Source organism: Thalia democratica, chromosome 6, assembly GCF_965202585.1.
Source record: "Thalia democratica chromosome 6, ktThaDemo2.hap1.1, whole genome shotgun sequence".
Classification (NCBI taxonomy): domain Eukaryota; kingdom Metazoa; phylum Chordata; class Thaliacea; order Salpida; family Salpidae; genus Thalia; species Thalia democratica.
In genome coordinates, this window is record NC_139170.1 from 55,434,923 (window position 1) to 55,507,011 (window position 72,089).

Consider the following 72,089-nt stretch of genomic DNA (forward strand, 5'->3'; position numbering starts at 1 on the left):
TGTAAAAAAATCAAATATTATAGTGATGTTTAATTATCAATTAACACTTACTCTGTGCAAAGAAATGATGATAAAATATACTTTGAATTTAAAACAGATCGAATTATTAAGTATAACAGCTAAAATGACTTTTCAGGGTAGAATTATCAACTAAAGACTTAACTATGTTTGTTTTTTTTTTAATCAAGTTAAAGTAATCAAACTTAAGTATTTCAGTATCAATTCTTTGGAAAAAGCTTTACTAGCTATAAACATCGAAATTTGCAAAAATAAAACAGTTATAAGAAAAATAAAATTGAAGCTTTAAAGTCTTTACTTATTTTTGTACCAAATCATCTAAGAATTAATACTATTAAATCAAAGCACATGTTTTGTTTTATTCCTAGGAAAGTTTAAAACAAACTATCTAGTATAATACTTTTACTTATCTTGGTTTTTTTAGGAAAACTAATTAAAATGATATATTCAAAATAGCTTAAGCAAGCGAAATTTTTTGGGTAATTTATTTTACTCTACTGGACATGACTTTAAACTGTATCCTGGTGTATGACTCGATAATTGAAAGATTTTTTAGTAGACAAGGTTCTTAGACCAAATATTTGAGCGTTTTTTTTTTTTTTCGTTCAATAAACAATATTTAATATCCCTTACTAAACAATTAAATATTTTTCCTTTCTGTTACTACCAGATTTTGTCAAATAAGATTTCATATTATTATATAATTATTATATAATATACTGTTTTGTTTTTATTAACCATGTTAAATAAAATGTGTTTAACATTTAAAACTACAAAAATAAGATTAGGCTATTTTTATTCAAATATGCTGAAGTAAAATTTAAAATAAATTGTTTTACAAATACATTACTAAGATTATCTAGTTATTAAAAGATTAAGTGTTAGGGTAATTAACACAAGAAGCTTCATACCAAATTTATTTTATGAATTTAATTTCTTCAACCTACATGCATTGTATGTTTAACCTATAAAATTTTTCATTCTAAATGTTGACGAAAACCAATTTTTCTATCATTTATACCAATTGATGATAAAAAAAAAACACTATTTTTCTTTTCTAATGTTTTCTTCCTATAACAGCTTGTTTTCAACTTTTTTTTCAAAAATTATAGCGAGTAATAACTTATAAACTATCTTATAGTCGTTAGAAAAAATAATGTTACTCGACTTTCATTTTTATCGATATTTTTTAAATAGTTTATATTTTTCATCAAATAAATAATATTTTTTAACTTATTTATAAAATTGTTACACAATTCCTAAGCTGTATATGTCGTTTAAGTATTTTTCAGTTCTTCAGAGTAAATTCAATATTTTATATTGAATTTAAAATCTTTTTACTCCATCTATTTATTATTATTATTACATATACTTTTATGTTATAATATATAGCTTCGATTTTGTTGTAAGTCAGCTTTGACTAGAAATGTTCAAAACAAAAAGGAAAAAAGCTGAAAGCTAAAATGCAAAAGTTTAAAATTGAAAATCAAAGCTTCAAATATTAGCATCAGCTCAAAAAAAGTTGTAACTTGTGATAAGTATACTTTACCATCTTTTTATAATAGTTTAAAAGTACACCATTTGTACTTGTGTAAGGATTTTAAATACTTAAAGCTATACAGTGTGTTATTTAATAGTAGCACTAAGTGTTCATGTAAAAATCAAAATATTTTTAAAAAATCTAGCATAGTGAGTCTATGTATGTTTTAGTGAAAGTAGCTCAAAATTAAAGTAGTAGTGTCCTAGGACAGTGTAAGTTTTATGTATATAATTAACATCTCATAAATATTAATAACAACTTTAAGTATTATTTTTATTGACTAAGTGGGTTTTACTTATAAATTGAAACTAAATTAGAATTTTTGATGATTTTGTTTATTTTTTAACTTTCTACTAAAAAAATTATGTCATAAAACATATTTTTGACAGATTTTATATGAAACCTTTTTATGAAAACTATTGTAATTTCAAGACTTGAGTAAATACTGCTTTGAACATAAATTTCTTTATTTGTTTTTTTTTTTCACAATACTTAATAGTTCCTGTTTCAACTTCAAAATAAGAAATCATTAAAAAATAAATAACTTAAACATAATAAACTTAATGAACCTAATAACTAAATTATATATCAAGGATTATCAAAATAAACAACACTATTTATATGTAGGTAAAAATCAACAAAACTCAGCTGTTTTTAATGAAAATAATTTTAACATATTGGTGATATCCACCATTAAATGCCTTTCTAATTTGGGAGCCTTAAAAAAATTAGGGCCACCGTTCACTTGATATTAATAGTTTTTGTGAATCTTATCTTAGCTCTTAATTCTCTTTCAAAATAATTTATCATTAAATACACCATTTCCCACAGCAAAAACTTAAATATTCACAAAAGTAAATTTTGGTAGGTCCGTTTCAAAGCATCCAAAATACCATCCCAAACTAGTGATATCAACATCGAAGCATTATACCATTAGTCTCTTGTTTTCCTTATTTGGAAGTAACTCGACTGAACCACTCAAAGGGGTGTGGCTTTGATTAATAAACATGTTAGTCAATAAAATTTTGCTTTTAGTGGTTTTTTATACCATTTGTTTTATTATAAAACTAAACTTTTTTATAACTTTACAATCAATAGTTATTGTTTAAGAATTTTTTAAGTAAAATAAGTAGTAGTTAAACTTTGTGATTATGATCTATGTTGAACAAACAATTTTATTGAGTTGATTTTTGTATAATTTTTTTACTGTTTATATGAAGTGCTATTGGATTTAGTTAGATGTTAACAGCCATTTTTAAATAAAATTAAATAAATTCTTTATTACTTTTACATAAAATTTAAATGAAAGTAATAAAGTTAAAAAAAATATTTTATTATAAGCTTTATAATTTATACTTCTGTATTGTATTTTTACATAGTTACTTATGTAAACAAAATCTAAGTTCATTACTTACAGAACAAGTTCAGTCAAAAGAAATTAAGCTTAATGCAGTCTCTGTTTTAGATGTTTTTATAGTAAAAGTCAAATGGCAAAAAGCCTATACTCTGTTTATGCAAAATTTGTAACTAAATATTTAGTAGAATTAAGTCAAAGTAATTTTTAAGAATAAAATAAGATTTTGTGGAATTAAAACTTATATTATAAATACTTAAACCTTTACTTAAAGCAGGGATTACAAATCTTTATTTTCTATCATGTACATAATATAGCTTCAGGAACCAAAATTGTTGACTTAATGGTATCAATCTTAGTATATCATGTAACTTTATAAATGGTTTTTTTAAATTGTACACTAATTTAATGCAATTTATCATAACAGGAAGTAAACATGTATTCTAATACTTAAATTATTTTACAAATACATGTTTGTCCAATTTTTTTTCGAAATTTAAAATACTTCATAAGCACTCTAATGTGGATTTGAGAAAGTTGGTATAACTTAATTAATATGACAAAAAATAGCTACTTATTGGTTTTAAGATTATTAAAAAAAAAAACTAATGGTGATTTTTTAGTTAGCAGTGGTTAAGATGACATCACAACATAATGCTGACTTATGCATAAACACCACTAAAATACCTGTTTTTGAAACTGTAAGATTTTAAACAATTGATATTTTAGTGCTTTTGAAAGTAGTGAAATATTTGTTACTTTTAACTTAGTTGAAAAAAATATTTTTTGACAAATATGAAGGTTTTTGATCAGTTTTTTTTTTAACTTTGTATAATTCTTGTTTAAAATAGATATAAAAAGTACCATAGGACCTTAATTAAAATAAAAAATAATATGTTGTTTTTGATTTACTGAGTAGTTTATCTAATACTGACTTCTCTGAAACAAAGTGCTAGTAATCTAAGTTTTTAAAACTATAAACTTTTTTTACATAACAAGGTATTTTCAAATAGTGATTATCAAGTTAAAGTTTTATAAAGAATACAAACAATATACCACAAGGTTGCAAAAATACTTATACTAAACAAAAATAAAACTCACAGTGGCTTGAGACTTTTGGAGGTTTCAAAAAACTCAGGATAATAATCTTTTTTTGGCAAACATCAGGCTAATTTTTGGTCTTAATTTTTAATTTTTCCAAAGATTTAGATATCAAAAAAACTTTTTGTTCATTTCCAACATCATAATTGCTTTTTTAGGAATTTAAGAATTTCTAAGTATTCAGTGTGGATAAAAATTATTTTTTTTCAATTTTAAACTCAAAAAACAAAGTTTTATTAAACTTAATCAAACAAGCTTTTACTTTAAAGAATGGCACCCAGATAAAAGATTGCCCCCAACCTAAAAATGTGTAAACCTTAATTTAATTGATTACAAAACACTTTTAAAAAATTCAGCAAATATATACATTATCAGAATATGAGTTTAAAATAGTTCTGTTTTTAGGAATACTTTGTTTATAATTTTTTAGTTTACAAGTAAAGTTGCAAGATATACCATATTAAATATTAACAAAAAAACAAGTTTAGCATAGATGGAACTTATATTTATTTATTGTTTTTATTTACAAACCGTTTTTTTTTAAATTAGTTACACTTTTTTTTAGTGGATAAGGTGTTTACAATTCAAAATACTTAAATTTTTAGACAAAATGGTGTTTTTTCTACTTTCAGCAGAGACCGTTTTTATGCCCAAAATGCGATAATTTGAAGGTTGGTAACTAATTTGATTTGATTAAAATTTAACAAAGTTTAATAAATTTAAATAGATATAAGTTTAATTTTTAACTGTTAAAGTTAACAGTTGTAATCATTGATGTAAACGAGCTAAATAATTTGTTTAAATTACAGGTGATAAACTATAAATATTATGGCCAAATACATCGGTATCAACACTGCTCTTTGCCTCGCAAAGCATTTATCTGTTAGTTTATTAAGTGTTACAAAAACTCCATAATTCTATTTTTTTTCCTTTAACTTCTTTTGAACTTTAAAGTTTTTATTTAGTACAAAAAGCGGAAGTTGAAAAAAAAACTACTGTCTATAATTTTTATCTAAAGTCATTAAAAAATTTACTATTTAGAAGTATTAAGATTATAAACTTTTCTCAATTTGTGTAAATCAAAAATGTGTAAACCCAAAAATGTCATAAAAATGAAAATACATTTCAAATATGAGCTCGTGTATATAATTAACATTAAATGTTTTAAAAACACATAATATTTGCTTAGTTTAAAAAAACAAACATCATTGTGTTTTTTACATAAAATTTTACTTATACAATTTTTAATCTAAAAATTTATAATTTCTGCAAAATTACGTAAAAACTGTTTAAAAATTTTACATAAATAATAATGATATCTAGTTAAAACAAATAACAACCATAAAACTAATATTTTTATTTTTATTGAAGTTATGGTAAGTTTTTAAAATGCAAACAGTATTGCTATTTTTTAAATTGCACATATTATTTCAATCAATTTTGTTACTTCTACTAAATATAAGCAATATATTTAAAAATACATACTAAAAAAATTCAAAAATACATGACTGAAATTTAAAACAATAATAATTAATTTCTTAAGCTGAAAAACAAAAACTTCAAAGTACAGTAACCTCTCGCTTATTTAAGCACATTGTGTCCACAGAAAAAGTGCGTAAAGATATGAGAGATCGTAAAGATACGAGAGGTACCAAATATACATATTATAATGGCTGTTTTTTGATATTGCCTCTAGTTTAAAGCAGACTTATAACAATTTATTTATTTTATTTACAAACATGAAAATAAAAGATAAAACTGTACATATACTTAAAAAAAGTATTTAAATTTGTATAAAATGATAATACTTGTAGAAAATTTTTACTAACTTTAATCATAAGTAGATTTTATCTTTATTTATAGGTGACTTAAAATACTTTACATTTATATTTTAACCTACTTAGCAAATTGAATTTATAATTAAGCATTTTTAAGCATAATTAAGCTTTTTGCTAGAAAGTTTCATTAGATTTCTTTTTTAGATGTTTATTCATATATAGGGCAAGAGTGCTGTATTACTTATTCGTGTTTTAAACTCTCATTATTTTATTATACTTTCATTATTTAACCCAGTTATATTTATTTCAGAATTTTAATCTAAGCTTTTGTTGTTAACAAAATTTCTGATATACTGAGATATAACTAATTTTTTATCAATAAGTCAAAGAACATAAGTTTACAAAGTCTAAAGATATAGAGAGGTGAGTTAGCATTTAAAAACATATTTTAAATAAAAAATATAGAATAAATCTAATTTTTGCAAAATTAAAAAAATTTAAAAAAATAACTTTTTGAATTTTTTAGAGTTCTAAAATGCGTAACTAAACGAGAGTGCGTAACGTCACGAGTGCGTAAAGATGCGAGAGGTTACTGTACTAATTACTGGGTGGTGGACTTCTTAAGACGTGTTTTAATAATACGTTTTCGTCGAGGGTGCTTATAAACATATATTAGTTTATTAATATTTTTGTATATTTAAAGTAAATAAACTGTTTATTATTGATTTGTTAATAGTAACAGAAATTATATTCACTAAAAACGAAAGTTTTTAAAAAACTACTTTTTTATAAAGCTTTGTATCTAAAACAGGTCTTATCAAGTAAATATAGCATATACCAAATACTATTGTTTCTCTTGAGTATTTTTCTTGCAACAATTTTTGTATGTTATGTTTTACAAAGCGATTTAAACATAACATAATTTTGTTTTTTTGTCTATCTTTCATTAACTTTAAAAACTACAATTTTAAAATTTTCTTTAAAGTTTATTTCAACTACTTGAATTTTATTTTTATTAAATATTTCACATATTTTATAAAACAAAATTAAAGTCTCTACATCTACTAATATATTATTATTAAATTTTTATAAGCTATATAAGCACATTTTAAACTTAGGTGTTGTTGTTGCTAAAATAATCATTAAACTATAAAATCGGCTTTTTATTTATGTACTCCTCAATATTTCTGACCTATCAAACTAAATAGTTAGTTTAATATTATTTTTAAGTGAATAAATTTTGATAAATTAAGTTTATAACACACCATGTTCAGTTAAAAGTACTTATTTTATTGAAAAATTTTAAAATAAATTTTTTTACACATGATGTTTTGTTATTATTTATCAATAATATTTTTCGGATAAATATACGACTTATTTAAGGATGTATAACATCATTGTAGTATATTAGAAAAATAGTTAATATAAATAAAGTTAAATAGTGATTTTTCAATTTTCCATTGAAAAAGGTACTTTGGTTTTTATTTGGATGAGAATTTAATTTTTATTTTTATTTGGTTTTTAAATGATTTAGATAATAAATGTTAAAATTAAACTTTAAAACGTTAATTTTAACCCTTAGCCTTAGTTCTATTTAAAAAAACCAATTAAATATTAGTTAAATTTTTTAGTTTTTAGAAATTTTTTTGTAGAACATGTAGCTAGATTTTTAAAATAAACACGCTTAGGCTACTTTTTCTTGTTCTATTTGTATTATTTGTGAAAAGGAGCAAAATAAAAATTATAATTTATAATAATTATAATAATAATATTTCCAGTTGTCTTAGTATAAGTATTGTTATTTTAGTCACGATCAATTTTTCTAGTATTATTTGTTTTTGGAAAATTAGTTAATACAAAAAAATTGAGAGTAACTAATCTTTAACAAACAATGCGTACTAAAATTTCTCAATTCAAATAACATATTAAAGCATAGCTCTTTATAACGGTCACGATTGGTCAACAAAATTGAAAGTAGAAGAATTGCCAGTACAGAAAGAAGCTACTGGATTTGATCACATGGACAACTCTGATACAGTTTCGTCATTTGGCTGTAATGAGGTATGATACATTCAAATTTAATTGCAAGTTAAATTACCATTGTTAAAATTGCTATCTAATAAAAAACAAACTAAGTTATGTAAATATTTTGTTTATATTATTAAATTTTAAATTTGAAACACATTGAAACTTAAGGGAGTTTTGAACAATTAGAACCTTCTTAACAATTTCAGACTTTTTATTCTAACATTTTTTTATGTAGCTTAACCGAAAGCTGGTAAATCAAAATACACGAAATTTAAACTTTAGTTCTCTTAATCCACTTAGTTGTATAGAAATACATTTTATACTAAATTATAATAAATTATAAAGTGTTAAATCTTGTACACTAACGTAAAATTTTTATGAACTACATAGTTTATAAAACTTTTGTTTTATAATTATTTTAAGTTTTAGAAAACAATAAAGGCTTGCTGGAAAGTATCTTTAAAGTATATTAAATTGTATGTAAAATATTGTTTCTAAGATAAATTTATATAAAGCTACTAAAACAAAAAGAACTAAAGTTTACTAAACATTTTAAAATAGATTAAAACACTGCCTAAATATTTTAAACAACCTATCTACGTCATTGGGAGTATTTTATGAAACAGAAAATGCGGAAGTTTAAATATTGTTATATTTTATAATATTTTATTTTGAATTTTAATTTTCAAACCAAAAAATTGTATTTATCAACTTAAAAATTTTAAGAAATAAAGAATGAAAATTTTATTATTACAGTCAATACTGCTAGTAGTAATATTTTACACCTACATGTAACAAATAGGTACTTGCACAATAGAACAACTATGCTTAGTTCAATTTTAAGTCACAACCAATACACAATAAACTACAATAATATAAAAAACCTGCTTAAAGTAGTTGATTTTCTTAGAACATATGTTTATTAACGCTATTTACTTGACTTAAATTTCAAGTAATTATGACGTGAAGGATAAAAACAATACATTACATATTAAATATTAACAACATTAGTTGTGTTACTATGAAAAATCATTTACTAAAAATATTTAAAAAAACAATGAAACGTACGTTACAATTAATTGTTGATAAAAATTTTTTTGTGATTCATTTCAAAAATATGGTTCATTTTAAGGTTTTAAAAAATAAAACAACAATCAGATTAATTTTTATTTGTAATGCTAAAAATTATATTAACTACATTTTACATATTAAGTGTTAAACTTGATGACCAAAGTTTAAAGTTAATATCTAATCAAAGTTTTGTTAAGTTTAACTTAAGCAATTGTTAAAAACATTTTATGCTCTTCTAGAAGTTTTTAATAATAAACGAAAACGTCACGCCATTTTGTCCAGATATTTATAGCCCGCAGGCTTGTGATAATCAGATTCTAGATAAATATAACAGACATAACATAACAGACAGTTTTGCTCACATTCTTTACATTCACTTCCGTGTTGCTATAACAGCAACATATATCAATTCTCGTCTATAAGATATTTGTGTGGTTTTATCTCTTCAAAAACTTAGTACACTATGTTTTACACGACTTTTTAACAACATTATTTAGTGTACATTGTTTTCTTAGCAACTTCTATGAACTAAACTTTGGCAATTGTTTGAAACACTTGATTATAAGTTTCAAAAATATGATTTGCATCGTTGAAAAAAATATATAAAGTTCAAAATTAAGTTTTTTCATATCATAAAGTTAAATTTGTTTTCTACCAGTTTGTAAAAACTAAATAATTTTCCAAAATGCTGGTTAACTTTACTAACTATTGAAAAACACTAAGTATTTAAATGGTGTGCATTTTGCTAAAATTTTAATTTTGCAATGTTTTTTCAACTATCAACCCTTATTTGTATTACCATGACAAATAAAAGAATCGCGCTAAAAATAATTACATCAAAGCCTTTTCGTTTCCGTTTCACAAAACTTCTGCCAATAGTGCGCTATTTTGTCAGTCAAAAACTGAGATTTAGACCACACTTGCTTCTCTTTCGCATGTGAAAATCTCATGTTACGATAATTTGCATTTTATGACAATCAACATTCCTCAAGTAATTGTGGTGAGTTTATCTAGCCAAAAAAATATTCGGCCTGGCGGTAAGCAATGCTTACATGAAGACATAATTAAATAGACAGGCGACTCGCTAAATTAGACAAAGTTTTGATTTTATATCAGATATTTTTTTATTTCCTGTCTTATTATCGAAACTCTAAATTTTGTTTTTCAATTGCGAAATTGTCAGTATAAATATAAAAAAATATATATACAAATTTGATTCATTACGTATAAAGGACGTGAGTTAATATAACCAGTATAGCAAACTATTGTATCTTTACACTAAATTTTATATAGTTTTTGAATAAATTATTTAAAAGTAATTGTCTCTTGTATAACTTTAACGCTGTTTACTAATGTTTTAATCCTAATCTTTAGTAATTATTTTGCTTCAAAAATGTAAACTATTCAGTTTTAACTCCTTAAACAAGTAAATGTAACTATATTTTTAAACGTTTAAAAAACTAGTTTCATATTATTACTTCTTTTTAATTGTAAAGTCAATATTTAATTTAAACTTACAAATAAATGACTACCGTAAAAAGAAAGCTCATACATAGTCTCAACCGAATCAAAGTACATGTATTTTGTTTTAATGTAAAGGTCAAAAATATCATATTAATTGGCATACTAAACGCAGTTCTCACTACCAAAAACAGAAACCTCGCGAGCAAGTCCAATCGCAGTAACAAGGTTGAAGCAGATTTACCACTAAAAGTGGGTTTTCAGCATGGTGGAAGTAAAAGATATAATCTTTGTTGCAAGGTTTTTAGTTTATTAATTGTATTTATTGACATATTAGAGTAAATTGTGTACTCTACGGCGAAAATAGTTGTTACAAAGCCTTTTTGTTTCCCTTCACAAAACAGCTGTTGTTAGCGCGCTTGTTTGTTAGTTGAAAAATGACACTTAAGCCAGTTTCGCTTCTCTTTCTCATGTGAATTTTCTCTTTGTAAAAATAATTTGCATTTTATGACAATCAACATTCCTCAAGTAAGTGTGGTGAGCTTACCTAGCTTGTACAGAGAATCGGCCGGACGGTAAACGATACTTATATGTAAACACAATTAAGTAGATAGGCGACTCGGTAGTTTGAACACAATTTTGATTTTATATCACATACTTTTATTTTCTGTCTCATTATGGATACTCTAAGTTTTGATTTTTTATTGCTAAAATGTCAGTATGAACATCAAAGTAAAATATTATTCAAATTTAATTTATTACGTATAAATGACGTGAGTTAGTATAACCAATTTAGCTAATGATTGCATCTTTATGCTAAATCTTAAATTGTTTTTGAAAAAGGTATTAAAAGTATTTGTCTCTTATATAATTATAATGCCGGATACTATTGTTTTAAGCTTTAGTGCTACTAGTGCTTTATTAGCTATTTAGTTACAAAAAATGGTTTGTACGTTTTTTAAATAACAAAATTACTTTTCCTGGTCTTTTTTGGTTTGTACAATGAATAATCTCTCACTTGATTATTGTTTTTAATTGATGTTGTCATTTTTGATTTTTTGATGAATCTATTTAATTATGTACTTTTTAATTTATTGCGCTTCTAAAGGATTTCATATGTTGATAATATCTAGCTTCAAATTGTCTTTCAGTTGATCCAATATAAATATTTTCCTTTTTCTTATGCATAAATGTTGCTCTATATTGATGTTATTTTCAGGGTTCGTGCGCGTCAGGCTAAATCAGGCTAAGTCAGGCTAAATCAGTTTTTTAATTGAAAAACTTGAGAATCTCAGTTTTTCTCAGTTCAAATGCTTGAAAATTTTGATTAAAAAAATTGAGAAATCTTTTCAAGATCAAATTCAGATGTTAATTTATTTCTTAATAAAGATTTAGTTATTAAAGACAAAATCAATCAGTATTTGTAAAAATAAAAGCTTAAAACCTTTTGTTGAATCTCTAAAATTTTTTAAAAAATTTTCAATATTTTGTTTTTAGTAGATTAAATACGTCATAATTATCAAAAACCAATAAAAAAGTACAGTTTGAACATTACAATTTAGTTCAACAATTTAACTTTTTGTTTGAATTTTAATATTTATGTAAGCGTTCCATTTCAATCTTAATAAAACACGACAATGTAAGTCGTTTTAATCTAAATCTTCTGGTTATAGTGTTTACTTAGTGCTTAATTAAATTGAACAATTGTGCTTAGTAATGTATATTAAATTTTTACACCAGTAATAGATTAGATATGACACTTGTTTTAAAACTTATCACTGAATTTGTTATGTTAAGGGCATAGGGAGGGTCAATCACCTTTTTCACAATTTAGTCTTATTTTATTGACTTGTAACTAAGCTATGAGTTGCTTTTTGCAGATTTTTAAAGCTCAAAATACTTTCAAGATAAAGCTGGTTGAAGTCAGAGACTACAATAGTAATAATCAAGACCCCCCAATACCTAAAATGACTTCTAAAGGGGATTTTCCTAACTTTGAAAAAATATCAGGCTAAATTGGTCTCAGTCAGGCTAAATGAAAAAAATTTCGCGCACGAACCCTGTATATTATATCATTAAGTAAAACGTTCCATAACGTTTTGTCATGCTTTTACATTTTTAACTTAAGTACTAGCTGATTAATTGTTCTAAAGTACAAAAATTTAATTAAAGTTTTGAAAACTACATTCTTTTATAAAAAATAGATCAATTAGAAAATATATTTGATTTAAGTAATAATTTAATGTAAAAAGTATTTATGGTAAAGCTGAATTAGTTGCAGCCTTACGGAATTTATCAAAAAGTTAGCTAACCAACATTTCTTATTTGAAAAAGCTTTTTGTTTAACAGTTATTTACAAAAATTAAAACATTTTAAATCCAAATTAAGCCACTTTAAAAAACTTAAAATTTTTTGCTTAGGTTTTCTATTCAAGTATTTCTATTTAGGTATGAGGATTAGTTAATTTACTTTAAATTTGAAAAAAACGCAATTTACTTATATAGTTAAAACTAATATATTATAAAATTTTACTTGTAAGAACTAAAAGTAAACATATTGTTATCACTTACTAAGCACAAACTTTAAGCTAGTTTTTACATTAAAATTAAATAAAAAACAAACAATTTAAAACAAATTTGTATCAATAAAAATCTAAAATGAAGTAGTTTTAAAACAGAGTTAATCCGTGGTGACATTTCTTTAGATTTAAGATTTAAGACGGAAAAGGAAGTTAATAATAACTAAATAAAATATTTTAGATAAAAATTTGTTATTTTGTTCTGTTTTTTGCCTTCTGCTTCAAAAACCCTTACATCAAGTTAAAAAAAGTAGAAATGAAATTGAAAAATAAAAATTGTTTAACTGTAAACTGTTGTTTATAGAAAAATGTTAATCTATTTTCACATAAAATGCATTAAGTAATTGTTATATAAAAAGCTACTATTCGTGTTTTTAACTAAAAACCAATCAAATTTAAACTAAGAAAATAATGAAACTTTTTATTTGTTAAAACCTTAGCTTATAGCTTTATTGTTTAGCTTTTTTGTTGAACCTTTATTACATTTGTCTAATGAACTTATATTACTTAGCTACTTACCACAATACTTGTTCAAAATTTTTTGTATTTTGTTAAATTTATGGTCTTTAAATTTTTAGCTTCATAACATGAACTTTGAGCTTTTATTGTATATTGTGTTTGGTAAACAGTTTAAATAAAAAGTTTATGAAAAGTATAAATTAAATTATTTTTTATTACATTTACGCTCTGTTTAGCTTTATAAAATTTTTAAACTTAAAGTTTATTTTAACATTTTCTGCTTTCGTTTATTTAAAATATACCGTCTAAAAGGCAGTTAATAAATTTCAAAGTATACAAATAAACATTAAAATGCATGGGTTTAGCACAACAATTAAAAAAAAGTAAGCATGTAAAGAAAAAATAAGATAGTTAGTAGGAATCAAAGGGGCGTGTGAAACCATTAGTTAAGATGATTTTAATTTTTGAAATCTGAGATACTGCTAACAAGCTAGTTTAAGTAATTAATCAACGAGGCTAAAGGTATTAATTACCTTTTGAATTTTACAAAAGTAGCTGTGTAAAATTTAACGCTTGAATGAAAATCCAATTATGAGAATTAATTGCATGTTATACAAATGGAGTTCATTAGTTACTAAAGTTTCTTGAATTTACGTCGTGATGCTAACAGTGATAACTGTTTTAATTTAATTTTACTATTTTTCTCTTATGTTAAAAAAAAATTATAATTTTTTTAAACGATTTTTAACGATGTTATTTTCAGGGTTCGTGCGCGTCAGGCTAAATCAGGCTAAGTCAGGCTAAATCAGTTTTTTTGAAAAAAGTTGAAAAACGTCAGACTAAATCAGTTTTTTAATTGAAAAACTTGAGAATCTCAGTTTTTCTCAGTTCAAATGCTTGAAAATTTTGATTAAAAAAATTGAGAAATCTTTTCAAGATCAAATTCAGATGTTAATTTATTTCTTAATAAAGATTTAGTTATTAAAGACAAAATCAATCAGTATTTGTAAAAATAAAAGCTTAAAACCTTTTGTTGAATCTCTAAAATTTTTTAAAAAATTTTCAATATTTTGTTTTTAGTAGATTAAATACGTCATAATTATCAAAAACCAATAAAAAAGTACAGTTTGAACATTACAATTTAGTTCAACAATTTAACTTTTTGTTTGAATTTTAATATTTATGTAAGCGTTCCATTTCAATCTTAATAAAACACGACAATGTAAGTCGTTTTAATCTAAATCTTCTGGTTATAGTGTTTACTTAGTGCTTAATTAAATTGAACAATTGTGCTTAGTAATGTATATTAAATTTTTACACCAGTAATAGATTAGATATGACACTTGTTTTAAAACTTATCACTGAATTTGTTATGTTAAGGGCATAGGGAGGGTCAATCACCTTTTTCACAATTTAGTCTTATTTTATTGACTTGTAACTAAGCTATGAGTTGCTTTTTGCAGATTTTTAAAGCTCAAAATACTTTCAAGATAAAGCTGGTTGAAGTCAGAGACTACAATAGTAATAATCAAGACCCCCCAATACCTAAAATGACTTCTAAAGGGGATTTTCCTAACTTTGAAAAAATGTCAGGCTAAATTGGTCTCAGTCAGGCTAAATGAAAAAAATTTCGCGCACGAACCCTGTATATTATATCATTAAGTAAAACGTTCCATAACGTTTTGTCATGCTTTTACATTTTTAACTTAAGTACTAGCTGATTAATTGTTCTAAAGTACAAAAATTTAATTAAAGTTTTGAAAACTACATTCTTTTATAAAAAATAGGTCAATTAGAAAATATATTTGATTTAAGTAATAATTTAATGTAAAAAGTATTTATGGTAAAGCTGAATTAGTTGCAGCCTTACGGAATTTATCAAAAAGTTAGCTAACCAACATTTCTTATTTGAAAAAGCTTTTTGTTTAACAGTTATTTACAAAAATTAAAACATTTTAAATCCAAATTAAGCCACTTTAAAAAACTTAAAATTTTTTGCTTAGGTTTTCTATTCAAGTATTTCTATTTAGGTATGAGGATTAGTTAATTTACTTTAAATTTGAAAAAAACGCAATTTACTTATATAGTTAAAACTAATATATTATAAAATTTTACTTGTAAGAACTAAAAGTAAACATATTGTTATCACTTACTAAGCACAAACTTTAAGCTAGTTTTTACATTAAAATTAAATAAAAAACAAACAATTTAAAACTAATTTGTATCAATAAAAATCTAAAATGAAGTAGTTTTAAAACAGAGTTAATCCGTGGTGACATTTCTTTAGATTTAAGATTTAAGACGGAAAAGGAAGTTAATAATAACTAAATAAAATATTTTAGATAAAAATTTGTTATTTTGTTCTGTTTTTTGCCTTCTGCTTCAAAAACCCTTACATCAAGTTAAAAAGTGTAGAAATGAAATTGAAAAATAAAAATTGTTTAACTGTAAACTGTTGTTTATAGAAAAATGTTAATCTATTTTCACATAAAATGCATTAAGTAATTGTTATATAAAAAGCTACTATTCGTGTTTTTAACTAAAAACCAATCAAATTTAAACTAAGAAAATAATGAAACTTTTTATTTGTTAAAACCTTAGCTTATAGCTTTATTGTTTAGCTTTTTTGTTGAACCTTTATTACATTTGTCTAATGAACTTATATTACTTAGCTACTTACCACAATACTTGTTCAAAATTTTTTGTATTTTGTTAAATTTATGGTCTTTAAATTTTTAGCTTCATAACATGAACTTTGAGCTTTTATTGTATATTGTGTTTGGTAAACAGTTTAAATAAAAAGTTTATGAAAAGTATAAATTAAATTATTTTTTATTACATTTACGCTCTGTTTAGCTTTATAAAATTTTTAAACTTAAAGTTTATTTTAACATTTTCTGCTTTCGTTTATTTAAAATATACCGTCTAAAAGGCAGTTAATAAATTTCAAAGTATACAAATAAACATTAAAATGCATGGGTTTAGCACAACAATTAAAAAAAAGTAAGCATGTAAAGAAAAAATAAGATAGTTAGTAGGAATCAAAGGGGCGTGTGAAACCATTAGTTAAGATGATTTTAATTTTTGAAATCTGAGATACTGCTAACAAGCTAGTTTAAGTAATTAATCAACGAGGCTAAAGGTATTAATTACCTTTTGAATTTTACAAAAGTAGCTGTGTAAAATTTAACGCTTGAATGAAAATCCAATTATGAGAATTAATTGCATGTTATACAAATGGAGTTCATTAGTTACTAAAGTTTCTTGAATTTACGTCGTGATGCTAACAGTGATAACTGTTTTAATTTAATTTTACTATTTTTCTCTTATGTTAAAAAAAAATTATAATTTTTTAAAACAGAAAGAAATATTTAACTTAAAAATAACATATTTTTATTGAACTTATTTTATCGAGACCTTTTCGCTGTTTCAATGTATGTCAATATAAAAAATTAAATTTGTATATTTTACTCTAATAAATGTGTGTTAAATGAATAATATAAGCTTATAGGTAAACAATATTTTTCAAAAAAAAAATCAAGAACTAAGTTAAAAAAAACGAAAACTAGCATATATATATTAAGCATTTTTTGTTACTAATAGCAAACAAATTGTGATTGCTAGCAAATAACACAGTTTGTTAAAAAAAAACTAGTCATATATTTTTTTAATACTTTTCAAATACAAAAAATTGGTTTACTATATAAGTATAGTACAAATTTATCATTTTTTTACTTAAATTGATGTCAAACAAAATAGTAAGTTTAGTAAAGTATTAAATCTAAAATATGACTGTTCAGTTTAAAATAAGGTAGCATAGCATAATAATATGTATAAAAAACGGTAATTTATTTGTTTTAATAATTATTTTTCCTTTTTTACAGTTTGGTAAAGAAAATCATCTTTTCATTGTTTTTTGGTCTTTTCTATTCAAAATATTTTGAGATGATGGATTCAATTAGATACAAGTAATTATGAATACTTTTAATTGAAATAAAAAAATATAAACCTAAATATTAATACATAACATTTAATATCATAATAAAGTTTTAAAGTTTGTATTAAACATAGAAATTTAGATCCGTAAATTTATATGTTCTACTTTGTTTTCATTCAAATTAACAAAGATTTTTCTAAAGAGTTTAAATATATAATTCTGTAAAGTTGCTTGAAAATATGTTTATAATTTGAAGTAAGTATAACCATTTATTTTTATATGACTATTGTATATAACTATTATAAGAGTTTTAAGTGTCAAGTTTTTATAGAATACTTAAAGTACATTACAATAAACAAAATAATGGTTGATATACGATAAACTACGTGGTAAAAATGAACAATTGCTAGAATTATAAATTTTTGCTTCAAAATTTATGGTAATTCAGCAAAATAAGTTATAAAATTGTCATGTGTGGCTTAAGGCCATAGCGGAAGGTGGTAAACATATTTTTTACAAGTTAATCTTATTTTATAGAGTTTTCACTTAGCTTCAATTTGCTTCTTACCATTTCAAAAAATTCTAATTAGTTTTTGAGATATCAAAAAATAATCAAAGAAGTCAAAGTCAAACAGCATAATAAGTTCCTTATAGGGAGGATAAACTAAAATAGAGAAGATATAGTTTATTGTTTAAAATCTACCTCCTCCTACATTTTTCAAGCAATCTTCTTCAAACTTTGATAGTCTAACCTCTAACCTTTATACAATAACAAAAAAAAACATTATTTTTGACTTTAAAAGGTTATAAGTAAAACTACTAAAATAAACTAAAATCCTGAAAATTTGAAGAAGATTGTTGAAATAAAGAAGAAGGAGATATATTTTTAGTGTTTTTTTAAACTTCCAAGAAAATTGACCCCAAAAATTTCAGTCGTTAGTTTGTATCTGAAACTTTAGAAAAAAAGTATCTCAAAAACTAAATTGATAAAAACTGGCATATAGTTTGTACTTAAAGCTTTCAAATAAAAGCTAAAGTTATTTTCATAAAAAATATGTTGAACCCCCCTATTGCCTTAGTTTTTTACACTTAAAGTAACAATAGTTTAAAATAAAAATTATGATTCTAAATCAATAAAAAAAAAAGGATAAAGTTAAAAAATAAAATCATTCATTATTATCATAAAAAGTTTTGTTTGAGTATTTAATGAATTTAGTTATTGTTTAATTTAACAATTATATACAAGAATGTTAGATATTAAGTATTTAATAAGAATGTGTATTTAGTTTTTAAACATCTTTTTTTGTTTATTTGTTTTTAAGCAACAAATAAAAATATCGTTGTGAAAACTTAAATTAGGTAAAACATAACTCTTTAAAATTTTGATAAATTTTCAAGTAAATTACAGAATAGTTGAACAAAATTCAGTTTTGAATTCTATTCAAAATTAGATTTTTTCTAGCTTAAAAAAGAAAATTACTCAAATTAAATGAGGTTAACTTATTGTGTATAAGTTAAAAAATGCATTAATACTGTATTTATAGCTCACACTTAGAGCTGTTTTTTAATTTAATAAGTACTAAAAATAAATAAAACAAAAACTTCAAAAAGATGTACAGTCATTGAAATTCAAATTAGTATCCCATTTAATAAGCAATTTCACTTATTTATGACACAATTCTATAAAGGTATTTTTAATCCAATAACACTTCAACTTAAAGTCATTTTGTTATATAAAATATATCTGAAAATAAGCTTAACTATTACATATTTTTTATTATAAAATATTAAATGTTTATATGAACTTTTTATAAAAAAAAATTCTTAATTACTACAAAATAATACTATAACAATTAAATTTTGAAATTTATACCTAATTGAAAATACAAATTTATAGTAAACATAAAAATCAAATATAAAACATGAATAAGTCATATGAAATTATGTGCACAGTAAAATTGTGTATTTATTGTAGGGAAAAAGAGTAACCAAAAAAAAAAAGTTATTACAGAAAACTAAACCCAAAGTAACCAGGCCACAATAAAAACTCTAATCTAGAATTCAAAAATTAATAAGTAGAAAAAACTTTGCAAATCATGGATTTCCATAATTCTTTTAAATCTGACTATCTAATAATTTATAACAAAGCTTTAAAATTTTTTAATATTTTAAACATTGTTTCTCATGGAACACTTCTTAAAAGTATTTTCTTAAATATATTATTAGTTAAATTTTTCTTTCAAAGTTGTTAACCATAAAATTAAGTACTTAAAATTGATGTCACTATAGGTTACATGTTTAGACTACAAGTATGTAATCTATTGTCTTTGCCTAATTGTAAAATTGCTAAACATAAAATATAAATTTTAAAAAATCAAGGAGTTTAATCAAAAAAAAACATGTCTGCAAATGTTAATTTGGTAATACTAAGAACTGTTTGTATTAAAAGTCAAATTGTTTTGTTGCTTGAAAAGAAGTTTAAACAAAAGGAAACCAATAAATATTCTAATAAATGACAACTAAATAAAATAATAGATAAATAACTGTCAGATATTATATATCTATAATTTCTACAATAAAGTTAAGATTTTAATTTACTTTATTAACAACAGTTAATATAAAATTATTAACTTGATATTGCTTTAATAACCAAGCTACTTTGTAAATAAAATGTCAAAATGATTGTCTTACTACATTTAAAGCTGTTAATTCAAGAGTAGCAAATATTGAAATATTTTTTTCATACTTTATATAAATTATAAAAATTAAATATATAAATTTAATACTAATTAAGTTTTTTATGTAAAATAGTATAACATTGTTGCTGACAGAAAAAAAAAACAACTTTTAACTATACCTTTGTTTTTCAAAACTCTAAAAGCAAGAAAAAGATTAAAACTTTAAGTTCATAAAAAGGTTTGTATTTCATCAAACAACTGTTAAAAAAATAATGTTACCTTTAAATGGTAATAAGATAACAAGACTAAAATATATTTTTATAAGTTTTATGATTTTTAGCAGGGTTGCAAAAAAACCTGGAATCCTGCAAAAACCTGTAACTTGACAAACTATGCTTAAAAGCTGGAATTTGATGAATTAAAAACAAAAAAAAAATGGAAAACAAGGAATTATAAACAAATTATACATATTAAGTAGTGAAATTTCGAGTTTACACAAAAATAAAAATTTACATAAAACAGATATTGTCATCATCACAATTTTTTTATTAAAAATCACATAAAAAGTTGCTTTACAGTATCTTTTTGTTGTTTTATTGTTTTGATACAATTTAACACAGTTATTTTACCTGAAACTTTATTTAAACTAAAAATAGAAGCAAATCGTGTACCTTTAAAACCTAGAGGAGTTTTTCAAAACATGGAGAAAAGTTGCTAAAAATATTAGTCAACCGTGATTTTAGACAATATTATGCCAAGAATTAAAATAAAACTGTTTCAAAAGTAGTTCATATTCCAATATAAAAAATATCAATCAGTAATAGCGCCTTTTCAGTACATGGTGGCCACAGGCTTTTCAAAGAACGTTTTATATAAAAAAATTCAAATCCTTAAATGATACAATGAACTTACTTTAAATTTTGATTTTTTAGTTTAAATGACCACACCCTGATTCAAAAACTTTAAGGAACTGTGTAAACTAAAATAATTAGAAACCTGAAATTAAAAAATGAGCTGTTAACTATTTTTTCAAAATTAGAAAGATGTTTTTTAAAATCTATGACTACACTGTTAACCTAAATATCTACCAAATCAGTTAAACTAGTATATATAAAATTTAATTAACTTTAAGAAACAATTAAAAGTGTTTTTATTTATAAAAATATTTGAACAAAAAAATATATAGCTACAAAATACAACATGTAAATAATATATTGCTTTTTTTACAATCACAGCTTTGGTTGAATGTAGCATCAAAATAAACTACCTTGGAAAAAATGGTTTTTGAGCAAGTATAACTATTTTTCATGATAAGGTAAAGTTTCAACTATTTGAAGAATACTTGTTGGTCTTAGTTTCAAAAAAATAAAAACAATAATATAAGGTTGGTTTTAAAATTTTGTATAACAATTGATTTATTGTGTTAAAAATGGCCTGCACTGGATTCGAATGTTTTTTAAAAAAGTTTTGTAACAATAAAAAAAATTATAACAATAACAATAATAATGTTATACTAACAATAACATGATAATAATAATATGATAGTAATAAGAATTAATAATAACAACAATATTAATGATAATATTGATAATAGTAATAATAATAACAATAATAATAACAATAATAATATAAGCTTCGACTTTTTGTAAGTATTAAACATAATAAAGTTTTAATATTGTATAAGGTAATAACTAGTTTGACAAAAGACGATAAAATTCTAAAAGCTCAAAAGAAAATTTTAATTAGTTAATTTTCATTATGCTTTAAAAATTTTGTTTATGTAAATTGTTTTATACAAAACTTTCAGCTGAAAATTTTTTGCTTCATCAACTCAAATATTAACTAGTTTGTTAGAAAGACTTACAATAGTTTATGTGTTAATTTATATATATTAATGCAATTTTTTATCATTTTTGTTGTTCTTAAGTACATGTCAATTTAGGAGTAGGTTTAAAAATGCACGTCGGAAAACTTTTACACGAAAACATTGAAGTTGAAAGTATAAAATAAAAATTACAATACGCCGTCATTTTTGCTAAAGGGACTAATTTTGCACTAAAACACTTTTAAAACTTTATTTATTCATTTTAGTTTAAATTTTATGACTTATATTTTATGTTTTTTTTCTCTTTTTTTACTATCATTGTTACCCGAAATCCTTACCCTTTGGCGGTAACGCTTTTTTATCTTGTTACTATTTTTTATTAATCTTTCCCTCCTTTTTTACTTTTACCGTTACCCCTAAAGTTTATCTTTTGTTAATATTTATTGTTATTTCTATTTGTTAAACTTATTTTACTCTTGTGCAAGGCAAACCCTTCGAGCAAAGATGACCCTATGTGTAAAATTGACTTAGCTTGTCCTGTATGAAGCGTATAAAAACATTTTTATAGTATGGATAAATGTTAAATATTTTAAAGTATATAAAATTAACTAATAATAGTAATACAATTAAAATGAAATTTTTGTGTAATATTCATCTGTGAACTTTACTGGTTTTTAAAATGATACGTTAGGCTTAATGTCGGTAAATTAAGTACGCACTTTTTCGCTGTGTTTTTACACGTACCTAGGCGGCAGGTTACTCTACTAAAAATGTTCATTTTAATATATTTAATATTTAAAGAAGAAACGGCATAACATTAAAAAAAAATTAGAGCGAGATCTTTTTGAACTTTCTTTTTTCAAATACAGATTTCAGTTCGCCTCTTCAAATGCTTCTCAGCAACAAATCAAAGTTTGCAAGGCAAAGCAGGGCAACCTAAAACACAAAACACGACCATATCAACGTTAACTCGTCGAAAAACAACTTTGTGACGTCATCAGCGGTAGACGTCTTCGTTGCCATGACGTCATCAGCGACGATCAACGACCAAAAGCAGGTAAGACTATTTATTACGTCACAAAACGTAAGAGTGCGGTAGTTTGAATGAACTAAATATTATTACGTCGAAATGATGACGTCAAGTACCGGCAACAATCATTGGAGGCTTAAATAGCTGTTTAATTAGGGAAAGTTCTTTTCGTGCGGAAAAATTCTGTTTTCTAAAATAGATATTTCTACATATAGTATTATCACTAGTCAATTAGCATTAAATTACAAAATAATATTAGCTTGTGTATTACAAAAGTTATTTTTGAAGATTGTTGTTTATAATGCTGTTTTATATTAAAAAATATCTGGTTAAATATATGGTTATACCAGTTAAAACTAAAGAAAATGTTTTAGTTTAGTTGTTTTTAAATGTAATTTTTTAGTATCTTTACTATGTAATGGAACAACAAACTGTTTACTTTGTTTCAGGTAAGACTCATTTCAAATTTAGTTTAACCTACTGCAACTTAATGTTTTAAATATTGTTCCATCAAAAACAAACCTTATACACACTTCAATTATAGTTTCATAAGGTAACATTTCAAATTGTAAACCAATTAAGTTTAAGTAGATATGAAGCAACAAAATTAAATTTTTTACTTAATTTTAGAAAACATTTTTCAGAATTTTTTAAATCGTTAAAACGAGCATAACTTGGGTAAAATAATACAAAACAATTATTAACTTCCTCATAACAGTTTCAAGCGAGGTGAAGATTTTTACAAAAATGAAGAAAAAGTTTAGTTATTTGTTGAAATTTTGAACATTTATAAAAATGTAGTTTCTTTTGTCTCACAATCTTTTAAAGGTAAGAACATAATTTTTGACTGCTTTAAAGCTAATGTTTTATAGACATTCAAAACCACTCTTTATTGTATTATAAAGTTCCTTATTTTAAATAGTTTTCTGAAAGTGTTATGCTGTAAAGTGTAAAATAAGCCTAAACTAATGAAATAATACATTTTAATTTCCGTATTGAGTGTTTCCAGTGACGTAGATATTTTGACTAAAATGAATGAAAAATTAAGTTCGTATTTTATGGGATATTTCAAATAGTTATAAAAATTTGCTTTCTTTTGTTTCCAATTTCTTATAAATAGTAAACATAAGTGTCGATTGCTTAGAAGCCGACGTTTTTAATGAGTAATAAAATTTTAATAAACCTAAAGTTTTATCCAAATTGGGATTAATTTAAGAATAAAGGACTGTATACTATATGTAGTTTATTGAACATTTTTGTTTAACGTCAATTTATACAGTATTAGTACAAATCAACATTACGATTCAGAACAGTTAAAAACAGCGTGGATTTTATCTTAGAACTTTAGCTATTCAAAAATTGATTATTTTTATAAATAGTAGCTTATAAAAGTGAAATAAATTTTACTCTATATTACTTTGAAAAAAAAAAATTCTCAGCTTATTTTATAACAACGCTGTTCTTTAACTTTTGTATTTATAAGTTAACAACTTAAAATGCAAAATAAAAATAAAAAGTATTACTTATTTGTAGTCAAATCCATATTTATTTACACACACTAGTACTTTTACTTTTAGGGCTAAAATATTATAATTTTTCATTCTACTCTAACGCTAGTAAACGCGTCGGCAAACTGCGGCCAGTAAAACACATTTTAACTCCAACTTACATTATAAAAGAATTTACTAAGAAAAGTTTTCGAAGTAAAAGTTTAAAATAAGGCTATCAGTTTCATTATTACTTATAACTATCGCTCTACTATTGCTTATTTTATTAATTTTTTGATATCAATTTGTCTTTCTGTCTTGATTACTATAATACTTGTATTGTGAAATAATTTTAGCCCGAAGAAGTCTTTATGTAAAACAGTACGACCCCGACAAATTTTTCTTTAGGAAACTAATGACTTATGAATAGCTGCCGAATCCTGCGCTAAAACAACGATGCTTGTTTAGTTTTTGCTATAACTGTGAGTATAAAACTATCATGTGTTTTTTTAAACGCCTGATACAAATCAACTTGCAAAATAACTGTTTAATAGAAAAAACTACAAACAAAATATAACTTATACTTCAATTGACGAGTGGTAATGAAAAAGAATAAAAAACATGCTTAACAAAACTATTTGACTTGTTAGTACGAAAAATATATATTTTAATACATTATAAGAAAATTACAACATAATGAACACGGTTTATGAAGTAAACAGTTAAAACGAAGTCTAAATTGTATCTTATTTATTATAAATCACGTTAAGTACATAAAGTGTTTTTAATATTTCATGCATCAAAAATAGGAAGAAAATGAAGTGAAATTTGATAAAAGAGTTTATTATACACGGAAAAATTTTTAAAGAATATAAACCATTCTGTTATTTGTTATAGTGTTGTAGCTGACTAGATTCTACTAATGAAAAGCCTCCAGGCTATAAATATTTTTTTCTTAAATGGTGTGATTGTTTTGTTTAGTTTATAAATAGCTTTCAAAGCACATTAACCGTTTCCAATAACTGCCGTATGTGTTAAAATAAAGATGAAAGATATAAATGTTATATAAAACATCCAATAACATTAACTATTAAAATGTTTAAATGAAGTTTGAAAAACACATATTTATTTTAATTATGTAAGTTAATTGCAATAATTCATATAATTTTATCACTTAAAGATTATGAAACTATAATTCACATTTGTTTATCAAGAACACTTGGAAAAACTTATAAATTATCTTTTAGCTATGTATTTTTTTAGGTACGATATTGTAAATTACTTATAAAAAAGCATATAATTTTCAAACATTAATAACCTATACTTCTTTCAACAAATCTACCTTTATTTATTTTATGGGAATATAAACGAGTTGCGGCAAAGATAAAATACTTCAAAGTCTTTTCGTTTCCGTTTCACAAAATCTCTGCTGTTAGCGCGCTTCTTTTTCAGTTAAAAAAACAGACACTTAAGCCAGGCTCAGAGATGTTAAATCGCAGAGCACAAAATCCCCGCAGTAGAATAAAAAATAAAAAGCATGGCAATAGAATTAAAATTTCTTATGAAAGCAAAAGCTGTATTTTACAAGTTGAGAACATAAAAGTTTCATATATTCAATTACACCAACATATTTAAAAGCATATAGTTTTTATAAGTATGAATGCCTTAAATGTAAGTTTATGTTTTTTATTTTCATAAGGTTAATTTTATTCACTTTATTGTTAATTTAATCATAACTACCTTTTAACCTTGTAGTAGTAGGTAATGTTTGGTTAGAAAAATTAAAGAAAAGTATCATCCACTTATTTAAATGGATAATAAACTAAAAACATTGTAGCTTTGGAACTAATCGATGTTAAATTAATTTATTATTTGATTTTTTTTTCCAAAAGTTAGATGCAATAGACAAATTATTTTTTCTTATATCCTACTTTTATCAAATTATTTGAATTTTTAAACTTAAAAATAAAGTTTGATTATTATAATTTTTTAAGATTCATTATAAATTATTTTATTAAGACATAGATTTCACTTAAAAGTAATTTGAATATAATTTATTATTTTTGTTTACAAACTTGAAACTACTATTTGCTTAGATTAAATCTATTTAAAATTTTTAATGTGACAAATTTATTGAGTCTTTTTTTATTATAATTAGGTAGTTTATCTAAAAAAAATATTATACTTGAAAGTTTTAGTGTACAACTCAAGGTTTTTAAAACTAGTTTTGTAAATTAAGCAGAGTTGAAACAAGGTCAGGAAAAGTCAAAAAACTCAGGAAAAGCAGAAAAAAAAGATAAATAACAAGAATAGTAAGGTTTTTTTTTAAACAGTCAGGAAGTTTGACTAAATATTAAAAAATACCAGATTTTGTCAGTTTAAATTCACTGAATTCCTTATATTCAAAAACAAGTCTTTGAATGGTAAAAAATTAATTTAAATTCTTCAAAGTGTGATTAAAATTGAAAACATTTCCAAGAATTTTACAAAATTACTTGATGCCTTCATCTGGTAAAATTAAATGAATATCCTTTATTAAACTGCAAAATGTTTCTATTAAAATTTTTTTAAACTATCCTACTAAAACAAACAGTTTTTGTAAGCAGTTTGATAATCTGTAGCATTTTTTAGTAAAACAATGATAATACACATAAGTTTGTTTATCTAGCATATGTTAGAATTGAATTGTTTTTTGTTTAAGTAAATAAATAATTTCATTCTAATTAAACACTAGGTTTAGTGTTTTGGGTGATAAGTTTATGTTTATAATTTACCTCATTATAATTTTTTCAAAATTGTTTAAATTTTTAAAATAAATTATAAAAGAGGTGAACTTCATGGTTAAGTTTAATTATTTATAGTTTATTGTAGAATAGTTGTTTTTTAATATTTTTTACATAAATAAGGGTAAAATATTTACTACTAATTTTATAAATATTGATAAACTGAAATATAAAATTGAAGGCTTTATTAATTCCAAGTGTTTGAATATGTATTATATTATTTGTTTAAATTGATAATTTGATTTAGAAAAGTCAGGAAAATTGTAATAAAAAGTCAGGAAATTGTTTAAAGAGTGGATAATAACTATAGGGTTGCTATTTTACCTAGAAATTAAAAATTCTGTACTTTGACAATTAAGGCAATTAAAACCTTAGCAAAGCTGAAATTAGATATAATTTAAAAAAAACCTACATTTGTTAACAATAAACCTAAAAAACCTGAAATTCTTAACAAGTTTACATAGTTTGGTAATAAAATTTAACTTGATTCAAAAATCTATCATATAAATAAGTTTTTTTTTTATCAGCAAAAAAAACTTTTTTTCATAAAACGCATTTCAATAAACTTAAGTATTTTTCAATGGCTTATGCTATTAGGGTTGCCACTTTACCTGGAAATCTGTTTTTACCTGGAAACCTGATACTTAACAACTAAGGCAAAAAAAACCTGGAATTTGAGAAATTTTTAACCAAAGACTTAGAAAAACATTCAGTTTTTAACAATTTCAGCATGTTAAGTAGTACAATTTTAACTTGACACAAAAAAACTATCATATAAATAAGATTTCAATTAAAATTTTTTAGTTATAATACAAATTTTAATTAACTTTATAGTACATATACGATGTTTTTTTATTTTTTAACACAGTTTTTTATATTAGACATAACTTTAAACTGAAAATAAACCAAAATACATGTAATTTTAAAAGCCTTGTAGAGGTTTGAAAAACCAGGAAAAATTTATAAACATGAGTGGCAACCTTGTACTATTCCAAACAGTTTATTACAATAAATTTAACTTTAAACTAAAGCTAGACTCTAAAATGTGTATTTTTGAAGATTTTTTGAAATCATGTAAAAAATTTAAATAAAAATCAGGTGGCTATTCTCAGGGTTGCCACATAGTCAGGAAAATTCAGGAAATCAGGAAAAACTAAGAAAAATGACAAAAGTCAGGAAAATTCAGGTCAAAATGGGGGGTTTTTGAAAAAATTCAGGAAAAAGTCAGGAAAAAAATTTATAAAAACCTCAGATATTGTCAGTTCAAATTTATTTATTTCCTTTTATTTCAAAGCCTTCGATTAGTGAAAAATTAATTAAAAATTCTTTAAAGTCAGACTAAAATTGCAAAATTTTCCTTAAATTTTACAAAATTACTTAATTTTCAATGCCTTTTTTAGTAAAATTATAGTAAAAAGTCAGAAAAATCTTGAAAAAAGTCAGAAAAACTTTAGTAAAATGTCAGGAAAAAGTCAGGAAAAGTCAGGAAAAATTTCTCAGCTTGACTTGTGGCAACCATGCTATTCTGTAGTAGTTAAGGTAAGTCTCTAATGGTTTTTTTTCTTGGATTTACAAATAGTTATTAAGTTACACACTAAACACATTACTTTAGCAGTTACATTTTCGTAGGTAACAACCGTTGAAATTATTTTAGATGAAACTCCAGACCAAGAAGATTTACCAACTTTAGATTTTCCACCACCTAAAAAGATGAGGTACCAGAAATCTTGGGAATCTGTTTATGAGTTAAAAGGTTTTTTATCTCTAACAATTTGTAGTATTTAAGAATACACATTTGAGTATTTCAATTTTGAATTCAACAACAATTTTTTTTTAATACTGAGCTTTTTTATTAAATATTATAAAGGAAAGTTCTCATGTTTTTATAGAATTAAATTAATTTTTCCATTGTAATTTTTGAAAAAAAAATAATTTTTAAATAGTTTTTAAAGTATTTTTTGTAATTTTATTTCAATAATGCACAAAAAATTTTATCATCTAAAGTCAAAAATTCCAATTCACTTTTTACCTAAAAATTAACATTTTGTTTTAATAATTTAATAATTAACAATACTTTAGCATGACATTTTTTTTTACTTTAGTACTAACCTTTGACTACTTTATTTAAATAAATATACTTAAAATACATTTTATAATAACAACACACAAATTAAACTGTTAATTTTATTATAAAATTAAAACCAAAATTTGTTAGTATAAAACAAAGTTCGCTTCATAGACAAAAATTGAATTTCTAATTTTATTATTTAAGTAAAATGGTTCATAGAGGCCATAAGGCGGTGAGATGGGCAAATTATTTATTTACAACAATTTTTTGGTTTTACACCTTACAAATTATCATGATTTTTGTTTGTTAAATTATTTGAAACATTTATTTGAATATTAAAAACATTTTTCTGACAAATGGTTTGTGGTAATATCAAGAATTCTTTATAAAATTTTTTAGTATATTGCTTTCAAATACAAAAAGAAAATTTTTATTTACTATTTTATAAATGCTAAGAAGATTAGCTTTGACTGATTTAATTACTAGACAGATCTACTTAGTTTTTTTATTTCAAAAAAGAATTATTTCACTGCATTGATTAAATTTATATATAAATTTTTGATAAAAGTTGTGATATAAATAACAATTTTATTATAAGCAAATTTATTATCCCATTTGTAAGCTTAGATTTATAAGATAGATTTAACTAAAGCTTTTATTAATTGAGAATAAATAAATTAAAAAAAATTGTTATTTATTGATCTTGTAGTGAAACAAAACTTTAAAAAGCACGTTTTAAAAGTAAATACATACTTAATTAGCTCAAGTTGAACTGTGATGCTTACATCAGGCTAGCCACTTTACCTGGAAGCCTATAATTTGTCAAATTAACCCAAAAAAAAAACCAGGAGTGTTTGTATTTTTGAAAAAAAATCGGAAAAACTTCAAATTAAAAAAAAAACCTGGAAATTTTAACATTTTAAGCATTGTCAGTAGTTAAATTTTCGATTCGACACAAAAATTTATAATATAAATAATATTTTTTTTCTTCATCTAAAAATTTTTTATCTACCAACACATTTATTGTAAGTTTAAAGTATCTTTTTAATGTTGTCATACTATTTAACACAGTATCTTACTTTGAACCTAATTTTCGACCAAATAAAGATTAAAATTGTGAACTTTTAAAATTCTGTAAGAATTTTGGAATACTTTGAAAAAAATTTGAAAATACAAGGCAACACTATTACATCTATTAAACTGTTTAGTTTATTGTGAAACGTTTTTGTTAAATCATTGAAATCTCAGTTGTTCACTTATTAATAAAATAAATATTAGATACACAACTTATTTATAAACAAATATAAATAGTGTTTAATGTTTTATTAGTTATATCTGTTATGTTAACTATGTGTAATGCTGTTTTACTTATTAGATTGGATTGCTCCAACAAATTGTGAAACTAAAGCTTATTGCAAGTGGTGCAATGTAAAACTACAAGCAAAAAAGAGCAACTTAAAAGTTCATTCTTATTCTGACCGACATAAACGCGCATCTCCAGTCACAAATAACCACAACTCAATAAATCAGTTTAGGATGGAAAAATCTTTTAAACAGCAATTCAACAATTTCCTTAAAGAAAACGTACGCCAGACAGAAGTCCGGTTAGCATTGCAACAAGCTCTTCACGGGAACTTGCTAGCAGGCGAACACCAGATAAATGTCATGAAGACACTTAGGACAGCTCACGAATCAGCAACGCTTAAAAGGAGGAAAGCAAAAATGATTCTGTGCAATACTCTCGCACCAATTTGCAGAAGACTAATCATAACTGATTTTATGGTGAAGCATTGTTCTTTCTATCTGGATGAGAGTACAGATACTGCTGGACAAAGTTTTCTAGGTAAGAAAATTACTTTTAAGCTTTGTTAATTTAATTAAGTTTAAATTTGTTATTAATTTACATACATTCTGTTGAATATAAAAATATTTTAATACAAAAAGCTTATTAAATTTAAATTTCAAACATGAAATAAGCTTTAAACACATTGTTTTTTGTTTTATTTTTTTAATATAGATTAATTCTTGTAACACGTTAGCTGTAAAAGAAAATATTTTGTTATGCAATGAGTTGGACATTGTTAGATTACTCAGATGTAAGTAGGTTTAATGACAGTTAAAGGAAAAAGTTTTTATTTTACAGAAATTAATAGGTTAATAAATTAAAATTTACATAAAATTAAAGTTAGAATTACTATGATTTTTTTTAATAATTATACAGTAAACTCGTTCTAGTAAACTAAGTCAGTTTCATTTCTAACATATATTTGATTTTTGTGTTGACTTTTATTTAATAGTTTAAGAAATATGTCAAAATATTGTTGATTTTATTTTTCTAATAAGGAGAATGATTTAATTATTATAATATTTATTAAACAGCAAAAATTTTAATTAATAAAGAAAATAATGAATAAATTAGCAATTTGTTGCTTTAACGAGCAGGGTTGCCACTTCACCTAGAAACCAGGAAAAACATGGAGTTAAAATTTTAGGCATAAAAATACCTGGAATTTTGTACATAAATCTTTAAAAGACATTGAAAAACCTGATATTTTCAATAATATTTACTTGTATAGTAATAAAATTTGGATTTGAATAGAAAATTATACCCTATTTTTCAAAGTTTTTTGTCATCATCAATTTTTTTTTATTAATGAACCATTTATAAAGCAGCTTTAGTGTACCTTTTCCATGTTTTTATACTCTTTAATACAGTTTTAACATTAAACTTAACTATTAACTTTAAACAGACCTTAATATGTGTAATTTTAAAAACGTGGAAGAAATTTAGAAAACCTGGAAAAAATTTTAAAAATACCGAGTGGTTAACCGGAAGCAGTTTATGTTCAAATGATTATAACAGTTTTCCTTTTATATACAGCGGTTGTAATTACAATTAAAGCTATACTTTCTTAAACTTTTGTTCTACTACCTTCAGTTGTTTAACTAGAACAAAGTGGTAGTCCTTTAATTTCACAGATTTTATGTACTTAAAAGTTCGACTATATTTGGTATTTTTTAACTTTCTTAGATATCTATTTAAAAAAGCATGAGTAGTAGTTACCAACAGATAATTTTAAAACATTTATATTTTTTTTTTATTCCAAAGTATACAGATTATTAGTTCTTTTCATTCAAAATTTTACAGTTATTAAACTTATAACAAAAAAAATTAGAAAGCTTTATGTTTGAATCACAGGTGTTAGTATTTGTTATCTAAGCAAAATAAAGAAAACTTCAGTATCTACATTTTTACACCTCGAAGACCTTGGAAGAGACAAATCAGCGTTATCTATTGCTAACGCATTCAAAAGAGTCTTAAAGATGTATAATGTTCAGTTAAAAAATGTAGTTTCAATATGTAAGTATATATGAACTGTTACTGTTTTTTTTCATTTTTGTATTCTAGTTATGTATTTATTAAATATGTACTACTAACGTGTTTTTAATTTTAAATTTAGATATTAATAGTAAGTTAATTTTTGTTTATTTCAGCTATTCTCTGTGTATTCTTGCTAACTTTTATAAACTAGTTTTAATATCTTACAATGATCTATCTTTATTAATAGACTTAATTTGATTTTATTCAATTGTTTAAGAAAAGTATAAATTTAAGCACAAACTGGTCTTATAGTTTAAGAAAAACATTTTTTTTTTAACTTAGTAAATATATTTTTAGGTACAGACGGAGCTGCTTCCATGACAGGAGTTAAGAATGGAGTAGGACAAATTCTGAAAAAAGATAATCCCAGGCTTATAACAATATCCTGTACAAATCATGCTTTGCAAAATGCATGTTTAAATGCAACCAAAGCTACAATACCTAATGAAGTAAGTATTAAAACTATTTTATATAAATTATTAATTCAATTGTTGAATGAGAATTTTAGTAAGCTGCATTTATTCAAGTTACAAAGTTGTTTTTTTATATTTATTTATGATAATTTATTTTATCTTATACTTATTTTTAGTATTAAAAAAAACCATTGTTGTTGAAAAAAAGTGTGTATACTTTTAAATTAAATAAGGTTGAGGAGCTTATTAAGAAAACGTTCAACTACTTCAAGTTATCTAACACAAGAAGAAGTGACTTTGAAAATTTAGGTGTGTGTATGACGGGTGAAATTCCGTTAAAATTTAAAGCCTTAAGCAAAACTAGATGGATATCACACTTTCCATGCATTGAAAGAATTTTATTGAATTGGGAAGTACTCAAAGCTTTTTTTAATGAAGTAGGTATTAAACTATTACTATAAACTTCAAGACGCTTTAATAATTAGAAAAATTATTAGTATAAAACTTAAAACAATCCTGTTTTAAATTATTTAGCATTTTTACAATTATATTTTTACAAATATCTATAAATTTAAAATTCAATCTGCCCTGAAACTTAGTAATCATATGTTTACTAAGGTAACATTTTATTAAATCAAATATATAATCAGAAGATATATAATAAATGTTTAAAAGCACAAATTAATTAACATAGATTTAATAAAAATATATATCTTTTTAAACAAAACTTTCTTTGTTAATGAGCCTCGTTTTATAAGTATTAGTGTTTATTAACTATAATGATGTTTGTTATCGAAATTTTTATTCTTACCTATAACATTTGTTTGTATATTAGCCAGAAAGAAGAAGAAACGATTTACATGCTGAAAGTATTCGAAAAATGCTAAATAGCAATAGATTAAATTTTGTTTTTAAATTTATGGGCAAAATTTTAGAGAAAGTTAGTTTCTAAGACCTATTATCTGCTTATTAATGAATTAACACCCTAAGCACTATAACATAACTAATTTCAATCATTATAATTTGATTTTAAATGTTTATTTTTAATTACTTATTTTGTAGTCATGCCAAGTTTAGCTGTAAGTATTAAATGTAAAGCAAGACTAAATTTTTACAGTGTAATAATTAATTATTTTTATTCATCAGGTAAATTCTGTTAATATTCTTCTACAAAAAAGTAAAGTAGAACCTTTTAAGTTTGGATTAGCAATAACAAAACTTATACAGCATCTAAAAGACCTCATTTACCAACCAAATTCAAGTAAGCTTAATTTAGATCACAAGGCAACTAAGAATAATTTTTAATTTTAGGCTATTAATAATAAAGTTTCGTTTGATTTTATATCTACAACATTTTGGCGTAGATAAACATTATTTTTTAATTAGTAACGCAAACAAACGTACAATAACGTTCTTATAACAAAACATTACTAACATTTTGTTAAAGGTTTAGTAGATTCAAATTTAGATTGGATTTTATACAGAGTAAACGATATAAGTAATTATTATCAATATTTTATTTTTTTACCAAATTAATTGTTAAATTATTATTTTACTATATAAACTAAGTTGTAGTTACTAAAATTTACATTTTTTTGTAGCTAACCTTTTGGAAGAACCTATCTTTCATGTAGAAGTAAACGAAGTTTATGCAAATTTATCCATTAGTAAGAAGGCAGAGGTTAAACTAATTAAAATTCACGTTGTTTAGTCAATTGGGTTTATTAACAACTAAACTTAATTGATTTTTTTTAAATAGGATTTGTTTAATGAGAATAATTTCTGAAATTGTTTTTACTTTACTTGAAAAAATTTTAAGTCAAAATACAAGTTATTATAATAACTGTGTTTTTTTTTTACATAATCGTTTTTTTTTCAGTAAATTCTCATACTTTACTTAAGTAATTTACTTAATGTTGTGTATTACACGTGAAAAAATTTCTGTTAATGACACGCTACGGTTCTAATCTGTAGCTAATTTTCCTATAATTCCAACATTTTTATAATTAATTGTTTTAATACAGGTAAAAAATATTTTTCAAAGTTTTGTTGTAGTGTTTATAATTGAATTGGAAAAAAGAATGCTGCAAAATCTTGAATTTATGGCTCAGTATGAAGTTGTAAACGATGTTAGTTGGTATTAAATATATCTTCAAAAAATAAAATAACTTATTTAAATATCATTAAAACTTATAATTTTTTAAAGGCCTTAAATAGACGGATGCCGGATATTGAGAAGTTTTTAGAACATCCAAAAATTAAAAAATTGTTTGAAGGAAACCACAGAGATACTATCTCACTTCAATACAAAAGTTTGCATGGACGTCATCAAACAAGTATCGGTTAGCTAAAGGAAAATAACAATAGTAACCTACTACTTAAATATAAATTAAAATTTTCAGTGTTAATGTTAAACAAGTTTTGTAATTTAGTAAACATTGTAAATCTACCGAAAACTTAGTTCTGATAAAATAAAAACATGATTTATTATTGTAAGAGTACACTTACAATTGATTATGTACATAAAAAGTTATCAGTTTATTCTTAACAGATAAATCAACAAACGTTAACTTTTGGAGCAGTGTTCGCGTTGAATACCAAGAACTTAAGGAGTTAATGATGAAACTACAAACGATACCTTTTAGTAACGCGCAAATCGAGCGAGACTTTTCCTTGATGAATATCTCGAAAAACAATAGACAATCTAATATGAGCCATATTTTGTTAAACTCCTTAATGATTATTAGGTAAGTAAAAATTTAATGTATTTGGATTTATGTCTTTTTATTTTAAACTATTTATTTCATAGAAATGAAATTTTAATGTGTTATTCAAACTGTAAAGTTTTTAATCATTATTTAGATTATTTAATTTTAGTTAAAGTTGGGTATGCAACTCGATGACCGAGAGGTCTTTTTGTGTACCCGGATCCTTGAAACAAGAAATTTTTGAATTTTGTTTATTATTATTCAACAAACCTTATCATTTTGATTTTTACTTTTAAAAAACATATTTTATTATAGGAGACATAAAGGCCCTATTAATAACTTGTTTTTTTTAATGTAATCCAATTAAATTAATATTTTGTATTACAACGATTTGTTTTATATAATTTTTTTTCTTTTATTTTAAATATAAGGGAAGAATAAATGCATAATAAGAATTGAAACATTTTTTTGCTAAATTTATCGGTATATTATCAGTAAAATTCAATAATATATATCACTAGTAAAAGTTACTAGAACTTTTTTAACAAATTTTAGTTTAGGTAGTTTTTTAAATTTTTTATTCTAATTAAAACTATTTGTACAAGGTTAAAAAGCTTGGCGTTTGCTTATTATTTAAATATTATATAGGTTGTTGTCTTTTTAGATAAAGTAAAGTATAGTGTTAATCTGTTTGTTGAATATTTTTATCATAAATATAATATTGGTAAAGTACAAAATTATAACTCAATGTATGGTTTATAAATTACTCTTTTTCATTCAAAGGTTCAATTCAAACATTAGTAATAAAAAATTCCTACAATTACTTTTTACATTCTTAAGCCAATTATTACCCAAAATTATAATAAATTCTATTTTTCTCAGATCAACCTGCAAAAGAATGGAGTTATGCTGTGACAAATTTCCACTTTCAGATACATTGATAGAAGAAGTCGGTAAGTCTAGTTTGTACATACCAAGAAGCCAAGATGTCAATGAAATCTTGACAAACGAAGAGTACAGCAAATTTAAACCTTCAAATTTGACAATGTTTGCAGCAAACAATGTAATTTAAAATTTCAACAAAATTTTTGCGTGTTAAAAATCAGTTAATTTAAAAAAAAAAAAAATGCTTTTCATTTAAAGTCAATTTGTAGCAGTATTGCATGCTTCACTGCTTTCTTAATTGTATAAGAGAATAGATTGCAAAAAAAAAGATTAATTTCTCAATGCTTAAATATGATAACTTTAAATAAACGTTGCTTTTGGTATAATGGTGAGCCGAAGCCACCTGTTAACTCTTTTTAAGCTTAGTATTGATTAATCAACTATTATATTTATGTATTCTTTATAGTGTGTGTTTACTTTGTATATATTAAACTGTGTAATAAATTGTAAAACTTATTGAACAGTACTTAAGTAAATATCACAAAGGGATCCTATTTAGAATCTATTAGCAAGGTTGGCTTTTTATAGTAATACTTAGTTTATATAATGAGTCCTCAGGTCCTCTATCACTATAAATTCACTATTTTAAAAACACTTTTACTTGAGTGACTGTTAAAGCATTCTACTGTTTAAATTTGTTGTGACTGTATTTTATTCAAAAATTTCAAATTTGTTTATTTACAAAGTTTTGTACATTAATTGCTAAAATTTCTTAGACTATTTGTACTTTTTTACATTTTTTGTAGTAACAATAATAAGTTCAATAATAATCCAACCGTTAATCGCGCTAATTTTTTATCATATGAGTATTATGCTAAATTTCTTTTGCCTTACAAACTTTAAAATTTCTCATTTTCTTAGTTTTTATTAAGTATTTTTTAATACTTAAAATTGTTATTTTAAATTTCCGTATAAACTTTTGTATTTTTTAAAATTTTTATTTAAAATTTTAGGTTTTTAAACAAAACATTTTTACTTCAAATCAGCTTTTTTTTTAAACAATTTTCTTTATTTACCAATATAGATTTTTTTTAATTGCCATAACTGCTAGTTATTGCAATACAAATTAGTTTAAGTCATAGTGCTGTAAACTGCCCTTATGTTATGCACTTGTTCTTTTATTAATAAACATATAAAATTAATCCAAGCTCTTTATATATATATCAAAAAAGTATGTAGAGTATATAGCTTGTATTAGTATAATATTTTGTAGTGTCAAAGGTTTGTATAATTTTTTTAATTACAATATATCCTAGTTTTTATTTTTTCACAAACTTTGAAACTTGAATTAAATGAATAAACCTAGAAGTACATAAGCAACTTACAAAAATAAATTTCTTTTTAGTTAACTATACTTACAAATTAAACATTGAAAATGGTTTAAAACTTAAAGATAAATGAAATAAGTAATACTAGTAACCTTTTAGATTTTTTTTCTCTTAAATAAAGTTTTATTTTATGAAACAAATTAAAGTAGTTTAACATGAATTCCTTTAAATGTACAATTTCAGTCTTTGCTTTATATCATAGTCATTATTATCTAATAAAATATCTTTTCACTAAGTTAACATTTTTAGCTGCGAATATTCTTACTGCAAAAGCTTTAGTATAATTAGATTGTTATAAAACTTATAGCAGAAAATATTTTTAATTTAGTTTAAAAAAGTAAATTAAGCTTAAATCTTTAACAAACCAGTTAAACTGACCTTTTTTTTTCATTTAATAAAAATTTAAGGTATATAAACAAATAAATTTTTGATAAAAATTTTCATAAGAAAAAAAATTGTTAAAATAAGTAAGTAAATTGTAAATTAAACACTTATGTAGTTTTTCACTTTAATAAAATTTTTGCAGGAACAAAAAAAAATTTTGACTTTAAGAAATATAAGACAAGACGTGAAAGTTAGTTAAAACTTAAAAAATTAACATGCATTATTAAAGTTTTAAAATTAAGTGAATTACTCAAGCGTACGATTTTGGCTTATAAATTTCTTTTTTTTTCTAGCTCTCTCACTTTTGCGCTAAAACTTTGCGTCTATTTGTAAAGTTCTTAAATGAAGAGAATAACTCGAGCGCGCTCCAGCGTACCACTCACTTTTCACTTTAGTTTCTTTTATTTCTCCAAATTTCTCTCAATTTACTATAGAGCTTTAAAGCGCGTGTTTACAATTAAAACAGCTGTATTTAACTGCCATCTTGATTATACCATGTCTGGCCAGGCTCGCATAGATTTTGCTTGTAAAATTTATCTACAATACGAAAACTTGCATTTTATGAGAATCAACATTCCTCAAGTAAGTGTGGTGAGCTTAACTAGCTTGCACAGAGATTCGGCCGGGCGGTAATTAATGCTTATATGTAAACATAATTAACTTAATAGGTGACTCGCTAAATTAAATAAATAAAGTAAAAGTTATGATTTAATGTTAGATAAATTTTGCTTCCTGTTTGATAAATGTTGCTCACCAAAATTTATGGCTGCGAAATATAAACATCAAAGCAAAGTATTATGCAATTTTAAAATATTACGTAAAAAAGAAATATGTTAGTAGAACCAATTTAGCTGGTAATTGAGTAAACACTTAATGCTAAAACTCAAGTCCTTTTCCAAGTTTTTAAACAAAGTACTGTCTTATTTATGAACTTAGAGTCAATGATTCGTGTTTTAATTTTAGTTTTGATTAATTATTTAGTTATTTAACTATATATATATATTTATTTTAACTAAATTAATTACTTCACGTTCAAGAAAAGTCAATGCACTTTAGTCACTTTTACAAAAAGACACTTAACACAATGAAATATTTTTGCAAGTTGTTTTTTGAACGAGAGGTTAATTTTGTACAGAGAGATTTTTTTTGTTTTTTTATTATACTCAAACTTTATAACTTTATCTGTATTTTTTTTTAATTTAACTGTTACCCCTAATTTTCACGCTTTGTCAGTAATACTTTTTTTATTGATATTGATAATAATTGTTGTTGTTTTTTATTTTATTTTCTTGCAAAATTATAACTCATGTAAAGTTGATGCTCCGTGCAAAAAATGACAAAATGACCAAAAAATGCAAAAATGACCGAAAAACGACGAAAAATGACAAAATTGTCGTCGTGCATATTTAACTCGTCCCCGTATAAAGCATATAAAAATACTTCAGTAATTTAAATGAATGTTTTTTTTATATTAAAATTAGATAATAGTTTTTTAATAAATAAGATGGAACTTTGGTTTAATATTCATCTATAAACTTTACTGACTTATAAAGATTTTATATTATGCTTAATGTAATTAAAAAAAGACCAACATTTATTAGGTACGCACTTTTTCGCTGTGTTTAAAGTACGTACATAAGTGGCAGGTTACTGTACTACAAATATTTATTTTAACTTTATCAAATATATAAAGTAAGCACGACATGACTCATTTTTAAGATAGTTTAGTGCGATATTTTAGATTCAGATTTAGTTCGCCTCTTTAAATGCCACCAGAAACAAATCGAGCAAGTTAGCAAGCAAAATCAGAGCAACTCAAAAACAAGAAACGACCCCATCAAATTCAATTCGTCAACAAACAACTTTATGACTTAATCATCTGTAGACGTTACTGTTGCCATGACGTCATAACCGACAACTAACGATCATCAGTAGGTAAGAGTCTTTATTACGTCATAAAACGTATGTGTGTCGTAGTTTGAATAAGCTAAACGTTTTTACGTCATAAAAATTGACATCACGCGTCGGCTACAGTCATGGAACGTTTGATTTGCTGATTGGTAGTATTTAGGGAAAGTTGCTTTCGTGCAAAAGTATCTTTGTTCAATAGTTTTTTTTAAAGTAAATATTACAATATACAGTTTTATCACTAGTCATTTATATGTTTTAGCTGTTACTTGTTTATGTGTTACAAAACTTGCTTTTGAAGCTTGTAAATTATAATTAATGCTTTTTTTATATAAAAAGTATCTACTGAGCTACGTTAAACGCCAAAGCTAATTTAATTTTATATATTAAGACAAGCATCGACATATCTATATGCAATTATTTGTAGTCTATTAATACTTTATTAATAGTAAAGCTACAAGTTACTCTTAACTTAGAAGAAAACATGTTTAATGTTTCTTTATAAATCATTCCTAATAATATATTTTGTTACATAGTTTTTAAATTTCGTAAGTTTTTAAATTGCTATTAATACTTTATAAGTTTTTTTATAGGTTGAATGATTTTACAAAACAAACAATCTTTTAGCTAAATCCTAAACATAAATTTAAGTGTCTAAAATTCTCTAAAAAATATTTTGAGTTAAGATGTTGTATCTTATAAATTTATGATTTGTATATTTAGCTTGTTTAAAACTTCTAATAATTTTAGTTTTATGAGTTTATTGATAAATATATGTTATATGTAAAAAAAATACTAAAAGATAAACGCAAGACTTGTGTTGATTAAACACAAAGTTCATTTTTAAATGGTTATTAAAAAACACATTAAGTAAGTAAATCTGAATTGATGTACAAATTTTGAAGTTTATTTTTTTTTTAATCGATTTTAACGAAGTTTTTAAATTAACGAGTAAAGCAAATATACGCTAACTTTAATAAATCGCTGCTTTTTTATAATTTTTTAACTTTAGAATCTTTAAATATAATCAGTAATTTTAGTTTTGAAAAATAAGTTTATTAATATTTACTACTTAAACCTAAGGTTACAGTATTAACAAATATAAATTATCTGCTACTACTTCATAATCAAGAGTTTTTTTTTTAAATGGTGAGCCAAAGCAAATTGTTTTTCATAAGCAACAAACATGTTATACTTTTTTGACTTGTTACTAAAATAAACGAGTATTTTGTTTTTCCGACTGCATTTAACTTTATCATGGTTTAAACTTTATTTACACAAACTTAGTTTGTAAATACTAGTGTTTACGAAATATGTTAAGAAATAATCATGTTTTAAGTTAAGTTTGTTATTAAGTTTGTTAAAAGTACACTTAATATATAAAAGGAAGTATTTCTTAGCTACATATATCTTCTATTCAAAAATAAGTAAATGTATATATCCTAATTGTTGTTTACATGCTAACAATATGATTCCGTTAAAAAAGCTGTTTTATTTCTAACATACTTTATGTAATTAAATTCTAGAAATATTAGTAATAATTTAATTCTAAATAGTTAACATTAATATTGTCTTATGAAACTAATAGTATTTGGAGATTAAATTTAGCAGTTTAGTAATAAGTATTGTTAATGTAATATTAACCTAAAGGTTTGCAAGCTGAAAAGAATAAGTATAATTGTAACAACAAGTACTACTTTAAAGTTTTATTTTGTAATTACTATTCGAATACACCATTTAAAGTCAACAAAGCTTAAACACGAATTTTTATGTGCCATGATACAAGCTCACATTCGTTATTGTGTTATTCGTTATTGTCTTGACCACACTATTTAGGCCAACACGTTATAAATATATTATAAAAAGCTATCAAATACTGGTTATTTTAGCTTATTGTAGTCTTTAAACACTTCTTATTTCTTATTTTTTATAAATACTTTGTTTCTAAACTACTCTTTATTTATTTTAGCAAATAGGTTTACCACACATGACGATGAATTTTACTCAAAATTTGAAAATTGAAGAAAAGGAATTTCAGAACTAAGGTAAGAGTTTATATGATAAAAACTAGTGAGAAAACGTCTAGGTATGTAGAAAGTTATTTTAATAAGTTCAAAATTAAATCGAAAAAAAAAGGATTGTGAAGCTATTTAAGAATCAAAAACCTAAAAAATATACAGCTTAAATGTGTATAGAAAAAGGAACTACTAGTTTTAAATAAAAACACTTTAAATTATACCTATTTTTTGAAAAATAAATATTTTTTTTCGCTTTTAAAATACAATCAATCTATAATTAATGAAAAATAAAAAAATATTGTATTTTGTTTTCGTACGACAATTTACTTCAAACAATAAAAAAAGAATACATAAAAAAAATTAATCGAAACCAAAAATTAAAATGGACATTTTTTTAAAGTTTTAAGATTAAAAAATTTTTTTTATTTACAGTTAAGTTGTCAAAGTAGATTTTTTGTATTAGGAAAAACTAAGAATAAAATGTAATCACTTCATTTTTTATATACATAAATAATCTTTATTTAAGATAAGTAAAATAAAAAAAAAACCGAAAAACTGTAAAACTAATTACTTCATAATGAAAAAGCATACTGTGTCTAACTTGCTAGTTTTTAACTTAAGACGAGATGCTTAGAACAATAAAAATAATATTTAAATTGTTAATTCGGTATATTAAATAAACTTGTGTATATTTTTTTTATACAAGTATAAAGTAAAGTATGATAACAATCGATTTATATAGTTTTATAACAAAATATTATTACGAGTATAAAACAGTTAACATTTTTTAATTTATTTTTTTTATTGCTTTAAGCTTACAGACTTATAGCGAAAATAACTAATTTTTTTTTTAAATTTTAAGTTACATTTTAAGGTTTTATTTTTTTAGTTTTAATACCGCAGGTGGTTCAAATAAATGTTCAAATAAAACCGATGTCGGGCATTATTCAAATTTCTAAGCTTTATTGACGCCTTACGGTACACTTAAATAATAGTAATCTTAGTAAAAAAAAACATTAGTTATTGTAGTATCTTTACATGCAGGAAGAAGGAAGACAGTACCGGATTTTTCCTATCAAATTTCAATAAAAAACACAATAAGAATTACGAAAAAACAACAATTTTAGAATTGAAAAATTTGTATAAATTTAATAGCGATGTATTTTAAATTGTATTAACACAAAAGAAACTTACTTTACTAATAATCAGTGATCAAATTGTTTACTTGTACTTTAATTAAAAGTCGTAACCATTTAAAAATTTTACAGGAAATGTTTTTAAACTACATAAATATATTGTTTTATGATGTAATTACATCAAACTTTTGCTTATTTGTTCTGTTTAATTATTTGTTCTACTTGATAAAAAAATTGTATAAAACTGAGTTCAACTATAAACTAAGTAACGCAATTTTTAACTATACTTTGTACTTTTTTGATTAGAAAATAATTATCAAAAGTAAGCTGTTATTGCTAAACCTAAACGATTAGTTTCTTTTTTAGTGTTAACTCATCAAATTGTGAAGATTTTTGATTATTAAACATGTTTTTAAAGAATTTAATAGTTTGGCTTCAGAACTTTAAGAAACTGTTTTTATTTAAAACACAGTGTTGTTTGGAGTTAGTTTGTCAGTTATAATTCTATGATTTCAATTTTTTATACATCTGCTTGTTAGTAATTAAACATTCAAGGTTTGTTACTACTTATGCATGAAAAAAAAAAGAATTCATGTTCAATATGTTTATGTTATTAAAAAAGAGTTTTAAACTAATAAGTACTTGTATACTACTAAAACTTATGTTTGACTTTCTGTCACTCTTCTAAAACTTTTTATTTATTTTTTGATGTTAACACTTTCTAGAAGCTGTTAAAAGATTCTTAATACGTAAAGCACACTAAGCAAAATTAGTTTATACTGAAATTAAAATATACAAGAATTTTCAACTATCAATGTATACTTATAAATTTAGTACCAAAAAGCTATATAAAATTTTGATTAAATCATTTCGAAAATATGAATTCTCAGTATTTCTTAATGTTATTTACTTGTTTTTTGAACTTGGTTTTAACACGTTAAATTAAAAAACTATTATAAAGTTTTATATTTAATACATGTTTTATTCACTTCTATGTTCTAAAATTCAAACAGAAAGTTTATACCTTTTTTAATACTTAAATGCCGTGTTTTTTATCAGTTATAAATGACAATTAACTTTAACAGGACAATTTAATTTATTTAAAGTATTAAAATGGATACCCTGAAACTAACTTTTGTATATCTTGTTATGGTCTACTTGCTTGGTAACTTTGGTGCTGATGGATCAAGTAAGTTTTATATGTTTAGTTAGGTTTTTTAATTTATAGTAGCCATTAAGTTATAAAAAATAACTATAATGTATTTTAAATCTATTTGCGAATAATGTCATTTACATTTACATGTTTATTAAATACTAAAACTAATTCACTTAACTTATGTTTGAGTAAACAAATTATAAGCATATTTATAATAATTTTCATCATTTCTAGAAAATAGTTTTAACTTATATTTTTGCTTATTAGAAATACCCCCTGAAATGTTAAATGAATGCGTTGACGATATTCAATGCATTCGTGGATCGTGCGTTGTAGCTAAACTTTTTGGAAAATCTGAACTGTTGGCGTGTAAATGCCAAGAGAATTTTTATGGAAAACACTGTTATGCTAGTAAGTATACACAACAAAGTATAATACAGTTTAGTCTCGTACATTTAGTTTAGTTTAAGATAAAACAAACTTTATTTTATATATTAAGTAATGTAGGTATTAAGATATTCAAAAGTTAATTTTCTCGAACTACTGAATTCGTTTGAATTCCTACTTATATTTTAAAGTCAAAAAAAACAAAGAAGTCACAAAATTTAAAAATTGTTTAATTCATTTTTTTTGATTCGGTTGAGGAAGCTGTTTAACTTATTTTATAATTACTCTAAATTTTGTATTTTTCAACTACAGGGCAATGTAATAAAGGAGTATATGTTTCAAATAAAAATTGTGGACAAGCCAATGAAACTAAATACGGTGAGTTTTTTGTTCAATTTTCAAAAGGTTAAATGTTATTATTTCTATAAAATGGTTAATATTTTAGAGTAGGCTAAAATTTTTGTATTATTACGTATGTGTAAACAGAGTAAATCCGTTAAAAAAGGGTTACAATTAGATTTTAAATTTGTTAATAGATTAAAGAAACCACCATCAACTTGAAGAGTTTCTTAACCAACTTAACAAAAAATTAAGATTTATTTTTATAACAGTCATATTGGATTTTTAATGGTTATTTTTGTTTATGTAGTTTTTTCTGTCCTTCAAACAAAAAATTAATAAACTGAAAATTGATTTTGAATAGAATTTAAGGAATGAAATTATAATTTTGATTTATTAGATCTATTACTAAGGATAAATGTTTAATCTAATATTAAGTAATAAAATTAATTGGGAATAAATTATTACTTAAATATATATTGTATCAGTTTTGTGCTACTCTTAAAAGAATAAAAAGTAAAGCAGTAATTTAATATTTAAAATAAAATGCTAGTATAATGATTTTAGAAACACTCTTTACTTATTAAACTTTTCAAATTTAGTTTTATATTTTAACATGTTTTACTTGCGATTACAAATAAAAAATTTATTAGTTTTTAATTTCGTGCATGTTTCAACATTTAGTATATTATAAACAATTTAGAACCGTGTTTGGTTGATGATTACTGCTCCAAGGGGAGATGTTATCAAAATGCAAAACAGCATCACATGTGTGTTTGCCCGAGCGGATACTTCGGCTCTCAATGCCAATTCCGTAAGGATTTTTTAGTTAAAAAAAAATCCTTGAAGTATAAAAACTAGTGATGTACCCGACCCGGATCCGGAATTTTTTTTCAACTTAGGATCCGGCCGGACCCAGATCCGGACTTTTTTTTCAAATTAGAATCCGGCCGGAACCGGAACCGGATTTTTTTTTCATATCAAGATCCGGCCAGATCCGGACCCGGATAGTGAGTCCGGTACATCACTAATAAAAACAGATAATTTTAAAACTATCTTTTTGTTTTATCGGTTTAAACAGTTTACTAAATATCATATCTACAATTTACAATTAAACATTTATAAATTTCGCATTTTTTAAAAACTGTTGTACCGTTATAAGCTTTGTTAAGAAAAGTTATAATAAAAACAGCAGTATCGTTTAATATATTTTTTAATTCAAAATATACCATTTTTATCTTTCTACCTATATTAAACATGCTTTTACTAGTGAGTGAACAAACTACTATTATAAATATTAAAGTTTACATTAAGTGTTAAATACTTTTTATATTAAATTAATTTTTTTTAAACAATTTCGTATCAAACTATTTAAGCTATGCTTTTACACATACTTGCTACAAAGTAAACATTTTAAAGGCTAGACAGTTTTAATAGACTAAAATTTTTATTTTAAAGAATTGTTTTTAAATTTCTCATTAAATTTTAATAGATGAAGAAGAAATGACATGCGAGAAAGACTATAATGCAAAAAGCTGCTCCGAAAGGCACCACAACGGGTTCTGTGGCAAAATAAAGACCAATTTTTCTTGTTTGCTTATAGACACAGTAAACACGGGTTAGTTGACTTTTAAAACACAAACTTCTAAGCGTTCAAACATATTAATATCTTAAACGTAATCATAATTTAATTAAAAATTTGAAGATTTTTGCTTGAAAGAATCACGAGTACAATGCTCAGCTGATGAAATCTGCATACGAATTTTTAACATCAACAACATTGATGAACGTTCTTATTCGTGTGCTAAACCGAGCTTCGAAACATTGACTACTTGTAAGAAATATTTATTCAAATAAGCTATGTGTAAAAATTGAGAAACTAAGTAAAATAAGAATTAAAACCGAAAATTTTTGTATTAAAAATAGTTAGGTAATAATTAACTTTTAATTATTTGTTGTGCAATATTTAACTCAAGTATTAAATCCAATTAAACAAATATTTCAAGTTTACAGATAATTTTCTTATTAGATGATAAGTGCAGAGACTGTAAAGAACCGAACAAAGAATGTTTAAAGAAGGAGTATGTAGTGTCAAGCTACGTACATCAAACGTTCCAGTGTAAAGACTCCCCTCCAAATTTTGTTCTTTCAAGCGAAATCAGCAGTGTGGTCACAGAGGAATCATCTACTTCAAACGGTGTGTATTACTTTTGTATTCGTTATATGCATAAAATATTTATATTTTGTCATCTTAATATTTCTGTGTAAAACAGGAAATAGAAATACCAATAACTTAAAAAATGAGCGTACTAGACATCAACTTTTATTTTGGAATTTTTAAAGCTAAAAAATTATGTTCACGAAAACTTAAGATGATTAAATTCGTGAAAGTGATAAACTTTTCTTAAATACATTTTTTTACTTATTGTAATTTTTAAATGATGTAATACGAATATTTAATTTAACATTTATTATTTGAATGTACTCACAAATTTTAATATAACTACTTAAAACGGAATGTTTTACTTTAAAAGAACAAATTATAACTCTTTAACTTTTAAAAAGTAAAAGTTTGTCTAGTGGACGAAATCCTCAATATTTGTTAAATAAGTCTTTGTTTTTTTTTTCGCAGTAAAAAATTGTTGTTAAAATTTTCTAAAGTAAATATATAAAAATAAGTTTTTAAACAAGCTTCAACTTTTTAAAAAATATCAAATTAAGAACGCAAATATAAGTACTATTTAAAATTCTCAAAAATTTAGTTTTCCGACCTCTGACTAAAAGAAAATACTTTTTTATTTTAAATCTTATAACGGTATTTTTATTACAAATTTTTAAGGTTTCAAAAAAAAAAATATTTTTATTTAGAAAAAGAGTCATTAATAAAACTTATACTCTTAAATACGTGTTGTCATTAACATTCCTTGCACAAAAACATAATGAACAACTTCATAATATATTAAATTCTTGAAAACCTTCTACTTATCTCTTTATTTAATCGTTAAAGTTGAACAGTCTTTAGCTTTATTAGGGAGTTTATCTTCGATCAATTAAAAAAAACATATTTACAATTAAATTTATTAATATTACTTATTAGATTACTTAGTAAACAAGACCAAATTTAGTTAAAAATAAAAGCAGCTTTTTGACTCTATTTATTACTTTTTTACTAAACATTTATCAAAATAATAACAGGTTCATTTGGAGCAAAACAAAAAGAAAATAACAACTCCGACACAACAATTATGATCTGCATAATTGTTGTTGTATGTCTATTGTTGTGTGGAGTGTTGTATTTATTATGCTGCAGAAGGTTAGAAAATTAGATAGTTGATAATTTTATATCTAACTTAGACGTATATATCTATTTTTTATATTATTTCCACTATAAAAGTTTTTTTGTTTAGATAGACTACTAATTTACTACTATCTTAAAATATGTGCGTAATAAATTATATCAATAATAAGTAAGTAATTAGCAAAAAGTAAAAAAAAAACTTAACACCTTTTAAAAGATATTTTTTGAAAATAGTTTTGAGAACTTTATGACTTTTTTCTTAAGTTTTCGTGAATAATTTATTTCAAAGTAGCTAAATTAATGCTTTAAGTCTAGCTGTACATTATACTTAACAAAATGAAAATATAAACAGGAAAAACTATAAGTCTATAGTTATTTCCAATAGAGGTTCAGCAGGCCGGTTCCGTCAAAAGGTTTCTTCTAATTGTCATACATCCAACAGCCGACTAATAAACAACTTGACGTCAGCAAATAAGAACTTTGGTGTAGGAAATCAGACCGCTCGCCCGTTTGCCTCCACAGGACACCTGAGTCATAACCACCCAACTATCATCAAAAACCCGGCTATCATGTCTCATATACAAGCAAGGAGTCTGCCACGTATTAGGTTGGTAAATTTACTGTTTAAATTAACTCGAAAGGTTTTAGAAACTTGTGACAAAATTTTGAAAGCTAAGCCAAACTTAAATAATCATTTAAACGCCAAAAAAGTTTGTACCTACAACTAGTTTTTTAAAATCTTCTAACTTAAATGTTCAAAAAACGTTTTGTTATTTGGCGGAATAGTTGTATGTGATTCTGACTAAATTTATTGAACCAGATAGGTATTGCTTTATAACTATATATATTTTAACTATAAACTAAAAAACGCTTTTTAAATAAAGCAGACATGATGAAGATGTGTACGCAGTACCATATGAATGTAATGAAGGTACGTTGAAGTTGAGACTTGTTGAACCGAATAAAAAAGCTGACGTCACAACAGCACCACCTTGTGTTGAAGAAAGAGAGAATCCGTTTGAAGAAAATATCTACCACGAGCTGGACGACATACGGGTATTTTACATGTTTTCTTTTGTATTTTTTAAACAACATAATGTAGTTGAGGAAATGTATAGTCGAAGAAATATAGTTTAGAAAAATGTTTGTTGTTTTATGTTATGGTTTGCAATTTTTTTACATAGAATTAGGATAAAAGGCTTTTTATTTAATAAAATTTAGCTGATAATCAATGCGTAATCTCCATAAAAAAATCTTATTTATTTCATATTAGTTTCATTAAGACTGAAAATAAAAATATATTTTATCGAACAGTCGCTCATCGATTCTGCGTCTTCATCGAACGACGTACATTCTGCAAGTAATCGGGATGCTGACCAGGTAGAAAGCAACGAGCAAAATCAAAACAACGAGGCAGCAAGGCATCCTGCACATGAAGAGGAACCGGAACCCATCTATACAACAATCCTGCCAAAAAATATGAGAGCGAAGAAGGCACCGATGCAGACAGACGAGGTGGATATTATTTATAACGTTTATTACTTTGGTCGTTTCAGTTTTTATATCTTAGAAATGTTTAGTAATTTCAAAAACATTAAATTAACTTTTTTGATTTAGTTAATACATGAAAAATCTGACACACCCTACCGACCAAGTAAACTTTAATGTTTTCTTTAAGGCTTTCTATGAAAACGAGGAAGAAGACTATGTCCCAATAGAAGCTATCGTTGGAACCAGCAAGCAGAAGGGTGGGAAGAAAGCCGGTGAAGAGAGAAATGGATCTGAAGGCAGCAGTGGAATAGAATAGAAGTATTTGCGAGGAAAAGGGGAGTTGATGATTGCGGTTATTGATTCGATTTAGACCACAGGAACTGGTTTAAGTTTTTAATTTACAATAAAATACTTCTTCACAAAAATAAAGTTTCTTTTAACAATTTCAAAATGCTTTAATTAATGTGTTACTCTTTATTTTACTTTTATGATTAAACAAATTTTGATCAATTAAATTTTAATACTCTGATATATTTGTATTTTTAACCAAGTTTGAAAGTATTTTCAATTCATTAATTTGATTTAATACAATTTGATCCAAATACCGTACTATTTTACACATTGCTCTTATTTTATCATGAATTTTACAAATAAGCTTTATTCAAGTTTTATACGCTTTTTTTAAGCTTTAATTGAAATTAACTTTATTAAAAAATTTATTTACAAGTATTTATAAAGTGTAAAGTGGAACCTATATGAGTTATAAAGGATGTTTTCAAGTTTAAGGTGTAAACTATTTACGTAAAACATTATAAAAACAAATCATTAAGATTTATTTTAGTTTTTAAAGATTTGTCACATTGTTACATTAAGAAAACCTCGCATTTTCATTATAAGTTTATTTCAAGTTATTTAAGTCTTACATTTATTCTGTTAGTTTGTTATTTTAAAGATGGTTTGTCAATTTTTAAGGTCAGAAGTTTATAAAGATTCGTTTTCTTTTTAGATGAAGGTATATAAAATATTAAACTTGCTTAAGTTTTATTTTTGAAAAATGTTAACAAAAAACTTTTTTTGTACTCTTTTCTTTACTGTTGTTAATAAACATCGTTCTAAAATGCTGTTTTTTATTAAACTTTTTTTTTCCGTGATTAAAATTTAGACTTACTTTTTAACTTATTTATGTAACTGTTTATCTAATAAATACAATTTATAATTCAAATATCTAGTAAATATAATTTACTGGTTCATTTAGTTTTAAATGTAAAGGATGGTGTAATCTAACAAACATTAGTTTTTAAGATTGAATCGATAAAGTATTCAATCTTTCACTCTGTTTTACTTAGATTACTTTCAAATTCACCATTTAAAATATTTTACAATGTAATTAAAACATTGTGTTTAAAGTAAAGCCTATGAAAAGCGATGTTTATGCGAATTTCTTTTTATAAAAACTACCATATATAAGTAAAATAATTTTTAATTCTTTTACATTTTATAAGACTTAACTAGTCACGACAATAATATTTTTCATTAACTTGTGTTTATGTTCTTTTGAGCACACATAAAAAATATTTTTGTAAACTAAATTTATTGCTTTAGCTAAAAGCTTCAAGTTGTTTATCCTTTTACTTTACAATTTAAATGCATTTACTCTTTCAAGAACTTATTATGCAAACTAAGTTTTAAAAGAATTGGTGTTTTACTTTTTCTCTAGTAGTTGAGACTTCCTTATTCGTTTTCTAAAAAACAAAGCATATAAAATTACAATTTAAATGATATAATTTGTGTAAAAAAAATCATTAAAAATAAGCTGTTTAATATATTTTTTTAGTTTTATGAGTTTTTGGTATAGTAAATATCTAATAAACGCTTAAAAGAAAATAAGTAGATCAAGTGATGAGTTGAGATAATAAAAAAAAAATTAAAACAAGTGAATCCATTTATTCACTTTTAAAAATTGTAAAAAAATGTATATAAAAAGCCACGAAGTTTAATTTTTTATACTTAAACAACATAATAAACTTTACCACGAGATCAACAATCCTAGACAATTATTTACCGGTTTCGTCCTTATTGGGATTCATTAAGCAGGCATAATCGCGAGAAACCGCTGTTGATACCTTAATCTCTTGATTAACCTTGAGAATCTCGAACTCTTGATTAACCTATATTATATCTTGTCGCGGTTTTGTTTTTAATCAATAGTTAAACATTTAATTTGTTGACAACTTTAAATAAATTCACTGTCATGTTCAACTTAAAGGTAGTATAAAATAGTATGTGATTAATAAACGACTAGGTTATATTTTGAACAGTAATACATAGCTAAAGGTTTCAAACTATACTCCAAATGTTTTGAAACATATTCAAACTTTCTTGGTTGCGATTTAAAAATAAGATTAAAAAAATATGACATTATAGAATATTAATGACAAAATTTGTTACTTTGCAGGCAAAAACACTTCAATATTATAAAATTAACGGTAAATTATGCAGTTGTGCAACTCAATTTGTCAAAAAATAGCTTAAGAAGACTTTTTGTACTATATATAGTGTAAATTTCGAGTCTCTTCTAAAGGTATACCTAATAGTTTTTTTATTTGCTATTTGTTTAAATTCTTAGAGTGTCTAGTATTAGTTCCTACATTCGTAAGCAAACTAAATTAACATGGTCAAATTAAAACACTTAATATATTTAAATAGCATTATTTAAGATGGCTCTTCAGTAGTTACAAGTATACTTGCTCTAAACGCATGTAAAAATATTTAAGTAATAAATTAAACTAAAAGGTCAAGTTAACAGATCAGTTAAAGCTCAGATAAAGTTGTTACGACGAAAATCTTTAAAACCATTTAAGAGAAAAATTTTTGAAAAAAAATTAAACTAAGTTCAGCTTGGGTGTAACTCTCGGTTATACTTTCTATTAAAAAGTATAATTATTTAGAGTAAACAAGTTACAGTCATTGAAGCATTATATTTTTCATAGTTTCTTTACCTTTTAACAAATATAGCTAAAAGTTTAGTTTAGTCAAATTAAAAAAGTCTAGTTTATAAAATCTAGAAGATATTTACTTTTAATAGATCATTAGGTTTACTTTGGTTTTTCTAAAGTTTAAATGGTTTTATGATTTAAAAAAACCTTTTAAAAAAAAAAGTAAACTTTATATATTATTTATTTATCACAACATAAAAATAGAAAAATTATCTTTGTCTAGAGATTAACATCAATTCCCTTTTACGAAAAAAAACCACTTTATTTTATAACTGTAGGTAATGTGTATACATCAAACACTAAAAATATTTGTATCAAAATATTTTTTCTAAAGTAAATAGCTTGTATATGTTACATAGAATACTTTTATTACTATAGTTACACTATAAATTTAATTTTTACATTAGTTTGAAGACTGTAATCATTTTTTTAATTGAATCTCAACTAAAAAATATCAAACTTAAACTAAATCAAATAAATGAAATGCTCTTAATTTTTTTAAGCAGAATTTATTAAAACAATAACTAGAATGAAGCACCATACGTATTAAGAATACTGCTATAATACAAGCACTCAAGTTTATACCAACCTTAAAAAGATTAAATCAACTTTTTAAAGCAAACTCAAAACAAACTTAAAAATGATTGTATGTGAAAATTGATCAGCTTTTGTTAAGCTACCTATCTAGTTTTAAAGAATGTTAAAATTCGGACTATAAACTGTTTAGCTTTTGAGTTAGTGTCTGTTATTGGTACAATATCATTTTAATTTTAATCATATTTTATCTTATTTGTCGTAAGCAGTTTTTCAAAACTTTAAAGCTTGGTTGTTATCAGTTTAGTTTTTTTTATCTAGCTGTTGTAAATTCACAAACTTCGGATTTATTTAGGTCTTTTACAATTAAGTACAACAGTTTTTGCTAAATTCTCATAACTGTTGCTTTTTAAAGATAAGTGTATCTAATTACTATTAAAGCATGTTCAATATGCATACTTTTTTATTTTATATTAACTTTCATATGACTTTAGGGTTTTTAAACTTTATGTTTTGACATGATGAAATTCTAATTCATTATCAAAGTTGACCATATTCTGATTTCTTCCATGTTTAAAAACGTAAAATTTAACCTTTTGATAGATCTGTTGGTGCTTAATTACTACTACTATTAGTTTTAACTACAAATGTTTTAAATTTTGCAACAAGTGAAAGGCTATCTGTTCAATAAAGCAGGCTGATAAAGAAAAATGCCAGATCAGATAGTGATTGTTATTATTTTTATGATTCTTTAATTAATTTATCATAAATATTGTTTTAAGAAAAAACCGCAAAAAAAACCATTATAATAATATTTTTTTGGAAATACTAGTTTGTTCTATGTGACCAAAACAGTGAAAAGTTATATTGTACTGTTATGTTATAGTTTAACAAAAACTAATCTTGAAGTTTTACTCCTAAACTTTCATAAAAAACTAAGAAAAGAAATAAAAGTTTATAATACTTTTATTTGTAAGTTGCTTTAAAAAGAATAAAAATCTTATGAGATAAAAAAATTCAGTTTTATCTATTTACCTACCAAGTAAATTATGTTAATAACTTTATACAACCAATATGTTTTTTTATTGATGTCTTTAAATATTTTCTAACTATTCTAGAAATACCTAAAAAGTTTACAACATATAACTGTACTTGCTATAGTTGTCATAATTTTTTCGTTAATCTAGCTTTTGTAAATGTTTTTGGTTGTTAAGCCTAGACCAGGTTCACCTAAACTTGGCGACGTTACCCCTTTTTAAGCGATTTATGTATGTTAGAAGTATCTTGTTAAGGTGCGATAATACGCTAAAACAAATTATTTAAACTAGATACTCTTAGCCACGTGATAAAAGTGAAATAAAAGCTTTTTTTTTCTAAAAAAGGAACGCTATGAAAAAAAAAAATTAAGAAACCCTAATTAATAAATTAATGACTGATGATAAATTAGTTTGTGAATTTATTATAAAACCTCCTTTAAGAAAGATTTAAGGAAGCCTGGTTTATAAAATCTCCAATACAGCTTACATATAGCTACAAAGTTGAAGCTAAACAGTATATCTTCTAACTACTAACATGTTAACAATAATGAGAATATCATTTACTTAGTAAATGCTTCAAACTACATTAACAGTTTACTCTACAAGTGATAGCATTCACTAACATTTTTTTACAGAAAAAAAATTATTAATAAAACCTTTTTGACTAAGAATAATATATATTACCTAATTACAATTTTAAGTAATTTAAGTAAGTAATTTTTAGTTAAATTTTATAATTTTGAAAACCAATATTTTATTAAAAATTAACTTAAAATAAAACAAATTGTAATTTTTAAAAATATAAATCTATGTTTTAAATATCAATTTAAATAACTAAGTAGGTTGATATGTTTGTTTGTTATAGTTTCTGAAAAAGGAAAGGGATCCTTAACTGTATTTGCTTATATTTGTACGTTTTTGTCAAGAAAAGCAACATAAATATCCAAGTATATAAACAAATACTCTTTTTTTGCAACAGCTAGACTCAATGAAAATAAGTTTGTAGCAAAATTCATTTATTTTCGTAAAATTTAACACAAAAGAAATCCTTTTCAAAAAAAAACAACAAGAAATAACTTTGCAGAAACAATTTTGTTTAAGTGTTCTTGCATAAAATTTTTTTTTTAATTTTTTATTTAGATATTCAGTTATAATTAAATTCTAAAATAACTTAAGTAAGTATCTTTTAAGAATACATTTTATAAGCTAAAATTGCTACAAAAACTAACCATTTAAAAAATCGGAACTAAAGTAGTTTTTTTTTTAGTTTTTTAACTGTACTTTATTATAATTAATTAAAGTTAATTAGCGTAAATTGAAGTTAATTATTTTTTATTTGTCAAAGCATAATTACTTAGCAAAAAACTTTTTAAAGCTTTTTTTTTCTACAAATTAAATTCAATTTTTGAAACAAAAAAAGTTTTATTACTAATTATAATACAATATTTAAGTTAGTAAATTTATTATTAGCCATGATCATCTTTTGGCTATAAAATCAAAGCAAAAAAAAGTTCAAAGGCCAGTTTAGTTTTATGAAGTAATAATCAAATTAGGTTTGCTTGTCCTTTTGGAAAATTGAGAGCTTAACAGCCTACTTATTGGAAGTGAGTTTCTAAGACACAATATTAAGGTTTTATATTTTGACATAGATGTTAAATAAACTTAGCTTAAACTTATTATAAATTAAAACACATTTATTTAATACCTTAATAAGCTCATTAAACTATTTTTTTGCTTTTCAGTTTAAACATTACTACAAAAATTATTTTTTGTAAAATTTTTGTAAGATTTACAACTATAAATTTAAATTTAAATTAATTTTTAGAAATAAAAAAGTCTTTATAAATTATGCATATTTTTATATTTCTATAAATTTACAAAACTAAATTATTTATTCATTTATCTAATTACTTTTATTAAATAAATAATTACTTATTTAACAATTATTTTTTTAATTTTAGGAACACTCTCCTTTAGAGGATAGAATCAGATTTTGGCAACAACTTCTCTGACTTAAGTAAAGTAAGCTATTTTTTATTAGTAAATATTATTCATTATAATTACACGTTCTTGAGTTCTCTCTAAGCAAATATGTATTGTAATTGTTAGATATTTGATGTCATTGTATTGACTCACACTTTAAGGCTAGTTAGTTAGGCTGAATATTTTACAATTTTAAGAAAAATACGTCTGTTTCAGGTCACCGTGGCTGGCACAAACTTCTTTGAAGTGTTTAGCTTGCTAAATACCCTTTTGTTCTTATTTTACTCTAAAATTTGGCTTGTTTTTATAAATGTAGTTTTGAATTCCTTTAAAATTTCAGTTTCTACATTGTTATTTAAGTTTTTCTTGTGTTAAAGCTTAACAGTAATATTTTAAATTCTTTAGTTTTAAGTGCTTAATTTTCTAAAACACAGGCTTGTTTGATGTGAACTAAACTTTTTAATATTTGCTTTTTTGCTGCAAATTAAGAGCACAAGTGTTACTTTTAATGATTTTTATAAGTTTTTATCATTAGTTTGTTTTTAAACTTGATATAGTTAGCAGTGTTTTCAGTCACTAACTAGTATTTACCATATCATAATGTGTTGGTTGTTATTGTTACTTGTAAATTAAGTTTAATAGTTTTTACTGTTACAAGACAATATTAATATGATTTTTTATACTTTTTTAATTTAAAATTTGTTAAGAAAGAAAGTTATTTTAATACTTTTGATAGCTAGTTTTATTTTAAAAATTAAAGAAAAAATCGGTTAACTCTAGCTTAAATGATAGCTAAAAGTAAGCATAAATTGCTAAGGCTAGGTTGAAGCATTTTTAAATAGTAATATTTCATTTGTTTTAATAATTGAAAATAAAAATCAGTAATCTTTTAACACCGTTCTTTAAAAAATCAACAATTTAATTTTTTTTTGTTAGCATTAATTGAAAGTTAAAAGTTTTATCTTGATAACTGAATTAAAATCATATTATAATTAGGGACAATGTATGCAATTTGAACCCAAGTAAACGTAACTTAGATATAATACGGACCTTGTACTTTTCATAAAAGTTGTGTATTATCGAAACAAAAAACAGATAAAATTTACTTTTTCCAATGCAAATACTGTCTACTTCTGTTTTAATCAGCATTCCAAGTTTTTTTTAACAACTGTATAACACTTCACTTAACATATTTAGTTGTTTGCCTGGACTGGTATAATAAGAAATAATTAAAAGTTTGTTTCCTGCTTTAAGCTCAAAATACTATTCAACTATTCTGATAAATAATTACAAGTCTTGAGCCTTTTTGTTTTGCTTTTTCTGTTACTATAACTAAACAAACCTTTATTATAGTAATTACTATTATTATGATATAAATATTTATAAAATGACACTTCTTAATTACTAAGAAAATATAAAAGACACTCCGATAGTAGCTTGTACTAACAACGTATATACAGTTTTATACTATTTTTATTTAAACTAAGCTTTCCGAATATTTTCCTTACTTTAAAATTAAAAGTAGTTTTAAAATATTTATTTCTCTGTTAATAGTGTGTGTTTTTTTATAGTCATAAATTTGACTAAGTTTCAATACTATTATTGTATAAACAGAGCTTGCCGTGTCAACTAGTCAGCATTGAATCAAGAGTCGGTTTCTCTCTAACTTGAGAATTAACTCTTCAATCCATGTTAGTACTTATTATTATTTATTATTAATAATCTATAAATAATCAAATATTTGGTATTTTCTGGTGTAATTGTTACATCATATATACTATTATCAAGCAAATTTTATTGATAGTTTATTACAATTATTATGAAAGTTTTACCTGGCAATCTATAAGTAGTAGTAAAATCATAAAAAAAAATTCAACATCAATTAATTTAGCTTTTTGTAAGTATCATAATGTTTACTTAGTTGTAATGAAATTATCTTTAAAAAGCTCTGGATTACTTCCAAAACAAATAATTCACCTAATTAAATATGTTTTCTTTGTTTATTTTGTAACTGTCAGGTTTATGTCAACAGTTTAGTTCAAAACTATGTTGTTTGCTTGCAGGTTTTGTACGGATAAACAGAGGGTGAATGCAAAATCTGCCGTTCTACACTGTTTTAACACGGACTTCTTCAGATTCGACACTCACAGGCTTTAGATGACAGAATAAGAACGCACTGTGAACGAGCGCTGCATTCGACTTCCCCTCACGACATTCGGTTTTCTTAAAATGGTTCCAGATTTGGAAACTCTACTATGCTCGTCATTTTTAAGTTAGTTGTAAAGTTAATTACGTTTCTTCATACTAATAACAAAACTATTTAAAAGGGTTTCCTGAGGTTCAGTAGTGGTGTTAATATAAATATAGTTAAAAACTAATTTACTAAATGGTCTATTTTTAAGGAATAAACTAAAAATTGTTTTTAATTCATCCGCTAAAAAATATTAAAACTAAAAAATATTTTGTACAGAATCTGTAGAAATTCTTAGGGTAAAGCTGCTGGCTTAAAACAATGATTTAACTTTAAATAGTAAAATACTCACTAAAGTTATTCTATAAGTTTACAAACATATGATTTCAAATTTGTTAACTTAAAAGATAAGTTCTACACAGTAAATTTTTAGTTAGTCAGTTATACGGGATACGAAGTTTGAACTTAAATTTTTATTTGTAATCAGATTAAACTTTCTTCAAATAAATTAATTTCAAGTTCAAACTTCAGATGCCAGCCTCCCACAGGCGTATCCCGGTAACTGGGTCCTTTTAAACTATTATAAAAACAAATTTAAAAAAAAAGAAGAAATTTTGCGTCTTATACTTTGAAAAACAATAGCTTAAAAGGACCCAGGCTAATGGTATTATTAAGTTGTGAGCGTCATATTGGAGTTTTTAAATTTTCTTCAACGTATAAATTTGTCTGTGTCTCCATACAAGCAGATGCGAATAGTTGTTGTTATATCGCTTATTTTCTAGTTTATAATATTTAAGCTTTTCCAATGGCTTTGTTAGTCGCTTTGGCAGTCTCTTACAACCATAAGTTTCTGAACTTTTGCTTTTGAATTTTATTATGTATTGATTTTTATTAAGGTTGTAAGTAGGTTATCAATCCTTTAAAGTTGATGTAAATAAAAAAATTAAATCTTGCAACCTTATACAAACCATTAATCAAAAAAGTTTTAGGTTATTAATACCTTTTAAACATGTAGATAGGTTGTAGTCAGGTAGTTTTTCTGGTTAATAAAATTTTATCAAGTTTGTTCATATTAAAAATATATTACTCCCAAAACAAATTTTATATACCAAAATAAATTTTATTTTATATATGGATTTCCTTATTTCTTAAATGTTTTTTTTTTGTTTAAATTATTTTTTATTGATTATATCTTTTAGCTGCTTTTTTCTATCTTTAAGGTTGCTAGTAGGTTCTCAATCCTTTAAAATTGTGGTGTTCGATAAAAACCTAGCAACCTTTTTAATAAAATCAACAAACCGAGTACTCAACTTTCAGGGTCCTGGTTCAAATGGTTCTCAGTCCATTATAAAAATTGTGTGTTTGTATATTAATTTGTAAACTGTGTGTGTATTTAAAATAAATAAAGATTTAAAAAAAACATTAAAAAAATGTTATGGTTTTTTTCCTTAGTTGTATGGTTAGTATTATTTTTTTTGTATATATTAGTATAATATATTGTTTTTGACTAAGTATTTGCCTTTGATTTATTTTCTTAACGTGTTTGTTTACTTTTGTAAAATTTTAAAAATTAGGTTCTAAAGTTTTATTATATCGTCTCTTATTTAATTTTTAATCGCTAAGGTAACAAAAATGGTCGTAGTCTGCTCAATATTATTGTATATAATTATTTGAAAAAAAAAAGTTGTTGTCGTTTATATATATATATAAGATATTACAACTTGCAAAAACTTTATTTTAATAAAATAAAATATTTTAATTCTACAGCTAAAATAAATTATGAATCTTTTTTTGGTTAATATTATATATGATGTTTATGATTTGTTTCCAAAAAATATATAACAAGGTGTAATATTTTTTTCAACAAATTTTTTACTCTCAGGTACAATATATTTCATTAAAAGGGTTTTGTGAAAAAGATCAAGGTAAACTTGACCCCGTTCCAATTGTATATAGTATATTTTCTATGAAATGTATATATGTGATTGTTATTGTTTTTGCATATCACTTAAGGTTTAAAAAAGTCATTGTTGCTTTGTTACTTTATAACCCAATATGACGCCGACAACTTACTGTATTTAGGAAACAGGTTTTTTGATAACAATTTTACAGGAAACTAACAAGTTTTTGAATAAAAATAATTTTAAGTAAAATTTTCAATGTCATTTGAAAAAAAATAATTTACGTCATTGTTTGACCAAAGTTTAGTTCATTTGACATTGTCAATAATATAGATGGTTGTGGTAATTCTGAACAATACACTTTACAAAACTTTTATTAACGACAAATCTGCTGCTGTATTTATTCTTGTAGCAAACTTTATTGGTGCTCCAGTCAAGATGACGTCATCTGCTGTCCGTTGTGTATAATAAATAAAGTGTTTAACGTAAACGTTGAACAGCAGCTTCACCAGACCTTCGAAGTGAAAGCAGCTGGGAGTTCAAGGAGGCTCACAGATTAAAGTGACGGCTGATTAAGTGAGTTTATCAAAAGTTTTAAATTTACAGAACTGTTTTTGTGTTAAGAGCATAATAATAGTAGTAATAACAATGATAATGATAACACTAAATGGTCAATAGTAGAAGTAAATTAAATAATAATAAATTCATTCTACTGTTTGCAACAATGTCATGCTAGTAATTTCAGGCTTCACCTTTTTGAGTCGCTGTTCGGAAGATCCTGATTTGTTTGTAGCAGCATTCGGAAGGAACATCAAACTTTTGGTGAATCAAGATGCAGAGCTAGTTGGTGGAGAAACGAGGAATCAACAAGTACGAGGCGAAGACAGAGATGATTGTGAGACATCAAACGAACTGCGAAGCAGCATGCGAGACAGGAGCGAGTTTTTGTCACAAGTTCAACGATGATGTCGGAGAGCAGCAAAAACATCGGTGTGGAGTGGGGCGAGATCGGGATGTACCAGATTAACTATTTGTTGTATAATAAATCATTTGAAAAAGAACAATGGTTCATTATTATTTATAATAATATTTTAATATAGTATAATGACAATTTTTAAATTAAAATATGATTAGCATTTTAATGTTTGTTTTGTTTTATAAATTTGAGTAAGAATGTAAGCAATTTTGTTTTTAAACTCAAAGATTAAAGTTTTTAGGTTAAGTAAACTATTAAAGTAAACTTTTTATCGCCAAGGTGTTTAAATTAGAAAAAAATAATAAAATTCAAACTTTAAAGACGAAGTGACTAACTTTAAGTAAATGTTTAAAAACATTACGAATAACTCCCAAGTTTTCCACTATTACGTTAAACTATGGAATTATTTTGACAAAGTTAGGTTTATTGTTCTAAATCATAATTAAATTAGCTTCTAATTAAAGCACTTAAAGCTATATTATACTAAATTACCGTGTATAAGTTGATCTGACAAGACGACAACGCTAATAAGTTTTAATAAGAATCTTTTATTATTTTTATCCTTTAAAGCACTTCATCGTAGCACATACATATTACTAACTATAAGTTAGTTATACTTGCACATGTTTGAGACGATCAGCGAAAAAACTAACAAGGCATAGCCAAGCAAAAGTTGAAAGTTTAAACTAGGGAATGCATTTAAAAAAGACGTATATATTAGTGTACTTGATAAGACCTTTAACTGGAAAAAGCAAAGAAAATAATTCTTTTTATCAGATTTAATTTTTTAAAGTTAACTCGTGAGACACATTTACTGTAATTTAAATATAAAGCTTTTATTTATAAATTGTATTGCAATACAGGTGTAAAATTTATTAACTTTTGAGAGGTTTGAAATTAATAAAACTAATATGCTATTAAAAGGTAAAACTTTTGCACGTTGCACGAAGGAACACTTTTGCACGAGCGTAACTTAAGCACGAGGTGAAACTTTTGCACGGAGGGTCACTTTTGCACGCAGGATCATTTTTGCACGGCGACATTTTTTTACGGTAGCATTGTTGCACAACGATACTTTTGCACAATGTCACATTTTTACGATGAAATTTTTGCACAGCGACATTTTGTTACGATGACTTTTACGCACGAAACATCAATTTTGAATTTTGGTAAGAACTTTTTAGCCAGTACCAAATTTTTAACATAAAAAGATACAGAAAACTAAATTTTTATAACATACTTAAAATAAAGGCAAAAAATGAAAGATTAAAAATCTTTAACAGTAAAAACTAATGTTACAAACGAACTAAAATAAGATAAAATAAAACTATTTGTAAAAGATTCATACCAGGGAGAAAAAATTAAATTTATTTAGAGACTAGGATAAAAAAATACTTTAAGTGTAAGTAAATTGTTGTAGTTTATTTTGAACTTTAATTTACTAATCAACAACTATGTCTTTTTATATATTTTACTATACTTCACAAATTAATTAATTCGTATTTTATTTTAACAGTTGTTTAAAATTAAAATAAATTGATTAGTTTAACAACTATAGAATGCTAATTTTAACATCAAGAGATTATAAGTAAAAATAATATTTAAGGTGCGTGTTTTAAAGCGTTACTAAATTAAGTTTATCTGTCTATTTAAAAAAATCGAGATTTAGATTATTTATGTTTAGAGTATTCAAAATTGTTTTTGTTAAGAACTGGAATTTTTATTTTTTTTGTTTATCATCTAGTTTAGTTTACTTAAAACAATAAATATGAATTAATGAATTGAGGTACGTAATTATATTGTTCTTCGTAAAAATTCAAGCAAAAACTTTTTTTAAGAACTTTATTTAAGCACTGACGAGCTCTTTAACAAAAACTTAGCATGTAAAATAAATGTTTGCAAGAATAAATTCATAAAAGCTTTACATTAAAATTTCATTAAAAAACTACCACATTTTATTCATTCAAAACAACTTGCGTTTAAAAGCGAATATTATTTAAGTTGACATAAAAATACTTTATTTAAATTTTTATTCAAAAAGATAAAAATTAGAAGCGTGCAAAAGTAAAATTCCGTTCAAAGTTGACTGATTGTTTAAAGCTTTTGCAGCTCATAAGTATATCCGTGAAAATATAACGCCGTGCAAAATTGACGTTTTGCAAAATTGTCGCCATGCAAATGTAACGTCGTGCAAAAGTTTTGACGTGTAAAAATATCGCCGTGCAAAAAATGACCCTGCGTGCAAATGTAACGTCGTGCAAAAGTGTCCCTCGTGCAAAAGTGACCCTCCGTGCAAAAAAGTCGCCGTGCAAAAGTGTCCCCTTGTGCAAAAGTGTCACCTCGTGCTAAAGTGACGCGCGTGCAAAAGAGTCGCCGTGCAAAAGTGTCCTCTCGTGCAAAAGTGACCCTCCGTGCAAAAGTGACGCCGTGCAAAAGTGTCACCTCGTGCTAAAGTGACGCTCGTGTAAAAGAGTCGCCGTGCAAAAGTGACGCTCGTGCAAAAGTGACCCGTTCCTATGTTACTCATTTATTATTTCACCTCGTAACTATTTATTTTCTCCTGTTAGACAAGTTCACCATTAAAGAATCATTACTGACAAAATTTGGAAAACCCTACTAGTTATTGCTGTAGAAAAAGTCAACCAACATCTAGTTTATGACTATTAATAAACATTATTGCTACTGTGTTTGTAATTAGAATTCAGTACCTTAGAACAAAAGCCTGAATCACTACTTTTAACATACAAACATAAAAGAAATATTTTTTTTTATAGTATAAGTTGATTCCTCTTTCAATCATGAATAAATGACGTATCATTAAATTCTCTAATAATTTTTTATTAAATATGTAGGCTATTTTGCAGATTTATTACTTTTTTATTTATTAAAAACATTCGCTATGTGCTTTTTATCAATTTATAAGCTGTTTGCATATAGCTTTTATACTAAAAGTTGGCTGTTGAGCATATGAAATTAATGTAGCTAAAAGTTAAATGTATTTACATCAACACTTAGCGTAGTTTGAGATGTTTTAAAATGTATCAGAAAAAATCTTTTCAAACAAGATATATTTAGGTATATTTTCCGTTTTTTTATTTGTCTACTCTAATCAAACAGAGAAATTTTTGAAGAATTGTCGTGAACAAAGTGAGTCAATGCAATTGTTCTACTTATCAATCTACTTATTAAACATATTTCGAGACACCTTCTCAACGTGTATGGATCACAACTAATATAAAGCCTTTAGTTTTATTTTCTGATTAGGATTTCTTTCTGCATACATATTAACTAAACTCACAAGTGTTGTGCAATTTTATGGTGAAAGTATTGGTTCTACATACATTGATTTTAGATTCCTTAGTGTGAATGAAAACCAAGTATTAACAGCTATTATGAACATCTTTTGTCATTAGTTTTATTATAGTTTTAATTTTTTTTGGTTAGCCTTAGTAAAAAAATTATATCACTTTTTTTAAAACTTAATGTAATTAACTAACTGTACTAAAAGTTTTGTTTTTTTTTAGTCTACTTTAGTCTACTAGTGAATTTATTTGTTCCATACCATTCATAAATGAAGTTATAATTTATAAAACAGTAAATATTTATTATAACGACTATTTTTAAATTTATTTTGTTTTCTCTATATACTTCAATAGTTTTCGAACAAACTATGTAAATATCAACGGTAATAACTGACTACTATTCAACTGATTTCAAAATCATTCTTGTGAGCTGTAACAAAAAACTAAAGAGAACATATTTAAAATCTGTTTAGAGAATATAATTTTTTTAAATCAAACTATTATATAGTTTGGTATTCAATCCTATAATAACTAAATTTTTTCTTTTTAAATTAATCAATATATCATTAAGATCATTAATATCTTTCAGTATAAATTTATGAAATACTGCAGTAAAACTAAAGCATATGCTTTAAAAATAGTTTGTTTTGAATTCGTTACTTATCTATTCAATTCATTGAAGTTTTGACACTTTATTTCAGGGGTCATTCAATTGCGGCCTTCAAAGTAAAATTTGTGGTTCTTAACGTCGATTTCATCTAAAAACGAATTAAAAAACCCGAAAAGTAAGTTTTCGTAATTAAAATTTTACTACATAAAACTGTATGTTTAACAACTACTAATTATAAGAGCTTTATTATTGAAAATTTTATCATATTTTTAGATTAACCTAACATTTTCACGATAATTACTACAACTATTTGAAATAACAGCGGCCTGCAAGTAACATTTTACCAAAATATCGACTCCTGCTTAACATCAACATAGAATACAAAACTTTTAAATATAATAAAATATTAATGAGTATTGAAAAATATAAATAGCTTATAAATGTTATATTTGAAACTTGAAAATACTTGGTAAGTCTATTTTGTTAAAAACCTGTTTGTTTGTTATTAATACTAAGAAACAAATTTTTATAAACAAACCTGTTTTCGATAACAATTTGTAAACAAAAACAACCGTTTACGCAATTATTAACGCTAGCATAACACATATTCTATAAAAAAACACAACTACAAATTAACTAACAAATATGCTACACGAGTGGTTTATATTTAAATAACAGAAATATAAAATTATAGTTATAAAAAAGTGTGCTATAACTTCTGCTACTTAAAAAAAAAATATTTTTATTTTAGATAATTTTTAGATAAAGACATGAAATAAGTATTTTAGTTATTATAACTTTTAATATATTTTATAACTTTGAGCACGATTGTGAGCAAAATGGCCTTTTTTGGGAAAAATAAGCAGCAAAGTGGCTACAGGGAAGCCACAAGATCATAATTTCAAATTTACTTTAGATATTGTGGAGTTGATGATAAAAAGTAAAAAAAATCTCAGGTGTTTTTAATAATAGTTTCTAAAAATCTTGTTGGAAAGGGCCTTTAGCTTTTTGTATTTCACTAAGGGGGCCTTATAAAAAAAGAAAGTCTTGGAAACACTGTTTCAGAGCTTTGTCGGTGTCTGAAGCCTATTGAAGCGATTTTTATAAAACTAAAGTATATGAAAAGGAAAAAAATTAATTGTTTATAAATTGTAAATAAATAAACATATATTGTTAACTAAAAATAAAAACTTGTACATTTACGTGTAAGCTTAGATCTCAAACATGTTTCATTTTAAGTATTAAGCCTTATCCATAAAATATTTGTTTAAAATTTAAAATATAGTAAATCAGTTTTTTTATATAAACAAAGATATAACTTGAACGTAAAAGTGTATTTTAGTTTTTCTAGTTACAAAAAAGTTACACGCGGTTTTATTTTAAGTTTAATGTTATATCCAATTTATGTTTGAACAAACTGTTTACAATATTTTTACAAATGTTTACTCGATTTACAGTGTTGCAGATAGATAAAAATGATTTCGGTATTTCAGAATAACAAAACTTGTGTTCAGCAGACTGGCGAAGATTTTAAGACGCTTTATATTAACTTGTGTGATTTTGTTTCAAGGTCAACCAACATCCCAAACGATGTAGTACGTCGTAGTGATTTGACAGAACTAGAAAGTCGACTGCAATATCGTACAGAGTTTTTCGATAAAGTAAAACATGCGGTTACTGGACCAAGTTACACGAAGCTCAAACGCATGAATAAAAGTGAAGTGGAATCAAACACTTGGGAGGTGTATACAACAGAGGAAAGTGAAATCATAGATAAATTAGAACTAAAGTTATTGTATGCTAATGCTAGACTTGATTAAATTAATCGTAAAATAAAAAAGGTGTTAAAGAATGATAAATATGTTTACGAAACAATAAACGATGAAGCCGACTTTGAATATCAAATTGTTGTCACTAAAAAGGCACAAATAACCAGTTTAAAAAAAGAAATTGATAGACTAAGTAAAGAGATTACAAATCTAAAAAAAACTGTAAGTATAAATGATTAAAAGAGTTTACCTTTGTTGATGATAAACTAATTAAAAAACATGAAAAGTACTTTTAGAAATAAAAAAAAAAATCATTTACTGTATTCAAAAATTGCATCTTAATGTGGTTATTAATTTTTGAATTTTAAGTTTACATTAAAAAAATAATGAGAAAATTTGTAACTTATAAATAATAAAGTTTGAATTGTTTTTTTACTTATTTAAGGGAATCAAAATCTTAAGTTTCGGGGTAGATAACTATAACTACCTCAATTTCGGTAGAATACTAGAGAAAGTTGGTCCGTTGCAAGATGATTACAACAAAGTTGAAGTAATCAAAATAACAGATAAACACCTCAGTGAACCACACCAAGTTTGTTATTAAATATAGATATGTAAACTACACGGGTTTACCACTAAGTTGTTTTGTCTAGATTATTGCGCTGAGGAGAGTGTTAGATGCATTGAGAACAAAGTTGGGAAGAAAATTAAATCTAACCATCGTAACGTCAAAATGTAATGAAGTTGAAATAGAAAAGAAGAAAACCGATAACTTGCATAAAATTAAAGAAGATTTTAGCAAAGCATTTAATATAAAAGTTGTTTCAAAAGACCTTGATGAACTTCATGATAGACACATATTGTAAGTTTATATTTGTCCTAGTGTTTTCTAAATATATAAACTAGTTAAAATAAATACATGTACTTTAACTTATTGATATAGATAAAATTAAATAAATTAATCAATTCTAAATTGTAAACAGAATAACTTTAAATGAAAAATATGTTTTGTACTACTGTGCTAACAAAACATTTCTTGTTTTTTTTCACAATTTAAAGCGTTTACCTGCTTTAATTTTGCTTAGCTCAGCTTGTTTATTTGAATGGTAATTATAATAAAAGCAGATATTTTGGAATCTTTATTTTATTAATTTTGATTTAATTTTGTAAAATTGAATCAAAGTTTGAGAAGACAAGTATGAACTTGATAAACATTAAAACATAAATAGTACTTTAGTTACATTTTATACTAATATTTAATCCTGTTAATAACAAATATAATTTTTCATACAATTTTATTATGTAATATACGTTAAATGTCTCAAGTTATTTTGCAGATTAAGTCAGTAAAAACTAGTATAAAAGCAGTAAGTTTGAATTATATTTATTTCTAGACCTTAACAAGCTAATAAATTATAACAGTTTTGACGGTTTGAAGTATTATATACTTATGGGAAGAGGAGTTGATATCTCTAAGAAAGGTAAGAACAAGCCCGGTAACAATATACTTGGATTTCCAGAAGATAAAGTTACTTTTGTAGGGACAAGTAAAAAGCTCGAATAATTTTCTAGTTCTGAATTACCTACTTTAAAGTTTTTATCCAAGAGTTGAAAAATATTACTGAGAACAAGAATCGAAAACAGTTTTGTTTTTATTTGTTTGAGTCAACTTTTTATGTGACAATATTTAAACATTTTAATTGCACAATCAAGCACACAAGTTTTATTAACGCTCATTTGTAGAAAACAATACGTATGTTTTTGCTTTTTAACAAAAATTATTTTCATCTATTTTATTTTGATAGTTTCAATAAAACTCTACTTTTTAATATTTCATATATATGACTTATAAATAGAGATTGAGTAAATAAGTATTGTTAGTGAAGAAACTAAGTTTTAATTGTAATTGAAAGGTTACACTCATTTATTTGTAGTGATAAACTAACAATTTATAGGTTCAGCTTATTATACTTAGAAAATTAGTAAATTAGTATATGCAATAAAATATATTATGCATACATTAAAACTAACACTTTTATACCAAACTTATTGATATCCTCATTTTGTTTAGATTAACATAAAAGTAATAACTGTACAATGAATAAAGTTTTTTAAACATACCTATTTCTAAAAACTTACTAGCTTTATTTAGATAAAGTATATTAGATTTGTTTTAACAAAAAACATAAATAAAATTTTTAGTTTACATGAAAGTAAAATAACTCTGGCTAATTAAATTTTATCCTTTTTAACATCTTAACCTATAAAAAGCTTGTAATTATTTTTCATCAGATATGTAAAAACCAAGAAATTTTATTTACTTTAAACATAAAAGTTTTTTTATTCTAGTTGACTATATCTGATAAAAGTTCATTTTTTTTTTAAAATATAACAAAAAGTGACAATAAAATTGTATAAACAACGTAAAAATTATTTTTTACATTCCAATTTCAGTTCTTACATGGTAACCTATTTGAAAAGATTAGAAATAATGTTGTTGTTTATGATTTTATTATTGATTGGCGACAAAATGTTTAAAGAATTTTAAGCTATAGAATTAACTTCATATATGAGAATATTTCCAATTTTTAAGAGAACTTATTTCCAATTAATTTATTCTAATAGTTTAATAAAGTTCTTTTTTACAGATTACTAAGTTTTAGTCATGATTTAAAAGGTATACTTATTAGTAGCAACGAAATAAAAAATTACATATTCAGCAAATTAAGCTAATACAAAACAATATTTTTAAACTAAAATTAATTGGTGCAACTGTACCTAAAGACTTACAAAAATAGAAATATATTGAATTAAAAAACGTTTTATATTGTAGAAGTTTGTAAATACAATATCTTTCCCAATAATTTACTACTAAAACAGCTAGAAATGTTGATAGAAAAACTAAAAGAATATTCTATTTTAAATAATTAAACTAGTCTTAGTGGTTATATTTAGTGTTATATCCTAATAAAATCATAGAAGATTTCAAAATGTCTAGTGAAAAATGTTTGTATATTTTTCTTTAAGGTTTATTACACCTGTGTTTTTGATGTAAACTATACAAGTGCTTAAGACAAGACGTTAGTAAAAATGACTGAAAGAAAACCTAAATTAGTCTGTATTTGACATAAAATAATAAATACTTAAAAAAACTAAAGTGAATGTGTTGTGACTGTTATTAATATTTAGAATATAAAAAAACTTTCTAGCTTATAAACTACTTTTTTTTGCAAAACTATACATGCAAAAAACTTAGATACTTTAATTACAACAACTAATAGCGATATAACATTTAAGTCACAATAAAAATGTTTTTAATTTTTTGGCGAAATTTATACACAGTAAGAAACTTTTTATTACTTTCTATTCCTTTTAAATACTAAGACCTATATAAGATTTACATAAATCTTTAATTAGCATAACTTTGTTTTACCTTTTCTTAAACATTGTTTTAAAAAAATTGTGTTTCAATATAATCTGCAGCAAAATAAAATGTTCTATTAATGCTTAGATTAAAAATAAAGATATTTTTCAAGTTCTTTAACTTTTGATATCAGTTATAAACACAAACATAAAAACTTTAATTACCTTAAAGTCTATATTGCAAAAGCAGTGTTTTGAAAGGAAGCTTTAAGTTTTACCTCTAGCTTAGTTTAAGTTGTTTAAAATATGTTGTTAATATTTAAATTAACTTTTAATTTCTCGATGGTTATTTATTGATTGTTCTACTTTAAAACAACTTAATCTTTTAAAACTAATCTTATATTGATGTTATGCGTCTTTTTGGTTAGATATTGGTTTGTTAAAGTTTATATCTTAATTTAATAAGAACTATACATTTGTTTTGAAGTATTAAAAAAGAAACAAAATGTTCATTAGAAAAAGTATAAACATTTCATATCTTATAGATAGTTTTTTTTTTCTAGTAAAAACTTACGTTGTAAATAATTTTCTAAACGGTATAAGGTTTTCAACCGAAAATAATACTTTCACTGCTAAAATTGATCTAAAAAATATTTACTTAAATTACTTGATACTTTGTTTTACCTTTTTGATTTTCAAGTTTTTTCTTTCCTTTCAAAAATTAAAAATGTCAAAAAACCTTTTAATTAAATCGTCCAGTTTTACCTTTCTAATACAAGGTTATTTGAGTATACAAAGTTAGACAAGTGAAGTATAAGTAACTGCACAACTTGTTAAACTTTGCCTGTAGGTGGCGATGAGGAGCTATAAAAAGTGATATTTGAAATCTTAAAATGGATGTGCTTCATTAAAAGACAAGTAGTTAGCGTTAACACTATTAGTTGTATTCAAAGTAGTTAGACTGAAACAAAAAAACTTTGTTTTTATAGTATTCGTAGTTAATGAGGACTGAAAATCAGAGGTTTTTGGTATGATCAGCAGTTTTTTTTTGTTTCTTATATAATAAGCTCATTATATACAAGTTAAAAAAAAATTGAAAGTACACTATAAGTCTAATAATTTTAACTTTTATAAAAGTCTTATTTATACCTGTTTGTATATTGTTTAAAAATCACCAAAAGTCAAGTTCTAAGACTTATAGAACGTTAAAAAAAAGAAACCTATTCAAAACATTTCTTTTTTATTTTATAATTTTTAAACTGTATTAATGTAAAAACAAAATTTTGCACCTCTTTTGTTTTAGATCTCTTGATTTGTAATGTATTTGTAGTGGTTAAA

At 24.1% G+C, this 72,089-nt stretch overlaps 1 protein-coding gene across 1 annotated transcript; it reads left to right on the plus strand.

Annotated features, from left to right (window-relative positions):
* The first annotated feature begins 4,841 nt into the window (after nucleotides 1–4,841).
* Nucleotides 4,842–36,771, plus strand: LOC145839246 (uncharacterized). Its single transcript, XM_082946845.1, has 13 exons — nucleotides 4,842–4,885; nucleotides 7,723–7,852; nucleotides 28,758–28,881; nucleotides 30,572–31,039; nucleotides 32,876–33,027; nucleotides 33,225–33,428; nucleotides 33,827–33,931; nucleotides 34,138–34,252; nucleotides 34,593–34,672; nucleotides 35,016–35,120; nucleotides 35,198–35,333; nucleotides 35,543–35,738; nucleotides 36,582–36,771. The coding sequence occupies exons 1-13, from the start codon at nucleotides 4,842–4,844 to the stop codon at nucleotides 36,769–36,771; spliced, it is 2,049 nt and encodes a 682-aa protein (XP_082802971.1).
* Nucleotides 36,772–72,089: the final 35,318 nt, after the last annotated feature.

Coding starts and splice junctions, on each gene's coding strand:
- LOC145839246 (XM_082946845.1), top strand. CDS start 4,842: ATGGCCAAATACATCGGTATCAACACTGCTCTTTGCCTCGCAAA. Junction 33,028..33,224: donor AAGCTACAATACCTAATGAA/GTAAGTATTAAA, acceptor AAATTAAATAAG/GTTGAGGAGCTTATTAAGAA. Junction 34,673..35,015: donor CCATTAGTAAGAAGGCAGAG/GTTAAACTAATT, acceptor GTTTTAATACAG/GTAAAAAATATTTTTCAAAG.